Source organism: Anomaloglossus baeobatrachus, chromosome 8 (genome assembly GCF_048569485.1).
Source record: "Anomaloglossus baeobatrachus isolate aAnoBae1 chromosome 8, aAnoBae1.hap1, whole genome shotgun sequence".
Classification (NCBI taxonomy): Eukaryota; Metazoa; Chordata; class Amphibia; order Anura; family Aromobatidae; genus Anomaloglossus; species Anomaloglossus baeobatrachus.
The window spans coordinates 33,755,652-33,827,740 of record NC_134360.1 but is presented as its reverse complement, the minus strand read 5'-3'; the positions used below and the strand labels follow the sequence as shown (position 1 = coordinate 33,827,740).

General features: G+C 47.1%; 1 protein-coding gene across 3 annotated transcripts; it reads right to left on the bottom strand.

The window, feature by feature from the left end:
- Positions 1-19,524: 19,524 nt before the first annotated feature.
- Positions 19,525-41,240, bottom strand: LOC142249646 (deoxyribonuclease gamma-like). 3 transcript variants are annotated; one of them, XM_075321423.1, is made up of 10 exons: positions 41,013-41,240; positions 38,623-38,681; positions 34,548-34,644; positions 30,080-30,168; positions 29,735-29,824; positions 29,212-29,324; positions 27,651-27,763; positions 24,345-24,502; positions 22,042-22,135; positions 19,525-21,441 (listed from the first exon to the last, which is right to left on the bottom strand). In XM_075321423.1, exons 1-10 carry the CDS (start codon positions 41,028-41,030, stop codon positions 21,367-21,369), a joined length of 906 nt encoding a protein of 301 aa, XP_075177538.1. In that variant the 5' UTR covers positions 41,031-41,240; the 3' UTR covers positions 19,525-21,366. The 3 variants fall into 3 exon arrangements, with proteins under 3 accessions (XP_075177538.1, XP_075177539.1, XP_075177540.1); XM_075321424.1 differs by having other exon boundaries at positions 34,548-34,641; XM_075321425.1 differs by lacking the exon at positions 38,623-38,681 and having other exon boundaries at positions 34,548-34,641; positions 41,013-41,239.
- Between the last annotated feature and the right edge of the window lie 30,849 nt (positions 41,241-72,089).

Sequence of the window (72,089 nt, the reverse complement as noted above, 5' to 3'; positions counted from 1 at the left end):
AGAGCATCTCACACACCGCCCGCACTACACCACCAACAGAGCATCTCACACACCGCCCGCACTACACCACCAACAGAGCATCTCACACACCGCCCGCACTGCACCACCAACAGAGCATCTCACACACCGCCCGCACTGCACCACCGACTGAGCATCTCACACACCGCCCGCACTGCACCACCGACTGAGCATCTCACCGCCCTGCTCCACAAGTGCCAGCACAGCGCCTATTCTCCACCTCCCGGTATGCTACATTTGGATATTAAGACTCACCCCTCACTTTCCTCCCCAAATTTTTGGGAGGAAAAGTGCATCTTCAAATTTGAAAAATACAGTTGTGTTTTTGTTTGTTTTTGTTGTTTGCAATGGCTAAATTTTATTTCTTGTAACAGGATACCCCATCACTTGCAGTAAACTTCTTTTTCCGATTTTATTCATTTTTTTTTTTCTTACAATTTAGGATGAAGTTGCATTCAAGCAAAAACAGAAGGAAGATCAAAAAAAGCTGGAAGAAATGAAAGGCAAAGCGTCCCAGAAGGGTCCTTTAAGTAAGTTCACATATAGTGACATTTAGAGAGATGTAATGTGCAAGGTGTTAACCCATTCATGCTGACAATTTCTGTGTTCTGTTTTTTGGTTTCCCCCCTTCCCTGTGTGTGAGAGAGAGAGATAGATAGATCACTCTGAGGAAGGGAACCAGAAATATAATTGTGTATGTACAGTACAGACCAAAAGTTTGGACACACCTTCTCATTCAAAGAGTTTTCTTTATTTTCTTTGTCGCTCCATTGGGAGACCCAGACAATTGGGGTGTATAGCTTCTGCCTCCGGAGGCCACACAAAGTATTACACTTAAAAGTGTAAAGCCCCTCCCCTTCTGCCTATACACCCCCCCGTGCATCACGGGCTCCTCAGTTTTTATGCTTTGTGCGAAGGAGGCACACATGCACGCATAGCTCCACAATTTAGTCAGCAGCAGCTGCTGACTATATCGGATGGAAGAAAAGAGGGCCCATAACAGGGCCCCCAGCATGCTCCCTTCTCACCCCACTCTGGTCGGCGGTGCTGTTAAGGTTGAGGTACCCATTGCGGGAACATAGGCAGGAGCCACATGCTGTTTTCCTTCCCCATCCCTTAGGGGCTCTGGGTGAAGTGGGATCCTAATCGGTCTCCAGGCACTGGGACCGTGCTCCCTCCGCAGCCCCTGGGGAATCTGCTGGACAGGAGCTGGGTATCGTCAGGGACAAGGCCCTGCTACTGTGAGGTACTCTGTGTCCCCTTGGGGACGGCGCATGGAGCGCTTGTGTCATACACGCTGCAGCACTGCTGGGTGTGTTAGTGCGCCGGGACTACCGCGCTGACCGTGCTTGTTTGCCGGCCGCGCTTATAACTTTAGTCCCCGGCTTCTGCGGCCTAGTACCGCATATTCCCGCCCCCGGGCCTGCCAGTCAGGGGAAGGGAGGGACGCTGCACTGGACGTCAGCGCTGAGGGCTGGAGCATACTTTGTATCCTCCTCCCCCCTCACTGAGCACCGTGGGGCACCAGATTCCCGCACTTTCTAGGGCACGCCCACGGCCCCCTCCTCCTCCTCACAGAACGCCGGCAGCCATTCCTGTCAGCACTTCTGAAGCTGGAGAGGAGAGACAACACGGCTCTGGGAGGCCCAGGCAGGGAATCTGGTGGTCACACAACCGCTTTGGGCGGTCGGTAAGCCGCACCTGTTTCTAGGTGCTGGCCCCCCTGGGTGCCGAAGTGTGTGTGTATATATATATATATATATATATATATATAAATATATGCTATACATTTACTCTGTACGGTCGCACTGTTGGTTTTTGGCTATATACCCTCCCGGATTGTACTCAGAGGAGACAACAGCATGTCGTCCGCAAAAAGCAAGGGTGCCAAAGCACAGGCTTACTTTGCAACCTGTACCTCATGTGCGGCTATACTACCGGCAGGTTCCACCTACCCTCATTGTGTACAATGCTCGGCTCCTGTGGCACTTACTCAGCCGGAGCCTCTGCCACTGGTGGCCCAAGTGGAACCACCTGCTGCCACTGTCCAGGTGACAGGGACGGAGTTTGCAGTATTTCCTGACAAACTTTCTGAGACTATGGATAAATGGTCTGCTAAGATACTAGAAGCCTTGCAGTCCAGGCCGGTAACACAGGCCCCGGGCACTGTTGAATCATTGACCCCAGGCCCCCCTCGGTTGGAGCAGCAAAGTACTCCTGGGGTGACTCATAGGTCCCAAGGTGAGGTCTCTGACACGGACCGCAGTCCCAGACCGGCTAAGCGGGCTCGCTGGGAGCTTCCCTCGACTTCATCACACTGCTCAGGGTCTCAGCAGGAGGACTCTCTAGAAGATGAAGCGGAGGTAGCAGATCAGGATTCTGATCCTGAGGCCGCTCTCAACCTAGATACACCAGAAGGGGACGCCATAGTGAATGACCTTATAGCGTCCATCAATCAGGTGTTGGATCTTTCTCCCCCAGCTCCTCCAATTGAGGAGTCAGCTTCTCAGCAGGAGAAATTCCGTTTTAGGTTTCCCAAGCGTACAATGAGTACGTTTCTGGATCACTCCGACTTCAGAGAGGCAGTCCAGAAACACCGAGCTTGTCCAGATAAGCGCTTTTCTAAGCGCCTTAAGGACACACGTTATCCCTTCCCCCCCCTGACGTTGTCAAGGGCTGGGCTCAGTGTCCCAAGGTGGATCCTCCAGTCTCCAGACTGGCGGCTAGATCCATAGTTGCAGTGGAAGATGGGGCTTCACTCAAGGATGCCACTGACAGACAGATGGAGCTCTGGTTGAAATCCATCTATGAGGCTATCGGCGCGTCCTTTGCTCCGGCATTCGCAGCCGTATGGGCACTCCAAGCTATCTCAGCTTGTCACTCGCAGATTAATGCAGTCACACGTGCCTCTGCTCCGCAGGTGGTGTCCTTAACCTCTCAGGCGTCGGCGTTTGCGTCCTACGCCATTAATGCTGTCCTGGACTCTGCGAGCCGTACGGCGGTAGCATCCGCCAATTCGGTGGCAGTCCGCAGGGCCATGTGGCTACGTGAATGGAAAGCAGACTCTGCTTCCAAGAAGTTCTTAACCGGTTTGCCATTTTCTGGCGACCGCCTGTTTGGTGAGCGATTGGATGAAATCATTAAACAATCCAAGGGAAAGGACTCATCCTTACCCCAGTCAAAACCAAATAGACCTCAACAACGGAAGGTACAATCGAGGTTTCGGTCCTTTCGGCCCGCGGGCAGGTCTCAATTCTCCTCGTCCAACAGGCCACAGAAGGGTCAGACGAACTCCGATTCATGGCGGTCTAAGTCACGTCCTAAAAAGACCGCCGGAGGAACCGCTCCCAAAGCGGCCTCTTCATGACTTTCGGCCTCTTCACACCGCATCCTCGGTCAGTGGCAGGCTCGCCCGCTTTTGCGACGCCTGGCTGCCACAGGTACAAGACCGTTGGGTGAGAGACATTCTGTCTCACGGTTACAGGATAGAGTTCAGCTCTCGTCCTCCGACTCGATTCTTCAGAACATCTCCGCCCCCCGAGCGAGCCGATGCTCTTCTGCAGGCGGTGTGCACTCTGAAGGCAGAAGGAGTGGTGATCCCTGTTCCTCTTCAGCAACAGGGTCACGGTTTTTACTCCAACTTGTTTGTGGTGCCAAAAAAGGACGGATCTTTCCGTCCTGTTCTGGACCTAAAACTGCTCAACAAACACGTGAAAACCAGGCGGTTCCGGATGGAATCGCTCCGCTCCGTCATCGCCTCAATGTCCCAAGGAGATTTCCTAGCATCAATCGACATCAAAGATGCTTATCTCCACATACCGATTGCACCAGAGCATCAGCGCTTCCTGCGTTTCGCCATCGGGGACGAACACCTTCAGTTCGTGGCACTGCCTTTCGGCCTGGCGACAGCACCACGGGTCTTCACCAAGGTCATGGCAACAGTGGTAGCAGTCCTACACTCTCAGGGACACTCGGTGATCCCTTACTTAGACGATCTGCTTGTCAAGGCACCCTCTCGAGTGGCATGCCAACACAGCCTGGACATTGCTCTGGAGACTCTCCAGAGATTCGGGTGGATCATCAATTTCCCAAAGTCAAATCTGACACCGGCCCAATCACTGACATATCTCGGCATGGAGTTTCATACTCTCTCAGCGATAGTGAAGCTTCCGCTGGACAAACAGCGTTCACTACAGACAGGGGTGCAATCTCTCCTTCAAGGCCAGTCACACCCCTTGAGGCGCCTCATGCACTTCCTAGGGAAGATGGTGGCAGCAATGGAGGCAGTTCCTTTTGCGCAGTTTCATCTGCGTCCACTTCAATGGGACATTCTCCGCAAGTGGGACAGGAAGTCGACGTCCCTCGACAGGAACGTCTCCCTTTCTCAGGCAGCCAAAGCCTCCCTTCGGTGGTGGCTTCTTCCCACTTCATTGTCAAAGGGGAAATCCTTCCTACCCCCATCCTGGGCGGTGGTCACGACGGACGCGAGTCTGTCAGGGTGGGGAGCGGTCTTTCTCCACCACAGGGCTCAGGGTACCTGGACTCAGCCAGAGTCCTCCCTTCAGATCAATGTTCTGGAGATAAGGGCAGTGTATCTAGCCCTAAAGGCGTTCCAGCCGTGGCTGGAAGGCAGGCAGATCCGAATTCAGTCGGACAACTCCACAGCGGTGGCATACGTCAACCACCAAGGCGGAACACGCAGTCGACAAGCCTTCCAGGAAGTCCGGCGGATTATGCTGTGGGTGGAAGCCACAGCCTCCACCATCTCCGCAGTTCACATCCCGGGCGTAGAAAACTGGGAAGCAGACTTTCTCAGTCGACAGGGCATGGACGCAGGAGAATGGTCCCTTCACCCGGACGTGTTTCAAGAGATCTGTTGCCGCTGGGGCATGCCGGACGTCGACCTAATGGCGTCCCGGCACAACCACAAGGTCCCGGCATTCATGGCACGGTCTCAAGATCACAGAGCTCTGGCGGCAGACGCCTTAGTTCAGGATTGGTCGCAGTTTCAGCTCCCTTATGTGTTTCCTCCTCTGGCACTGTTGCCCAGAGTGTTACGCAAGATCAGGTCCGACTGCCGCCGCGCCATCCTCGTCGCTCCAGACTGGCCGAGGAGGTCGTGGTACCCGGATCTGTGGCATCTCACGGTCGGTCAACCGTGGGCACTACCAGACCGACCAGACTTGCTGTCTCAAGGGCCGTTTTTCCATCTGAATTCTGCGGCCCTCAACCTGACTGTGTGGCCATTGAGTCCTGGATCCTAGCGTCTTCAGGGTTATCTCAAGAAGTCATTGCCACTATGAGACAGGCTAGGAAACCAACGTCCGCCAAGATCTACCACAGGACGTGGAGGATATTCTTATCCTGGTGCTCTGATCAGGGTTTTACTCCCTGGCCATTTGCCTTGCCCACTTTTCTTTCCTTCCTTCAATCCGGATTGGAAAAAGGTTTGTCGCTCGGCTCCCTTAAGGGACAAGTCTCAGCGCTCTGTGTTTTTTCAGAAGCGCCTAGCCAGACTTCCACAGGTACGCACGTTCCTGCAGGGGGTTTGTCACATAGTCCCTCCTTACAAGCGTCCGTTAGAACCCTGGGATCTGAACAGGGTGCTGATGGCTCTTCAGAAACCACCTTTCGAGCCAATGAAGGATATTTCTCTTTCACGCCTTTCGCAGAAAGTGGTCTTCCTAGTAGCAGTCACATCACTTCGGAGAGTGTCTGAGCTAGCAGCGCTGTCATGCAAAGCCCCTTTCCTGGTGTTTCACCAGGACAAGGTGGTTCTGCGTCCGGTCCCGGAATTTCTCCCTAAGGTGGTATCCCCCTTTCATCTCAATCAGGATATCTCCTTACCTTCTTTTTGTCCACATCCAGTTCACCAATGTGAAAAGGATTTGCACTTGTTAGATCTGGTGAGAGCACTCAGACTCTACATTTCTCGTACGGCGCCCCTGCGCCGCTCGGATGCACTCTTTGTCCTTGTCGCTGGCCAGCGTAAAGGGTCACAGGCTTCCAAATCAACCCTGGCTCGGTGGATCAAGGAGCCAATTATCGAAGCTTACCGTTCGGCTGGGCTTCCGGTTCCCTCAGGGCTGAAGGCCCATTCTACCAGAGCCGTGGGTGCGTCCTGGGCTTTGCGGCACCAGGCTACGGCTCAGCAGGTGTGTCAGGCGGCTACCTGGTCGAGCCTGCACACTTTCACGAAACACTATCAGGTGCATACCTATGCTTCGGCAGATACCAGCCTAGGTAGGCGAGTCCTTCAGGCGGCGGTTGCCCACCTGTAGGAAGGGGCCGTTTTACGGCTCTATTACGAGGTATTATTTTACCCGCCCAGGGACTGCTTTTGGACGTCCCAATTGTCTGGGTCTCCCAATGGAGCGACAAAGAAGAAGGGAATTTTGTTACTTACCGTAAATTCCTTTTCTTCTAGCTCCAATTAGGAGACCCAGCACCCGCCCTGTTCCCTTCGGGCTGTTGTTCTTTGTGTACACATGTTGTTCGTGTTGAATGGTTTTCAGTTTTCCGAACTTCCTTCGGATTGAATTTACTTTAGACCAATTTATAAGTTTCCTCCTTCCTGCTTTTGCACCAAAACTGAGGAGCCCGTGATGCACGGGGGGGTGTATAGGCAGAAGGGGAGGGGCTTTACACTTTTAAGTGTAATACTTTGTGTGGCCTCCGGAGGCAGAAGCTATACACCCCAATTGTCAATTGTCTGGGTCTCCCAATTGGAGCTAGAAGAAAAGGAATTTACGGTAAGTAAACAAAATTCCCTTCTTCATGACTCTGAAAATTGTAGATTCACATTGAAGGCATCAAAACTATGAATTAGCACATGTGGAATGAAATACTTAACAAAAAAGTGTTAAAGATCTGAAAATGTCTTCTAGGTTCTTCAAAGTAGCCACCTTTTGCTTTGATTACTGCTTTGCACACTCTTGGCATTCTCTTGATGAGCTTCAAGAGGTAGTCACCGGAAATGGTCTTCACTTCACAGGTGTGCCCTGTCAGGTTTAATAAGGGGGATTTCTTGCTTTATAAATAAGGTTGGGAACATCAGTTGTGTTGTGCAGACGTCTGGTGGATACACAGCTGATAGTCCTACTGAATAGACTGTTAGAACTTGTATTATGGCAAGAAAAAAGCAGCTAAGTAAAGGAAAAACAAGTGTCCATCATTACTTTAAGAAATGAAGGTCAGTTAGTCCCAAAAATTGGGAAACCTTTGAAAGTGTCCCCAAGTGCAGTGGCAAAAACCATCAAACGCTACAAAGAAACTGGCTCACATGAGGACCGCCCCAGGAAAGGAAGACCAAGAGTCACCTCTGCGGCGGAGGATAAGTTTATCCGAGTCACCAGCCTCAGAAATCGCAGGTTAACAGTAGCTCAGATTAGAGACCAGGTCAGTGCCACACATAGCTCTAGCAGCAGACACATCTCTAGAACAACTGTTAAGAGGAGACTTTGTGCAGCAGCCTTCATGGTAAAATAGCTGCTCGGAAACCACTGCTAAGGACAGGCAACAAGCAGAAGAGACTTGTTTGGGCTGAAGAACACAAGGAATGGACATTAGACCAGTGGAAATCTGTGCTTTGGTCTGATGAGTCCAAATATGAGATATTTGGATCCAACCACCGTGTCTTTGTAGAAAAGGTGAACGGATGGACTCTACATGGCTGGTTCCCACCGTGAAGCATGGAGGAGGAGGTGTGATGGTGTGGGGGGGGGGGGGGGGGTTCTTTGCTGGTGACACTGTTGGGGATTTATTCAAAATTGAAGGCATACTGAACCAGCATGGCTACCACAGCATCTTGCAGCGGCGTGCTATTCCATCCGGTTTGCGTTTAGTTGGACCATCATTTATTTTTCAACAGGACAATGACCCAAACACACCTCCAGGTTGTGTAAGGGCTATTTGACTAGGAAGGAGAGTGATGGGGGCTACGCCAGATGACCTGGCCTCCACAGTCACCAGACCTGAACCCAATCGAGATGGTTTGTGGTGAGCTGGACCGCAGAGTGAAGGCAAAAGGGCCAACAAGTGCTAAGCATCTCTGGGAACTCCTTCAAGACTGTTGGAAAACCATTTCCGGTGACTACCTCTTGAAGCTCATCAAGAGAATGGCAAGAGTGTGCAAAGCAGTAATCAAAGCAAAAGGTGGCTACTGTAAAGACCCTAGAATATAAGACATATTTTCTTTTGTTTCACACTTTAAGTATTTCATTCCACATGCGTTAATTCATAGTTTTGAGGCCTTAAATGGGAATCTACAATTTTCAGAGTCATGAAAATAAAGAAAACTCTTTGAATGAGAAGGTGTCCAAACGCTTGTTCTGTACTGTATAGATCAGGGGTCTCAAACTCGGCTGGGTGTATGGGCCGCACACCGGAAAAAAAATAATTTGAGGGGCCGCATTCCTTTCAGGACAAAGTGACATTGGTAGTGGTACCATTTTTTCTTTCTATACACCCTTGAATCACTGTTTTTGAACATTTTTCATTTGTCCATTATAACAAATGTGTAGTGTGTGTGTGTGTATATATATCTCCTCTGATTGGCAGGTGGCTTTTATTGCGTTCTGCAGCGAGAACTTCACTGTGCGCGCCAAAGACAAAACTGTAGGCTGAAATAAATAACTGGCAGCTGCGGCCCCTGCACCGGTCGCCATCTTTACCAGGTCCACGGGCCTGCGGGTCGCAAGAAGCCACCTGAAGGGCCGCGTGTTTGAGACCCCTGGTATAGATAGAGAGCTATTTTATATACAGGGTGGGCCATAAGTATGGATACGCCCTAATAAAATGGAAATGGTTGGGTTGCTGATATCACCTTATCGTTTGTGGCATATTAGTACATGGGAGGGGCAAATCATTTGTGCCCGGGGGACGCCCATGGCGTTCATTTGCAAAGCCTCTATTTTGCATTCAACTTTACATGGCTGTAAACGTGTCAACTTGATGATGAATGAAGCAACGATAGAAAATGAGCACACCATTTTGTTTTTTTTTCAATTCTGTATTTGTGTCACATGACCCACTTCTCAGTAAAAAAAAGTTTAACCCCTTCACGACCGCGGGCAGTAAGTCACGTTAAAATAGGACGTAATTTTAACGACCAGGGACGTAATTTTACTGCCTAAACTTCATTTGATTGCTGTGGCCATAGCAACGGCTTTCAAATGATGTCCCCTGCTGTTTCTTACAGCAGGGGACCTTTGCTTGACCCCAGGGGGGGCGGCATCGCCACCCCCTATCGACGATTGATGTGATTGGCTGTTCAAATCTGAACCGCCAACCACATCGTTCACACTAATTTCGGCAAAAATAATGCCGGAAATAGTGCGATACTGTGAGATCCAGCTATGAGATGCCGCAGCTGCTGCAGCATATCATAGGTGGACCTCAAACATGTCGCCCCCAGCCCCTGCAGCACTGATTGGAGCGATTGCGCGTCATAGCACGATCGCTCCAATCAGTGTGCAGTGGGGCGGTGTGATCTGCCGGCGGCCGCCCTCCCCAGGCCTGTGCTGGCCTGCGAGCCCTCACCCAACATGTCTGCAGCGTGCAGTGGCTGGTACTTGTGGTACCACGCCACCGCTGCTGCTGCCGCCGCCGCCGCCGTAGCTGAGGTCACCGCTCCTGCTGCACGTGAGTACTGTGCTCACCTTGCAGCCCGTGCACGCTCCCGTGGTGCCCCTGCGCGCTCCCGTGTTAGCCCCTGCGATCTGCCCCCCCGACATCCCGATCTGCTCCCTCCCCCCCCCCCCCCCCCGACATCCCGATCTGCTCCCCCCGCGATCTGACTGCCTCCCCCATTATCTCTATTCTGCAGCTCCCTCTCCGGTCTCCCCCTCTGCTCCCCCCCCCTGCTCTCACCCGCCCCCCTCCCCTATCCCCCTCTGCTCTCCCCCCCCCCCCCCCCCCCCCCCCCCTCTGCTCTCCCCCGACGTCCTGTTACCTGTCTTCACTGGCCCGATCACATCTGCCTCCATCGCTGGGTCCTTCCTGGGCATTCTGCTGATCTGCCTGCTGCTCCTGTAAAGCTGTCCATCTCCCTGCCATCTGTTCCTCTGCAGCTCTTCTGGTCAGTGATCCTCTGGGTACTGTGAGTATAACTTTTTTTTTTTTTTTTTTCTGTATCCCCTGTCTATTTTTACACCTCATCTGTCCGTGCGTCCCGCTGAGCGCTGATCAGGGATGCAGATAACGTATCTGCATCCCTGCTCAATTTTTGGCGGAACTTTTTTTCCGTATCCCCAACGCTTTTTATATCGCATCTGTCCGTGCGTCCCGCCAAGCGCTGATCAGGGATGCAGATAACGTATCTGCATCCCTGCTCAATTTTTGGCGTGACTTTTTTTTCGTATCCGCAACGCTTTTTGTATCCCATCCGTTCTTGCGTCCCGCCGAGCGCTAATCAGGGATGCACATAACGGATCGGCATCCCTGCTCAATTTTTGGCGTGACTTTTTTTCCGTATCTGCGACGCTTTTTGTATCGCATCCGTCCGTGCATCCCGCCAAGCGCTGATCAGGGATGCACATAACGGATCTGCATCCATGGTCAATTTTTGGCTTGACTTTTTTTTTTTTCCTTATCCCCCAACGCTTTTTTTATCGCATCCGACCGTGCTTCCTGCAGCGGCCGATCAGTGCACTGCGTCTGTGCGTTTGAAAAGTCAAATGGCGCTCCTTCTCTTCTGAGCCCCGCCATTTGCCCAAACAATTACTTTCCACCACATGTGAGGTATCTACGTACTCAGGAAAAATTGCACAATACGTTTTATGGTGCATTTTTTCCTGATAGCCTTGTGAAAAAAAAAGCTACCTAGTTGAAGCAACCGTTTTGTGGTAAAAAAACAATTTTTTCTTTTCACGGCTCAACGCTATAAACGTCTGTGAAGCCCCCAGGTGTTCAAAGTGCTCACCAAACATCTAGAAAAATAATTTGAGGGCTCTAGGTTTCCAAAATGGGGTCACTTGTGGGGGAGCTCCATTGTTTAGGCACCTCAGGGGTCTTCAAACCCGACATGGCGTCCGCTAATGAGTGCAGCTAATTTTGCGTTAAAAAATTCAAATGGCGCTCCTTCCCTTCCGAGCTCTGCCGTGCGCCCAAACAATTTTTACCACATATGGGGTATCAGCGTACTCAGGAGAACATGCACTATAAATTGTATTGTGCACTTTCTCTTTTCTCCCTTGTAAAAATGAAAATTTTATGGCTAAAGTAACATTTTTGTGTTAAAGTAAAATTTTCATTTTTTCCTTCCACATTGCTTTGGTTCCTGTGAAGCACCTAAAGGGTTAATAAACTTATTGGATGTGGTTTTGAGCAGTGTGAGGGGTGCAGTTTTTAGAATGGGGTCACTTTTGGGTATTTTCTGTCACCTAGGTCTCTTAAAGTCACTTCAAATGTGATGTGGTACCTAAAAAAAAAAAAAAAAAATTATTTTGTAAACTTTGTTGGAAAAATGAGAAATTGCTGATGACCTTTGACCCGTTCTAACTTCCTAACGAAAAAAAAATTTGTTTTGAAAATTGCGCTGATGTAAAGTAGACAAGTGGGAAATATTATTTAGTAACTATTTTGTGTGACATATCTCTCAGATTTATGGGCATAAATTTTCAAAGTTTGAAAATTGCGAAATTTTCAAAATTTTCGCAAAATTTCCTAAATTTTCACAAATAAACGCAAAAAATATCGGCCTAAATTTACCACTGACGTGAAGTACAATAAGTCACGAAAAAACAATCTCAGAATCGCCAGGATCCGTTGAAGCGTTCCAGAGTTATAACCTGTCAAAGTGACACTGGTCAGAATTGCAAAAAATAGCCTGGTCATTAGGGTGTTTTAGTGGCCGGGGGTGAAGGGGTTAAATCAAAATGTCGGCTTTCCAAATGGCCACCATGGGCGTCACCCGACCTCAAATGTTTTGCCCCTCCCATGCGATACCACAAGATTTATTTATTTATTTTTTTTTTTGAGGGGGTACGAAAAATTTGAACTTTTTCACTGTATTTCTTAGTATCCCTGTATATAGTAAATATAATGTTTCCTTTTGAAGCCACGGTTTCAGGGGAGATTGTAATCACAAGCACTGAGGTCTTCAATAGAATCTCTGCTGTCATAATAGCCCATCGGTGACCCACGATCACGTCACTAAATCACCGATGGGCACGTAAAATGACGCACCCTCATTCGCATGCCGTTACCTGATGGGTATGGGGATAGCCCGCTCGGTATACCTGCTTCCGACTTGTACCGTACATATACAATGGATGTCGTGAAGTGGTTAGATAATATATCGGGAATAGTGATGGGCGAGTGTGCTCGGTACTCTATCAAGTATTGGGCTGCTCAAGATACTGTATTGAGTATCCTGGTACTTGGGCGCCATTCCAAAAATTAAGTTGCGCTCATTTGCACCCTGGCAGGGGACATCAATAATTCATACTCATTGTACTGTCCTAAGGCCCTGTGCGCACTAGAAAATGGAATTTGCTTAACAAAATTCTGCAGGGTCTGAAAGATTTCCGCATCCGCAGAAAAAAAACGCACTGAAATCCGCATGCGGTTTTTTCCGTAGGTTGGTACATGTGTTTTAATGCATTCAATGCAATAAAGCACATTGAAGAAAAAAAAAAATAATAATTTCCTTCTGATAGAGGGATAGATAATGGAGAGAGGGAGAGACAGTCGAGTCCCTGTGAGCACACACTGCAGTTCTCACAAGCGGTGGTGTGTTCACATTACCGCCCGTGAGAAATGACCTGTGGTTACCTCTGCTGCCTCGTTGCGAGGGACTAACATGTAATCTCAACCCTATTTTAAAATATGCAATTTTTATTAATATTCATTAGAATGTTCCCACAAACAGACACACAAACATATAAATGAGAATGGATCACGTTATCCTTGTAAATAACCAAGGAGTTTTATATACACACTCACTTTAGGAAAGGGAAGGGGAAACTAATATAGCCCTATAAGGGTAGTGTATCCCTACCTAACAACGGAGGGTATGACACCATAAGTTACCGGGTGCCCCGGTTCCACGTCGGCTCTCCCTCTCCCTGACCCTGATATAGGGATGGGATGGAAAGCCCTATAGTGGTGCTTGCACAGTACAATATATGAGTTCCCAAAGGGTAATACTCCTCCCTGTATTGTTTTTCTTAGATCAAGAAGGTATCGATTACTGATCTATAACCAGGAATTCCTATTCATGATACTAGCCCTGTACAAGACGTATAGACTTCTATTCCTAATAAATTATCTTTATGCAAGGTAGTGATCCATAAGTTATTTACAACCACATATGTTACAGGGTGGTATACCCCAAAAGTATATTACAGTCACCTAGAGTCATATCACAAGGGGCTCAGATAATTTCCCCATTATACCCCAGGAGCTGAAAGAAAAATGGGATACAGACACCTCTGCAAATTACTGCAAAATAGAAATGGTTGCTCCAATCATATTCATTGTCTCGTTGCGAGGCTGCATTCAGTGTAGTGTGTCAGACGCGGCTGGATGCAAGCGTTGTGGGACCTGTGTGGATTACGCCGGAGCTGTGTGTTGGGAGAGGTTAATAAAAGAGGGGCTTTTTTGTGTTTTATTTAAAGGATATTTTGGTGTGTGTGTGTGTGTGTGTTTATTGACTTATGGGTTAATCATGTAAGCTGTCTCATAGACGCTGCCATGATTAAGCCTGGTCTTAGTGGCAGCGATGCGCTGCCATTAACTCGTTATTACCTTGATTGCCACCGCATCACGGCAATCTGGAAGAGTCGGGGACACTCCGGGACTGTCTCATAATGGATTCGACAGTCCCGGGGCAGCTGCGGGCTGATATTCTCGGCTGCGGGAGGGGGGAGGCATTAGCCCTCGCCCTCCCCAGCCTGAGAATACCGGGTCGCCGCTGTGTGCTTACCTCGGCTAGACGATAAAAATACGGCGGAGCCCGTGTTTTTTTTTTTTTTTTTTTTTTTTTTTTTTATTTGTAATATGTACGTTTGATTTGTATGTGTATTCTATATGTCTCTGTGTATTCTATGTCTGTGATGTGTGTTTGCTCTGCTCCGCTTCCTCTTCCCGCCATAATGACATCACTTCCCTGCAAACCGCAGGCAGTGATGAACATTATGTCCCGAAAACGTGAAATACCGGAGGGAATAACACAGGAAAACGCAATGAACCGCACAGAATTTGCTGCCTGCGTTATTCCCTGGGGGATTTCACAATTACATTGCAGTCAATGGCGTGAAATCACGCAGCGACGTGCGGAAAAGAAGTGACATGCAATTGTTTTTGCTGCGGGAATCCCGCAGCAAAACATGCAGCTGTCAAAATTTGCATAGTGCGCACAGCATTTTTTTTTCCCCACAGGTTTTGCTGGTGAATCACTGCAGAGATGTTATGAACATTTTCTGCAGCGACACATGCAGCAAAACCGCAGGAAATCCGCGAGACATTCCGTCACGTGCGCACAGGGCCTAAGTCCCTTCTAGCGGGCCACTGAGTGGAAAGTCCCTTTTCTAAGCATAGCTGACAGGACTTTGCTCATAGTGCTATTTTTTTTTTTTTTGGCAGCCAATGGTTGCATCTGTTCTTGACGACCTTTGACCCAACCCAGTTTCATTTTCTTCTTGTTTTACAAGTGAAAATGGCTAAGAGCGTGAAACAAAGGCACGAGAAACCGGACGAAGTAAGGCAGCTGGAATTGGCAGCTGTCAGCAGCTTCACCCTATACCAGATTTGCCAGGCAAAGAAAAACCTTCCTGCACCCAATCATCTGAAGTTCAGGAAGACCTTGATTACTGAACTTGCTGGCGATGTTCGCCTGAAGAAGAGAAGACTTGGTCGACCAAATTCCTTCGATCTTTCCGAACGCCTGAATGGAAAGTGTCACTTTCTCGGGCAGTATGAGTCAGGCCAAACAAAGGACTGTGCTGTTTGTAGTGATAGAAAGACTGCTGGGGGCCGGAGAAAAACTGTCTTCTTCTGCAAAACCTGCACCCGGCAGCCCGGATTACATCCTACGACTTGCTTCGAGAAGTACCACACTCTCGTAGAGTTCAAGAAACAATAGGAATGCAACAGAGGAAAACCCAAACTCATGCCTTGTTTAGCATTCACATGTGAATAAATTTATTTCCTGTTTTATTTTGCAAAACTCATTCATATTGCAAAATTCTATTTTGACGTTTTTTTCCCAATTATAATAAAATTTCAATGGGCAGAACAGAAAATTTTATTGGATAGGAAAAGGTTAAACAAACGGTCCTTTTTAAGGGCTAATTCTATCATAACACCGCTCTTAGCTGCATTTAGTGTAGGGCATGCTGCTGGAGAAGGGATAGTGTATTAGAGGCCTGTAGGCAGGGACTGTAGCCTTACAAACCTTGCTGCTGCAACTTAAAACCAAAAGTCCTTTTCAGGCCTACATATATTCTTTTCCAAATTCTTACTGCGATTAGCTGCATTGTGTAGGATTAGCTGCTGGAGGGGGGATAGTTTTGTCTTGGATGCATATAGTCTGGGTATATAGCTTTACAGTCCTTCTGTAGGTATACTGCTGCTGCCACCACCTTACTGTGTTGGTCAGGTTACGGGAGAAGTGTAAGGCAGGTAGGGCACACTGGGGAAGATATTGGCGGCTGGGACTGAGAACCGCAGGATGGCCGCGTCATCAGGTTGCAGAAAACTTAAGAGTCCAAAAGGCTAAATTGCAACGTTTCCAGGGCAAGCAGGCAGGATATGCAAGAACGTACTTTCCATCTCCACCTGTTCCACATGCAAAGCTTCCTCTTAAATTGTGATCAGCGAGGGTTTGAGTAGACGGATAAGCGGGATGGATTCTTTGATTATGGCGTCATCGCCACTCAGTCTTCGTTGATTCCTCAAAGTTTTGTCAGTTGAGTGAGGATAGCCTGATGGCCCTCTGAAAATTGTGAGCAAGGGCCACATGATGACTCTGTGGAGTAGGAAGACAAACCTTTTTTTAAAGAACACATGAACCATATAACATTTTTGTGGTGGGAAGGGGTGCATAGGAATAAACCAGAAAAAAAAAAGTTATTTTGCCTTTATGGTCCTCTGTTGTCATCCAGTGGAGTTGAGAAGTCTGGGCCAGTCCTGACCTTGTTCATTTAAATAGTCAGGATTTTCAGTTCTTGTCCTGAGCTGGCAGAGGAGGAACCGCCGCCCACTTTAGCTGGAGCAAAGTAGGAGTTTGATATCTGAAGGTCCTTGTTTTGACACTTGTACCCTGAGTAGTGGCCTTCGGGTGGCACAGTGGCTCAGTGGTTAGCACTGCAGTCTTGCGGCGCTTGGGTCCTGGGTTTGAATCCCACCAACAACATCTGCAAGGAGTTTGTATGTTCTCCCCATGTTTGGAGTGTGGGAGGAAACCAACACAAAGATATACAAATAGGGAATTTAGATTGTGAGCCCTGATGTATGTAAAGCGCTGCGGAGTATGTTAATTCTATAGAAAAATAAATCTTTTTTTATTTTTTATTTCTAAATCTTTTATAAGGCCCTACTTTACATGTGGTCCAGGGTGTATTGCAGTTCCTTCTCAGAATTTTTGGCAGCCCTTGCATACACTTCACCAGTCCCCCTCCTTACAAATGGGGGTGGAAAAAATGGAGAAATCTCATGCACACAATTCATATATTTATTTATTTATTTATTTATTTTTCACCATTAAAATCAGAGTAAAAACACTACATGTGAACATAGACTAAGGGGTGGAGCAGGCAGGTCTCTATATAAATTTGCCTTATATAAAAGTCATACAGGAAAGAAGGTATCGTAAAAAAAAAATGTTCCTGTTAAAATTAAATCCATATTACGTACGTGTGTGTAAAAAAAAAAAAAAAAAAATATACACATTATATAGATATATATCTATATATCTATCTATCTATCTATCTATCTATCTATCTATCTATCTATCTATCTATCTATCTATCTATCTCTATCTCTTTCTCTTTATTCTCTGACATTGTCTTCATCAGCGACCTGGGAGTCAGATGCTTCCAGATGTCTTCCCCATGCTGTTTCCAATCCATTTTAGCGATTTCCGGACACCCCACCCCCCACCTTGAGGTCTACTAGAGTTTCCCATTGACTTCAACTAGGCTCGTTACTCAAAACATGCACTCGAGCGATGCAAAATAGCTCAGCTCGAGTAACTAGCACCTGAGCATTTTGGTGCTCACCCATCACTAACTCAACCTTGACAAGGTGGTGACAAGAGGCCCTTTCATTACTCGTGCTTACCACTAGATGGCAGAATCCAATCACTGTGTGCAGAGATATTATTGGATTTCAATGAATTGCAATGGCCAGATACAAAACCTCTTATATAGCAGGAATATGAGGTGTGAGATCTGCCTGCAAAACGGCAGCATCTATGCCTCAATGACTTATCTATAAATCAGATCCTGAAATCAAAAGTGGAAAATCTGGGGCATTGGCGCGGTTATCATATTGTTTCTGGACACCCGGGCCTTGAATGAGGAATAGTGTTTGGTGTGGAGACTTTTTTTTTTTTTTTGTTTTTTAGGTTGTGTCAATGCTAAATTTTGTAACAGTTAAGGAATTGCAGCCATTTTTGCACTTTACACAGTTCTCCATATTTTTACATGTTTGTGAGCAATTGGACAATTGATTGTTGTGGTCCAGCGCGGCTGTTAACTCGTGTTTATGATCTAAGATGCACATGTCTGACATTGTACACCCTGTCCGGCAGTCTCCCGACCCGCGCGTTGGGAACCCTGTCCGGCAGTCTCCCGACCCGCGCGTTGGGAACCCTGTCCGGCAGTCTCCCGACCCGTGCGTTGGGGACCCTGCCCGGCAGTCTCTCCACCCCAAACTTAACAGTCTTAGGCATAAATGAGGCTGAGTTTTGGTTGAGATCAGTGGCCGGTCTGGACATTGTGGTCTGCACCAGTGCAATATTGGCCTGTGGTGATAGTCTGGAGTTTGTGCATCTTATTGAGTTTGCATTGGGTCGCTCTTCATTACAGATGAGCAGGTCCATGGACGTTTGGTTCAGCCGGACTTTAACTAAAGTTCAGTTTGGGACCCGGACTTGACCTGAACCCCCAATGAAGTCACTAATTGGGCAGTTCAGGTCTTCACCCACATACAGCCAGCCGGGGTAGGTAGAGGGGTAGGGGTCTACAGTGGTCTATTCCTTCATGGAAGGAGAGCTCTGTAATGGCTGGCAAACAGTGATATATTCTGTATATTGTATCGCACTTTGCAGTCCAGATTCTTTCTAATAGTGTAAATTGAGAGGACGTCAATATGGATAGCGAAGCCCCCCAAGGTCAGAACCAGAAATCGTTCTCATGTAGTGCACCTATAGACTCCAGGTTCCCACCTGCTCTATCCCCTCTTCATACCCTATGGCCTCATTTACACTGTATTTTGTAATAGCCTCATTTTTCATTTATTTTTATTTTTTTTTTTTCTTTAGGTGGAGGCGGAATAAAGAAATCTGGAAAGAAATGATCTCGTCTTTGTTTACAAGACTGTTTTCTGTTGTGAATCCTGAGGACCCTCCCCAGAAGGGGGCGCTCTGCTCAGCGGCTGGGGCTCCTGTCTCCTGTACGTTTTTTTTTTTTTTGTGTACAATGTTAATAAAGCTTGTTGTTTTTTAATGCAGTGACATTTGTGTGAGAAGCTTAGAAACATTAAAGAAAAGATATTAAACATCTGAGATCTGTCGTACGGTAATAAATGAGCGATATCTGTAAAATGCTGCTCCAGATGGACTTGGAAATTCACACTGTAATAAATTGCATTGCTGTTATAGAATGTTTACCCATCGATGTTATTAATCTGTAGGTTAAAGCAAATCTGTCACCAAGTTTTTGCTCCCCCATCTGAGAGCAGCATAATGCAGGGGCAGGGATCCTGATTCCAGCGATGTCACTTACTGAGCTGTTTGCTGTCATTTTGATAAAAATCAATACAGAGCTCATGAATATACAGACCACTTCCAGTAGGCCAAGTAGTCCTGTAATGATGATCTCCTGCTGATAAAACATTTTTTTTTTCCCCCAAACTAAACTAAGCAGCCCAGTAAGTGACACATCACTGGAATCAGACTCTCTTCCCCTATGTTTTGCTGCTCTCTGATTAGGTGGCAAAAACCTGGTGGCAGATTCCCTTTAATAACATTACAAAAGTGCATGGCCCAAGGAGGAACTGGAAGGTTTAACCTTTCCGGAAGGTGCTGGCGTTTAGTCACTTAGGCATGCCAGTTCGGCTAGTTGCTGCCGCTGTCTGATCAATAAGGATGCCCCGGCACTTGACTGACAACTGTTTCTGCAGGGACAATGAACTTTTATGTAGTGCCCATTGACATCAGTGTAGTATCAGGCATGACAGGCCCCCAGAGACTCTTGACAGATGAGAATCCTTAATCCCCGACCTCCTCTATTACCAAGATGTTTCCTAACAGAGTGTGAAAATGAGCTGTGTAGTCTCAACCTGTTCATAAAAAGCTTTATTTTATCTTAGTTTTGTACAAGTGTTATATTGTTACATATATAGAATGTTAAGTACAAAAAGAGAACCAAAGAAACATTAATAATTTGATTAGGAGTTAGTCAGACGGTGCAGAACTTTGGCCATCATGATTATTATTCCTTTAAGTATTTCCAAAATTTCTCCCCTCTTTTCTCCAATGGGTTGGTTTTTAAAAGACTTCATTAACCCTCTCCCTGACATAAGACCCATTAATAGGGAGTGGGCTCGAGAGATATAGGGCAGATGCCGTTTTTTTTTTTTGTTACAGTGGCATCCGTCTTAGGCTGGAGTCGCACTCGCGAGTGTCTTCTATCGCATCACCCTGCCTGGCCAATTGGTTGTTTTTTAAAAGTCTTCATTAACCCTCTCCCTGACATAAGACCCATTAATAGGGAGTATGCTTGAGAGATACAGGGCAGATGCCATTTTTTGTTACACAGTGGCATCCGTCTTAGGCCGGAGTCACACTCGCGAGTGTCTTCTATCGCATCACCCTGCCCGGCCGCACACTCCCCGGACAGGAGCGTCTAAGCTCCATAGAAATACATGCAGCCAACCCACTACTGTCAGTGTGCGGCCAGGCGATGCGAGACTCGCGCAAGTGTGAGTCTGGCCCTAGTCCTCTTAGGATATCCAGTTTGTGGCCGAGCTTCGTAAGGGAGCATCATTCTATCTAAATATTGTAGTATTGCACTGATCAAATACAATAGGTTCAGGTCTACTATGAAAACATTAAAAATAAAGCTTAAAAAAAAAATGAACACCGTATATAAGGCATATATAGAATAGAAATTCAAGAAACCCCTTCTCCCCCAAAATTAAAAAAAAATAGCATATTTTAGTACAGCCATGTCAGTAGTAGTCATATCTATCAAACTCCTAAAATTAACCCCTAAAGAGAAAAAAAATTGAAAAAAACTGAATATGTATGTGTTCAGCACCTTAATAAAAAAAAAATGTAAAATGTCATATGTATCCCAAAAAGGAATCAGACCTCAGGAAAAAAAGAAGTCCTCACTCCATGTTTGTATACAAATTAATCAATACATGTAGTATAAAAATAGTAATAAAAAAAACCTTTGCAAGTGTGGTATCAGCGTAATCATAGTAACCTAGAAAATTGTCATTTTTACTATTAAAGCCCCAAAAACAAATTGCATTTTTTTTTTTTTTTTTGCCACAATCTTTCTATAATTGGATTTTTTTTTTACCACTAATCTAAAGTGAATGGTATATTTAAAAATAAAACTTGTCCCACAGGAACTTTTGTACGTCTGTCAGCTGAGAAAAATAATAATAATAATAAAAAAAAGTTATGGTTTGGAAGAATGGGAGGAAAAATTGAAAGGGTGAACACAAAAATTGGTCCTGGTGGGAAGGTTTAAAAAAAAAAAATAAATAAATAAATAAAAAAAATAATAATCTGTGTATGCAGGACTGTGGGTGGCCATGATTGCTGACTACAAGCCCTGCCTATCCTGATACTGCAGTTATCACTTCCATCTTCACGATTCGGTTCTCTTAATCACTCGCCTTCAGGGTGTACAGATTGTCGTTGCTTAGTGTTCCGTAATTTTGTTTTTGATGCCATTAATCAGTTGATTGTAGCCATTTTTATATTACTAATACACCCCCAGACCACCAGGGTTCTGCTGAACCACACTTAGATCACTATAGATTTTGCTAGAAAAAAAATGGGGGTTCGGGATTGAGGCTAAATTCCGAAGGTTAAAATGCATCTGCGTAAAAAAACCCCGCCAAAAAAAAAAAAAAAAATGGAAATGCGATGAAATAGAGCTTCCATCATTTCTTCTTGGTAGCTTTTCCTTTTGCTGTCAACTCCACTTCTACTGGATAGTGATCGCTTACTGCCAGCGTCTGTAAACAAAGGGATGACAGTGGAGGTCAGATCAATCAATGTTACTATTATTGACTATCCCAACCACACTACAATATATTCAGCTATAGCCCCCCCCCCCTCCCCAGCTTTAACGGGGACCTGCTCTTATTGGTTTAGTAAATTATTTTATTTCTAGGGATGATCGAATAACCTAATATTTGCTTCGCCGAATATCCAGCGAATAAGTCACCACTATTCGCGAATATTCAATGCTCTCTCTTGCGCGCGCTCTTTCTTTTTCAGAAATGAAACAAAGTATCGGAGCAGATGTAGTTTTATTCGTCGGATACTGAATGGTGTGAATAGCCTGTTATCCGTTGGATACCGAATACTGGCGAACACGTTCACTCATCCCTATTTATTTCCCATAATATATCAATTCTGGAGACTTTTTCATTGTGTCCTTTTATTGCTCCTGGAACTGTACAAAGAAGTTGACAACTTTACTGAGCGTGTCAGGTGTATGGGTAATCGCATACACAGGTTTGGCAGGAATTACTAAAATAGTGGTCATTTTTATTAAATTTCAAGGGGTAGGTGGAACCCTTTAAACCATGTAGTAAAGGTATTGCGCTCACCTCCTGATCAGTTAGTTTGTATTCTAGCTGGATATTGAAGGGTTTGGCTGAATCTGGGACGATATGTTGCAACAGGTCATCGTGTACGACGATCCTAAAGACAAAAAAAAACAACTTTTCTTGCTTTTTCTCTTGACAGTTTTTCCCCTTCACTTTACTGACATCAGTTGTCATACCTGGGTGGCTCATAGCAGAGCCTCCCTAAGGCCACGTTCACACATCCTGTATTTGATCCTCAGTATTGTAAGCCAAAACCAGAAGTGTGAAAAATGCAGATGTTGTGCACGTGTTTCTATTGTACTTTTATCTCTGATTGTTCCTCTCTGGACTATAGCGGGCTTCACACGTTGCGATCGTACCCGCCCCCGTCAGTTGTGCGACACGGGCAAATCGCTGCCCGTGGCGCACAACCTTGCTTCCCCCGTCACACGGACTTACCTGCCCTGCGACGTCGCTTTGGCCGGCGAACCGCAACCTTTTTAAGGGGGCGGTTCGTGCAACGTCACACGGCAGGCGTCCAATAGAAGCGGAGGGGCGGAGATGAGCTGGACGTAACATCCCGCCCACCTCCTTCCTTCCGCATTGCCGGTGGAGGCAGGTAAAGAGATGTTCCTCGTTCCTGCGGTGTCACACACAGCGATGTGTGCTGCCGCAGGAACGAGGAACAACATCGCTAATAAGCTGAAAACGATTTTTTGTTTCAGGATAACCTCTCCGTGGCAAACTATTTTGACCGCTTTTGTGATCGTTTAAGGTCGCTCATAAGTGTCACACGCTGCGATATCGTTAATGACGCCGGATGTGCGTCACAAACACCGTGACCTCGACGATAAATCATTAACGATATCGCAGTGTGTAAAAGCCCCCTTATTGCTTGCAAATACTGACCCAAATTCTAAACGTGATTGTTAGGGTATGTGCGCACGTTGCTTTTTACCTGCTTTTTTGCTGCTTTTTCTTCTGCGCTGTTTAATGCCAAAATGGATGTGTTATTCTATTCAAGCAAAGTCTATGGGAATTTGGGTTTCTTGTTCACACTATGTTGTTCAAAATGCTGCCTTTTTGTGGCAGAACTTTGGTCAAAAACTCAGCTTTGCAGTGCAAAACCCAAATGGCAAAAACAATTGACATGTTGCTTCTTTGAAAAGCTGAGTTTTTGACCAAAGTAGCATTAAACAGCGCAGAAGAAAAAGCAGCAAAAAAGCAGGTAAAAAGCAACGTGCGCACATACCCTTAATTAGCATTTAATTACATTACATAGGTTGAAAAAAGACCTAGGTCCATCTAGATCAACTTTACACCAACAATTATATACTGTATTTCATCACCAATATGAGTTAAAGGGGTTGTGTCACAATAGGGTGAAATGAGGCCCGATGGATGGCGCAAAAGAGAAGGAACCAAGTTAAAAGAGGAGACTGGGTAGGGGTGACCCCTAAACACTCAGCTGAGACTGAACCCTGTGCACCCCATTGTCTTTAGAGTTGTCCTACTGCCTTTGTATGATCACATGTCTAACCGCTGGCTGGCCTTGGCTAGTGAGCTAGTGAGCAAGACACTAGTCTTACGACACAAAGACAGCAAGGAGAGAGAGAGACAAACACATGGGAGGAAAACAAGAAATGGAACTCCACAGCTTCTGCAAGGACAACTTCTCCTGGGAGGTCAGCATAGAATAACTATAACTGGCACATGGTAGAGTAAGGAGTAAGTTTAAATAATTTAAGGGTAATGGCAGCAAGGTGCAGCAGCTGAAAATAGAGCTATATGGAATCTCAGGATCAGGAAGGATCTCTTAACCACTTTAACCCCAAGTGAAAATAAATCTGCTCTACACATGTTAAACATGACCTACGATCTGCTTATCCTTGTTACCGTCTAATCCTAAATACCACAGAAGTCTCAGCCGGACATCACACACTTGTGACAGTTTGATCAAAAGGGCAGCTTGGTCAGTAGTACATTTTACATAGGTTGTTGCCATCTAGGACAAAGGGGTTTTTTTTGGGGGGGGGGGGGTTTACACACAAACTATTCCCTTTTTTTGCCCGATGATAGTTTTGTATTTGACAGGACTGTATTATGCAGAGAGATGGAAAGGTCGGGCCCTCTGATTTTTTGCAGACATGCATTTTCAGTAACATCTAGCTTTACAGCTGTCGGGGGGGCGTTTAAGGACTTCTGACCAGCCAGCCTTATGTCATAGGGCTAAATGTCTATAGTCCACAATTAACAATCCTAAATTGGATCTATAAAGTATCCAGCATTCACTGTAAGCTCTTCAGTAGATACTTTGTACATACCGGTCGTATGAGCAGTCAGTTGTATTGGTAGCTGTAGTGTCTTTGTCATCATCAATCAACCAGTGAAAGCTTTTATCGGTCCTCAGTCTTATCGTTTTCATTTTTTTCTTTGAGACGTACGACCCATCAGCATTAAAATCTCCAAGAAGCATAATATTCTGTATAGAAAAAAGTTTATAATCTTATCTATTACTAGCATACAAAAACGTGTCAATACATAGAACCTTGTAAGATATTGATTCTCCAGCTGCCTATAAACTATGAAAATGTTTAGAAACATCAACTAACTAATGAAAACGTCAGAGAGGAGGGGGATGCAGCTGCAGTTTCTTCAGAATACAGCAGGGGGAGACATCTGATTGGCTATGCACAATAGAGGTACCAAAAGTTGGTTCACACCTAAACAATCACTTTATGCTACAGGGATATTAATTAAAAGCTGATAGTCTTGGATGAGTCACATCTTGACTTTTAAGCAGCCTGTAATTCAATGTTTTCTACCTGCAGAGGAGGATAACGCTACTTATTCTCTGTATCGGTGAGACTGGGTGTTGTAAATGGGGAGAGGAAACGACAGGGAAGACATTTGATTGGTTAATAAGCATTGACTTCTTCATTGGTTCAGCATAGCAGCCATATTTCCAAAAGTGCTATAACTCACCATGTTGCCTTAAAGTGACTTTTCCCTCAAAAAATATAATTGACCTTGCGTTAGCAATTAAGTTAGAGTAACAGCCAAATCTTGGCTATTTGGTTTGAATTATTTACAGAGAAAGTTATAACCATTTTCTTTGCACTTCCTGTTGTGGTTTTTACAAAATGGCCACCTTGTTTAAACTGAAAAATAGTAATATGTCTAAAAGGGAATGAAACATAATTACCAAATTTTGGCTAATGCTCCAGTGTCTGATTTGCAAATATATGACTAATTTTACAGTATATTTTTAAATCCCCTTTAAATTTTTCCCATCATATGGATTTTGATTGCAAGCGCTTCTCAAATAATGCATCCAGACTCGTTATTCATCACTTCACGTCATAGTTTGTGTCACAAACAGGGGGGTAGGAAGCGGAAGCTACAGCCCCCCTTTCCTCCACCCTGCCGATAGACCAAGTACGTGACGCGCTGTCTAGCGCCCCTCTTATAGTCAGGCCAATTATAGAATTGCCCAACAATAAGCAAGGAGGCCGCTATTCTACTATGCCGGTGATTGAAGGGTTCCCGGTGAGAGTAGGGTATATATTCCCCCGACCTCAGCGGACGGAATATATATAAACCTTCCCGAATCTCACTGGTCGCCCCACAATGATCCTTGGCATAAACTCGCTGCCACCAACCGATTACAGTAACTATTAAGCCGAGCCCACAGATGTGGAGTTCAGGATCGAGATAACAGAACAGCCCAAGATTAATTCTATATTTTAATTGGCCTAAGCCACACTAGAAACTACAATATATACAATACGGAATCTACAGAATATATACATATATAGGCCAGAGTACATTTACAAGGAAAAGAGTTCTTTCGGTCTGATGTAGCGCATCATAGCGAAAGCATATTGTCTCCTGAAACGCGTTGTATTAATAGGAGCTTATAATTAATAAAGTACAACATTTAATATCAGCAAGTGGTTCCTTATGCGCTACATCAGACCGAAAGAACTCTTTTCCATATACCCACTCCCTACCTGGGATTTCGGTAGTAGCTGCCAACCCATTATAGAATCCAGCTGGGAACTGGAGGATCGTGGAGGAAAACCTGAATCCCAAGGTGCCGGTGGAGTTCAGGAGCCGACAACAATACCATAAGTCTGGATTCAATAAGCTTGCACACTGCAATCAGAACGGAGGAATACCCCGGACTGATACGCTTTCACTGGAGTTGTGCGGGGGCGCACAACCTGCAAAGGTGAGCAGTTCTAAATATCTATCCTAAATCTATCCACGGATGCTTCTCATATTGCGCCTGTCTCTCTATCTCTATTTCATTTAGAGTACATTTACAAGTAAGTTATGGATTACAAACAGGCATACAGTTCAAGCAGTTACCTTGTGCGTCTGTCTGGCCACAGGGGGGCGCTGTTCGACCAGGGTTCCAGGAACTTTCTCACCGGTGTATCCCACACGTGACCCCGAGCAAATAACAAGCCAAAATGTCTGAACTGGGGTTATCAACCTGTCTCAATCCATGTCCCCTCCTACCTTAGTGACCTCACAGGGAAGCACTGCCCCTCCCCTGGCTGGAGTCTAAAATAATATCCCCAAGGGATTATTGGCCATAACTTTGCCTGGGAACATTGTAGGTGGACGCCAATGCTCTATTTTTTACAGTTATGATTTTACCTTCAAAATGACAGGACACATGGCTGGTCTGCTGGTCCCCCACTGGCTGATATCCAGTTTGGGATACCTCCAAAGGTCCCACACCTATATAAAATATGTGCGGGGCTCGTCAGCCTGCGCTGATGCTATATTTCTGCTTGACATATTTATAGGAAGCACGGCTCACGAGATATTACACATATTTTACTGGAGCCTGTCTGTCTGGGGACTTCAGGATGTGTGTTAACTGGTTAGGACTTCTCCTACAGGGACACCGAGGGGGGTCTTCCTATCCTTTTGTCCTAAAGACCTGAACAGGACACCTAATCTCCATATCATAGAACCTTTCCCTTTGTCAAGCCACTGCTAAACAGACAAGTTCCTCAAGTTGATTAGCATACTGATTGAAGCCTCCTTAAGGCCCCTTTACACACTGAGACTTTCTAGCAATCCCACCAGTGATCCCAACCTGGCCAGGATCACTACAAAGTCTCTGGTGAGTCACTGGTGAGCTGTCAAACAGGCAAACCTGGAAAACGACGCAACAGCGATACGGACCTGCAGAACAACCTAGCTAGTCATTGGGGACTTTGTAAAGCAGCTTTTTGAAAGGGAAGTCGCTAACAAAGTCGCTGTAAAGACCCCTTTACACACAGACTTTCTAGCGATCATGCTGCACAGCGGGAAACAAAGGACCAAAGAATGGTCCTGAGAGATGTGTAGTGATCAGCAACCTCACAGCAGGGGCCAGGTCGCTGATGTGTTTCACACTGCAATGTCGCTGGGGAGGTCGCTATTACGTCACAAAACCGGTGACGTTACAGCGATGTCGTTTGCGATGTTGCAGTGTGTAAAGGGGCCTTTAGTTCTTACTACCTTGACAAGATGGCGGCTATAGGAATATGGCTTCAGAGCCCAGAATATATCCCTATGTCCTCACAGTTTGGCATTGTAACATAAAATAGATGACAGTTTTCCATTACCTGAGTCTTCCACTTCTCTTTAACGTCGAGGTAGACGTCATACAACTCATCGATCTCTTGGACAGAGTCTTTGGGAGTTGTGTGCACCGGGATAAGAACAAAATCCTTTACAGCTGGAAGGCAAAATTTTGTCTTGAACAGATGGTAACATTTGTCAATCTTGATTAAGTTTTTCTCTATCTAACAGGACTGAAAAAGAATGATGATAAGTCCTACAATTCTTTCTTTTTTCTTTTTTTAGTCTTGTTTTTTTTTTTTTTTTAAATATTCATTATAGACCTAAGAAAAGTAGGCTAAGAAAGGAGGAATATACTCAAATAGAGACAGACAGATGGATTTAAAGGGAATCTGTCAGGTGACATTGTAGTAGAATACTAATGTTATCTTAAAATAGGGCTTAAGGAGACTTTTCAGGATCACTAAGTTTTATTGCTCTATGTTATCCTGTTATCTTGTTGTAAGCTCAGTAGAATTCAGTGTGAGGTAGTAATTAGTCAAGCATATGTAAATAGAAACTGCATATGCCCTGCTTCCCCATCCCACCTCCCAGTTGATTCACTATCACTGCTGCTGACAGGTGGGAGGGAGTATGGGTGGGAACCACAGTACAAATTCAGTTCATATTTACTATCCCTGATGCCAGCACTGAGAGGGGGGAGCAGTGAACATGCAGTTTGTATTTACATATGCTTGTCTAGTTACTACTTCACACTGAATTCCATGGATTTTACAACAAGATAACAGTATAATGTAGAGCAATAAAACTTACGGATCCTGAAAGGTCTACTTAAACCCTATTTAATGATAACATTAGGTTGAACTAGATGGACCTATGTTGTTTTTTTTCAACCTAGGTAATTAGTATTGTACTACAAAATCACCTGACAGATTCCCTTTAACATCCGTTCAGTTTCTTGAAATTAGTTGGATCTGATAATCCAAAAAAAAATTGATAATCCAGACCTTGTTTCTACAACAAATTTACAATAAAATATGGAACTTCACAAGTTTTTAATAAGAAAAAGGAGCAGAGAGAACCAATTAAAAAAGACATTTGGGGTCCACATGGTACTGGGCTCAAGTGCCTCATCCCAGATCCCTAGATATCTTAATTTCACAAACGTTAATCCGATTATCCAAAGTTTATCACTTTCTAGTGATTCCAGATTAATTGAATGGTATTATCACAAGTGGTACAATGTAGTTTGCCAGGGCCAGGCAAGTATTGAGCCTTCTATCCCAGTAATAATGCCTCAAACTGGCCCTTTAAAGCTAATAATGCCCCCTAAGTGCCCCCTTTCGAATGTATAAATACCTCCTTTAAATAGTAATGATTAAACCATTTTCCCTGCTGGAAAAAAATGTTTATACTCACTTCTGGGGATTTGGGGCATTGAGTATTAATGGTTACCTTTTTTTTAAATTTTGCCCCCTTAAAAAATGTTCACCCCAGGATACCCCCTTCTCCCCACCCCCCTTCCCCGCCTGTGGCCCTCCTTTCCAGGCTACACCACTGACATCTTAAGGCTCAAATCACTTTTTGGGGGATCATTTTTCACACCTGTCTTTTTGGATTCAAATCTGACAATGAAAGGTTCTCGTGCAAAGGAATCCTCGTCTCCCTCCTGCATATCCGCGTACTGATACTCCTCCATCACCGACACTAAGTCATTCCTGCAACGGAAACACAGATTTATTGAGACAATTAAGGACTGCAATAGGAATTACAGTATAATTTGGGGCCTGTAAACTGCTGCAAGTGCATAATGCCTTTTGACCTCCAAAATCGGACCCCTGACCAGCACTGGGAGGATGTGCTGCTGACTATGAAAAGAGCATTTAGTTCATTAATGCCCTGCTTTCTCCTGACAAAGAGCGCCACTATTGTCCCAAAGGCCCTGTCTGGTATTGCAGCTTAGCCCCATTCACTGTAATTTAGACCTGACCTGCAATACCAGACACAATCCATAGACAAGGGATGGCACTGTTTCCCAAAACAAAAAACGACACCCCCCTCCCCCCACATATTCTTATTTTATGCAAATCAAAAAAAGAATATCTGAAATATATATTGGATACATTACCTGAAGATATAGAGGTATTGCTCTTTGTATTCCTTCCTTCCCAAAGGTTTGCTTATTATATATTTATATGATACACCATCCTTACATGTGCTAGAAAAAAAAAGGACTAAATTACAAGCTTTTATCAAAACTACAGGGCAGACATATTAGGCCTCGTTTCCCATAGCAACCAATCAGAACGCAGCTTCCATTTCTAAAAGCTCTTTGGAAAAATGAAATCTGCGCTGTGATTGGTTGCCATGGGAAACATGACCAGTGCAGGCCAAAGGCCTAGTCAGCTCACAATCCTATGAATATAGAACATGTTTGTACGTACTGTATATATTAGACCACGGCCTCTTTTACCTATTTAACTGATCCACAAGTTTTTTTGCTGCTTTCTCCTTCGCATCAAATACTTCCAGGAGAATGATAATGTCATAGCGCGACACAATCTACGAGAGGAGGAGGGGGGGGTAGGAAAGATGAAGTGTAATCAATTATCTCATTAAAATGACATAAAACTCCATTCAATCACTATTTTTTTACTTTTTTTACATGCTGTAATGTGCAAAAGTTTTAGGCAGGTGTGAAAAAATTGAGATTGTGTTGTTTGGAGATGACTGGCACTTTTACAGATGTCCAACTAGGATTGCGCAAGTTAAAGGGGTTGTCCATATTGACCTATCTTTAGGAAAGGTCCTTTATATGTTGATGCTGTTCTGCAGTACCTGCTACACAGTGATTCAGTAGAATAGATATCGGAGGTGGGAGTGGGGGGGGGGTTGTCCCAGGCTCCTGATTCGGAGGGGCCCACTTGGAGTGACCGTCACCCGCAGTAATTAAACTCTGCAGTAGAGCAAGGAGACATGGTTTGTAGGCCGCAAGACGCTTTAGGTCGGCAGAATGGCAGGTTCCGGGTGACGTCATTGCGCCAGGACATGCACAGGACATCAGAGTCTCACTACGATGACATCACTGCATCGGTCTACCTGGGAGCTGTTGCTGGTTAGGTGAACATATGATGTTTATTATTATGAGTGGCAGTCAGAGGAGCTCTGTTGGGCCGGGGCCACACGGGGTACTAGTGCGATCCTTGCATGACACTCAGCTCACGCTGGTAGTACAGCAGAGCCGAGTGTCATGCGAGTGTCTCTGCGACTGAGGTACGACTGTGTGAGCGGACCTCAACTGCGGCGGGCCAGCTCTGCCGAGGGGCGGGCCGGCACTGAAGAGGGGAGGGATTTATCTCCCTCTCTCCTCCGTAGCCGGCTATTGCCATTCTCGCACTGCACTCGCGGTACACCAGTGTTCCGCGATTTTTCTCTTGCCCCATTCACTTGAATGGGTGCGAGAGAAAGAGTCTCGCATTACAATCGTAGCATGCTGCGATTGTTTTCTTGGTCCGATTAGGGCTGAGAAAATAATCACTTGTGTGCTGACACAGGCTGATATTGGTCCGAGTGGAATGCAATTTTTTATCGCATTCCACTCGCACCGTTTTTCTTGCCGTGTGTCTTAGGCCTTAGGGTATATGCACACGATCAGGACCCGCTGCGTACTGGGTGTGGAGGGTCTTGACCTCCTGGGCAACAAATCTCCTCCGCAGCTGCTCATGCCCATGATCAGGGTTCGGGCCGCTGCGGTCTTTCTCTCCCTGTGGAGAACGATTGTGGGTCAGCAGCAAAGAATGGCTCAGAGCAACACACGCACAGTACACGCACAGTGGTCACGGGATTTCTAGAAATCCCATCTACTGTGCTTGTACTATACAGCGCAGCGTTTTGGATGCAACTGAAATATTGCGCATCCAAAACACTGTGAACCCTAAATGTGGGCATTGTACCACACAGCAGGTGTAGTAATAAGGACACATACAGCAGCAGTAGTTCAGTATTTTAGGTATCAGCAGGGTGAGGAGTTTATGCAGGTTGGCAATAGATGGGGACGGTGCTGGAGATGTGAGAAGTCAGATGCGTCTTTGTTGTAAACTGTGCAGATGAGTTGTGGCTGGAGAAGTTGTCGTATTGGTCTGGGCCAGATGGAAAAGAATTGAAAAGTGACTGACTATCAGATAGAACGTCACCTGTAAATCATCATCTATAACTCTGCTATAATCTCTTATATGTTCTGTAGGACTGCTCTCTACCACTATATGGCCACCATATGGTGGTATATTCAGTTAGATTGTGTTCTTATGTACTGGAATCATCCATTAGAATGGATCCTGGAGGGATCCATTGGGAAAAAAGTTCTGCAAACACAACTTTTTTGTTTTTTAACAGTATGGGAGCCTTTAGAGAATGGATTTGTTAACGGATTTCTATTTAGTCATCCGTTATTCTTCCATTCTTGAATCTGTTTTAAATGGAAGATAAATAGCAATCTGTTAACGCATCTGTTCTGCAAACACTCCCATGTTAAAAAACGGATCCAGCAGACATCATTTTGCAGGATCCATTCTAATGGGTGATTACAGGACACGTGAGCTCAGCCTAACAGGCGGTCATCTGGTGACATTCCCCTATACCCGCCACTATTAGGATGCAACATCATAGTTATATGTATATATATATATATATATATATATATATATATACATATATATATATATATACAGTGCCTACAAGTAGTATTCAACCCCCTGCAGATTTAGCAGGTTTGATAAGATGCAAATAAGTTAGAGCCTGCAAACTTCAAACAAGAGCAGGATTTATTATCAGATGCATAAATCTTACAAACCAACAAGTTATGTTGCTCAGTTAAATTTTAAAAAATTTTCAACATAAAAGTGTGGGTCAATTATTATTCAACCCCTAGGTTTAATATTTTGTGGAATAACCCTTGTTTGCAATTACAGCTAATAATCGTCTTTTATAAGACCTGATCAGGCCGGCACAGGTCTCTGGAGTTATCTTGGCCCACTCCTCCATGCAGATCTTCTCCAAGTTATCTAGGTTCTTTGGGTGTCTCATGTGGACTTTAATCTTGAGCTCCTTCCACAAGTTTTCAATTAGGTTAAGGTCAGGAGACTGACTAGGCCACTGCAACACCTTGATTTTTTCCCTCTTGACCAGGCCTTGGTTTTCTTGGCTGTGTGCTTTGGGTCGTTGTCTTGTTGGAAGATGAAATGACGACCCATCTTAAGATCCTTGATGGAGGAGTGGAGGTTCTTGGCCAAAATCTCCAGGTAGGCCGTGCTATCCATCTTCCCATGGATGCGGACCAGATGGCCAGGCCCCTTGGCTGAGAAACAGCCCCACAGCATGATGCTGCCACCACCATGCTTGACTGTAAGGATGGTATTCTTGGGGTCGTATGCAGTGCCATCCAGTCTCCAAACGTCACGTGTGTGGTTGGCACCAAAGATCTCAATCTTGGTCTCATCAGACCAGAGAACCTTGAACCAGTCTGTCTCAGAGTCCTCCAAGTGATCATGAGCAAACTGTAGACGAGCCTTGACATGACGCTTTGAAAGTAAAGGTACCTTACGGGCCCGTCTGGAATGGAGACCATTGCGGTGGAGTACGTTACTTATGGTATTGAGTGAAACCAATGTCCCCACTGCCATGAGATCTTCCCGGAGCTCCTTCCTTGTTGTCCTTGTGTTAGCCTTGACTCTTTGGACAAGCCTGGCCTCGGCACGGGTGGAAACTTTCAAAGACTGTCCAGGCCGTGGAAGGCTAACAGTAGTTCCATAAGCCTTCCACTTCCGGATGATGCTCCCAACAGTGGAGACAGGTAGGCCCAACTCCTTGGAAAGGGTTTTGTACCCCTTGCCAGCCTTGTGACCCTCCACGATCTTGTCTCTGATGGCCTTGGAATGCTCCTTTGTCTTTCCCATGTTGACCATGTATGAGTGCTGTTCACAAGTTTGGGGAGGGTCTTAATTAGTCAGAAAAGGCTGGAAAAAGAGATAATTAATCCAAACATGTGAAGCTCATTGTTCTTTGTGCCTGAAATACTTCTTAATACTTTAGGGGAACCAAACAGAATTCTGGTGGTTTGAGGGGTTGAATAATAAATGACCCTCTGAATAAACTTTTCACAATTTAAAAAAAAAAAAAAAAAAAAGAAATAACATTCTTTTTTGCTGCATTTCACACTTCAAGGCTGATCTACAGTCCAAATGTCACAATGCCAAGTTAATTCCGAATGTGTAAACCTGCTAAATCTGCAGGGGGTTAAATACTACTTGTAGGCACATATATATATATATATATATATACACACATCATAGTTGGAAGCATGGTTATGGTCCCCAACAAGGAGTTTGCCGCTCCCATGCTGAGACCCTAGCTACAACTTTGCATTGATTGGAACAACGATTGCCACTGGCATAAATAACAAGTGATCACTATGGGTGCCAGTATTAGTCGTAAATATATTTTAAATGGACAACCCCTTTAAATGCCACTGTCAGTGACTGATGGCAGCATTTAAGTGGTTACATAGCGTGATTGGAGCACGGATACGATAACTACAGCACATGAGCTTGCTCCATACAGCCACACTCTCCCCATCAGAGAGGGAAAATATTACTAATGTTAAGATGTTTTGTGCTTTAGACAATGAACACCGATCTGCATTGAGACCTGGCAGCAAATGATCAATTTTCCTGCAGCACCCCCTACAGAAGTAATGCATCGTTACACAGTTCCTATTGAAATCAATGGGCTTTCCATGTAATCTATGGACATGTTGGGTCCTGGCTTCCTGTGAGTGGCACAGTGCCCAGCCCTGGACTATTCCCAGTAACTTCCTCAGTCATCCGCCCTCCGTTGCCAGCGCATATGGTTAATCACCCACACAGCCTGTCGCTGCCTGCACCCACCTTGGTAATGATTGGGAACACGTTGCGGTCGGTGCATTTCTTCAGCCCAAACCTGCGGGCATTGAATGCGGCAATCTTCATTGCTTTACCCCGTCTGCTTGTAAAAAGATGAAAACAAGACATTTTCCCCGTGAAAACCACAATCTTTAGCTGACAAGTTTCCACTTCCTTATCTGCAAGTTACAGATTTTAAAGGGGTTGTACAAAGTTGAGAAAACATGGCTGCTTCCTTCTTGTCACAGTTTCTCAGCTGCTCATTTCTCGTATCTGATATTACAGTTCACTTTCAGCAAAATAAATAAGACTAATCTGCAGGACAGATGTGACTGTGTTAGGGAGAAAGCCTTTCTCTTTTTGTAATGTTTTAGAACCCCAATACAGCACCACCGTCCCCTATGTGGTTGGTTTTGGTACTGCACTGAAATTGGTTATCCAGGACCATCTGGAGCCATTTACTTCCTCATTGAAATTGAGCAGTGCCATAGGCATTGTGACCCCAGACACTTATAGTGTTACTGGCCATTGCAGGATTATATCCATTACAACTACTGTTGTCGTGCTGTGTTACTTCCATATGCTACTTACTTGCTATGCAGGGTGTTCTATTGGTATGGTTCAACATACAGTGTGTCCACCCATACCCTGTCCACCGCCATTAACTTGAGAATGGCGGCAGCTATAGGCATAGAAGTGGTGTCTAGGTATAGTAAAGTATCCATGCGCTACGCAATGAAACCACCTATAGCGCCACCTGGTGGAAAACAACGGAGTTACAATTTTTATCTTGAAAACGAAACGAGATAGAGAAAAAAAGTGAATTACAAAGTTGTAGGGCATCATCAATTCAATACGAATCGACACCTTGCATACAGAAAAGCTATGATTAGAACATGTAAAACGGCGAATTACCCTATTATGCAAATAATTGTGCAACGTCATACCTGATGAAATACTGTAGACTGCTAATAGTACATACTGAACAGTAAATGGGATTGTTCAAAGGGTTGCCCAACAGACCTCTGCCACACTGTTCTCTCCAGCGCGACTCATCCGTGTTTAAACACTGGAGAGAAAAGCGTGACAGAGGTCTGTTGGGCAACCCTTTGAACAATCCCATTTACTGTTCAGTATGTTCTATTAGCAGTCTACAGGATTTCATCAGGTATGACGTTGCACACTTATTTGCATAATAGGGTAATTCGCCGTTTTACATGTTCTAATCATAGCATTTCTGTCTGCAAGGTGTCGATTCGTATTGAATTGATGATGCCCTACAACTTTGTAATTCACTTTTTTTCTGTATCGTGTTCCGTTTTTTAAATAAAAATACTAACTCCGTTGTTTACCACCAGGTGGCGCTATAGGTTGTTTCATTGCGTAGTGCATGGTTACTTTACTATACCTAGACACCACTTCTATGCCTATAGCTGAAGCCGTTCTCAAGTTAATGGCGGTGGACAGGATATGGGGGGACACACTGTATAACCAATTTATATATATTTTTGAAACTTTGAATGTAGCAGTTTACCCGTGTAAAGTGTTGTTTATTAAGATGGGTATTCTATCTATTTTGATTCATGTTAATAACATTATTTAGTGTCATTGCTGACATTTATTTATTTGTATCATATTCCTTCATTTGGGATTATTGTTTACATCCTGATAAACTTCACTATCTTTTGTTATTACTGGCAATTGTTGGATTATATTAATTACATTTCTTTGGTGTGTTGTTGTTCCTTCATACTGTATGTTGTTGTCTTGCTGTGCACACATTTTTTAAAACATTTTTTATCATATTTTTACGCTTCAATAAAGATTTTTTTCAAAATTGTATCTTTTGTAGTTCTTTGTAGGTTTAGATAATCTTAACTAAATTTTTAGATCACTTTCTTATAAATGGTAGAATAGGGTACTCCTTGGTTTCTGGGTTTTTTTTTCCTTTTTTTTTTTAAAGTCGTTAAACAAGTCATTTGAGATTATGGAATTTGAAGAATCTTTTAAATATAGTGGAGCGATGGAGATATTCTTATGTAAAAACACAACAGTTTACGAAGAGTCTGAAGCAACAGAAGAAACCACAACAAAGTATTCCAGACTCGCAACACATAAAGGAACAACATACGGTAATCGAAGGAAATGGGACAACCACCCTAAAGGGGTATTCTTATTTAAATCCAGAGGCCGCAAGAAAGGATAGATCCAGTCCTGATCATTCTAAGACTTTATTACATTTGTTTCCACAGTTTTTTTCCATCAGGTACAATCCGGAAAAAAACGGGTTAAACGGATCCGGTACCGCATCCGTTTTATCCCCATAGATTTGCATTGTTACCGGATTGTACCTGATGGCTTTGCGTTGCATCCGTTTTTTTCCGGATGCGGCAAAATTAATTAAAGCGGCGGCCGGAGGAAACGTGTCTTGCAACGTTTTTTTGTCCGTCAAAAAAACTGCATCGCGCCGGATCCGGCGCAATACGGCGTGTTTTACAATGAAAGCCTATGGATGCTGGATCCGGCGCAATGCGGTAAAAAATGGATGCGGCTGCCGGATCCGTTTTTGTAAACTGCGCATGCACCAAATTAATTAAAAAAACTGATCCATCAAAAAAATGGACAAACTGGATGCAAAAACGGATGCAAACCGTATCCACCGAATCCGGTTTTGTACGCATCCGGCATAACGGATCCGTTAAAAACCGGATACGGTTTTACATTTTTTTGCCGGATCCTTTGGATCAGGAAAAAAAAGGATTGTGCCTGAATGCAGAAAACTAATGTGTGAAAGTAGACACACGTTTGTGGAGCAGTTTGCCACAATTGTATCATTCGATACAATGTATCACCATTGTCTGACCTGGATACAAATATTTTCACTTCCAGCTGTAAATATTATACTGAAACAAGTGGGTTCTCATTCACTGATGAGAGGAAAAAACCGTCTAAAGTGTAAAGAATTAAAACACAAAATATATTAGGAAATTGTCAAACATTACATTTCCATAATGATTAATTCTTCTTATGTATAACCAAAAACCCCTTTAAATAATAATAATAATAATAATAATATATTTATATTTATTCACTTATATAGCGCTATTAATTCCACGGTGCTTTACATACATTGGCAACATATCTGCTAAGAAAAAGGGTGCTATTATATATACTGTGTTTGATTATTACTATAACTTCCCATTACAATGCTCATATATGGATCTAACTGTAGGGGGCGCTATTTCTTTAGATGTGCTCTCTATAGGTTCTGATCAGGCTGAAAGCCCATCGAAACAAAAAACAAAAAATAGACCCCTCTCCCCCCGTCTCTCAGCCACAACTCCAAAATCAGTAGTCGGAGGACAACTATTAATGTGCATTATAATAGCAATTTGAACCCGGTTTGCAAATTTATTCAACCTCCCTTAATAATATCTTATTCAATGGGCATAAAATCATTTGAAATACCCCTATATTAAAAGCTATGCTGAATCCATTAGTCAGGGGACAAATATTAATGTTCAATATAATAGTAATTTGAGCCCTGGTTTACAAATGTATTCAACCCCTTATCTTATTAATTGGGCATAAAATAATTTGAAATACCCTTTATAATAAAATCTACGATTACCGTAATCCATTAGTCAGGGGAAAAATATTAATGTGCAATATAACAGTAATTTGAGCCCTGATTTGCAGATGTATTCAACCCCCTTAAAAATATCTTAGTCAATGGACATAAAATAATTCGAAGTACCCCTATAATAAAAGCTACGATTAATCCATCAGTCAGGGGACAAATATTAATGTGCAACATAATAGTAATTTTACTCTCGGTTTGCAAATTTATTCAATCCCCTTAATAATATCTTAGTCAATGGGCATAAAATAATTTGAAGTACCCCTGTAATAAAAGCTATGATGAATCAGGGCTTGGAGTAGACTGTTTCTTTCTATTTAGTGGGGGTATTGTTATATTTTGGAGACCCTGGTCATGAATTAAATATTTTTTAATAGTAATAATAATATATAAAACCTAATAACATGATAAATATATATCTCTACAGATTAATCTACTTACTGTTGTCTCTGGAAAGCTCTGTAAGATTTGGAGGCAGCGAGAGCAAATAATGTTCCTTTCTATTCAACAAACAGGAAGAACCAGTTTTATTTTCCCCTAAATAGTGGAATGTATGTGCCTATATTATATACCGCCCCTGTCCAATAGCTCAAACAAAATACAGTGACTACATGAATGGAATTCGGTTAATAGCATGAAACCGCTAATTGCAGTGGGTGTGTTTTTGTTCAGGACCTGATAAAGATCTCAGTGTCACCGTCCCCATTTCCTCATCTTTAAAAATGGCCTGGCTTAAAAGCTCACATTTACATATATCACAAATAATGAGAATTCTGTTTTACTATAATACTGCCCCCCTATGTACAAGAATATAACTACTATAATACTGCCTCCTATGTACCAGAATGTAGCTACTATAATACTGCCTCCTATGTACAAGAATATAACTACTATAATACTGTCTTCTAGGTACAAGAATATAACTACTATAATATTGCCTCCTATGTACAAGAATATAACTACTATAATATTGCCCTCTATGTACAAGGATATAACTACTATAATACTGCCCCTATGTACAAGAATATAACTACTATAATACTGCCTCCTATATACAAGAATATAACTACTATAATACTGCTCCTATGTACAAGAATATAACTACTATAATACTGCCCCCGATGTACAAGAATATAACTACTATAATACTGCCTCCTATATACAAGAATATAACTACTATAATACTGCCCCTAAGTACAAGAATATAACTACTATAATACTGCCCACTATATACAAGAATATAACTACTATAATACTGCCCCCTATGTACAAGAATATAACTACTATAATACTGCCTCCTATATACAAGAATATAACTACTATAATACTGCCCCTATGTACAAGAATATAACTACTATAATACTGCCCCCTATGTACAAGAATATAACTACTATAATACTGCCTCCTATGTACAAGAATATAACTACTATAATACTGCCCCCGATGTACAAGAATATAGCTACTATAATACTGCCTCCTATTTACAAGAATATAACTACTATAATACTGCCCCCTATGTACAAGAATATAACTACTATAATACTGCTCCTATGTACAAGAATATAACTACTATAATACTGCTCCTATGTACAAGAATATAACTACTATAATACTGTTCCTATGTACAAAAATATAACTACTATAATACTGCCCCTATGTACAAGAATATAACTACTATAATATTGCCCTCTATGTACAAGAATATAACTACTATAATACTGCCCCTATGTACAAGAATATAACTACTATAATATTGCCCTCTATGTACAAGGATATAACTACTATAATACTGCCCCTATGTACAAGAATATAACTACTATAATATTGCCCCTATCAACAAGAATATAACTACTAGAATACTGCTACATGGATATTGTATATAGTACTATATACAGTTAGATCCAGAAATATTTGGTCAGTGACACACATTTTGGCATTTTAGCTGTATACAATTGTCTGTAACACATAGCAGAGGCGGTGTGATGGCCGGGCATGTGGGGCTAACAATGGCCCTGGGGCACTAGTGATTATTGATGATGTGACTGAAGACAGAAGCATCTGGATGAATTCTGCAGTGCACAGGGCGAGACTTTCTGCTTATATTCAACTAAATGCAGCAATGATTGGATGATGCTTCACAGGACAGACGGACAATGACCCAAAACATCCTGCGAAAGCAAAGAAGTGGAATATTCTGCAATTACCAAAAATCGCCAGATCTCACCCCATCGAGCTGCATTTTATATAGAAGACAAAACCTAACGAGCCACAAACAAGAAACAACTGAAGTCCCTGCAGTAAAGGAGAGAAAACCTCACACAGGAGGAGACCAGCGATGGAGACGTCCATGGAGGAAAGACTTCAGGCGTCATTGCTGCAAAGGATTCTCTACAAAGGGTTACAAATTAACATTCTATTTATGGTAAAGTTACTTTGTACAATTACTATTGAGCCCCTGAAATGAGGAGGATTTGTAGAAAAATGAATGCAGGATATTTTTATTCAACCCTTTAAATTAAACCTGAAAGTCTCCACTTCAATTATATCTCCACTGTTGCATTTAAAATAAAAAATAGTGGCCTGCAGAGCTGAAATCACGAAGATTCGGTCACTGTCCAAATATTTCTGTGTATAACTTGTGAACGTTGCTTACCGCAACCTGGGGGTTTTACTCGCTTGCAGCGATGCAGGGTAGCTTAGGCATACACAGGCAACACAGTCTCTCTCAAAAATGCAGCAGTTTATTAGTAACCAACATAAACTGCCCTTCCAAAACACAATGAAGCCTCTCCTGGCTTAAAGGAAAAGGTAAACAAAACACCTTCACATACCGTGGGCTTCAAGTCCATTTAATGTCCATAGTGAAGGTATGGCTGTCTCCCCACGAGACACGGATTTCTGGTCAGTCTTTGTAGCGGACCGCCCGCTCAGGTTTGGACACTACAAGTGTCAGAGTGGAGCTCCCTCAGCCTCCACACACTCAGTTCCAGAAGGTTGAAGGCAACCCACGCTTCCTTGGGCAGGTTCCTTCCAGAGGCTCCAACCTCCTCTGAGAATAGCAGCCTCTTTACCTGCCTGAGGCTGCTCATCATGCAGGGCTGCTCCATACACACTGACAGTCTCCTAAATCAGCCTCGACACACCCACAGGTGGAGGTTTGTGTTTTCAGACCTGCACAGCATACTGGCATTGTTAAAGGGAACCTGACCCTTATATGCAGAACCAAGCCTTTGTGGAACTACAAGTCCCATAGCAACTTCTTCACTTGAATATCGCAGGGACCTTCTCCATTGCGACACATAGCGACCATTTACCACATTGGTGGTCGCTACCTCACATATCCCCCCCCTCTGTTCAAACTCGTAGGGTTGAACACTTGACACCCAAAGGGGCCCTGAGACAGGGCATCAGTGTCACCTTGTCCTACCAGTTGAGAGGGCCCTCTTTGACAAACTTGAGCTTCAGCTCCTGACATAAAGTCGGTCATTGTCACCAGACTCGTCTCAGTCAACCCCCTTCTCAGATACGCCCCCCGGTCAGACCTATCTCTCCATGACTGTCTCCAACGGCTAGTGTAGTAGCGAAACTCTCTTCCAGTCGAAACTACTGTCTGGTCCGACTCTGAGCTATCTAATCCACTAGAAGGGCTACTGTCTGGGCACCTCAGCACTGAGCTGATAGATGATCTGCTATATCTAGACCGTCTGCATTCTCTTTTTGCAGATTTACTATGGCTTGTTCTTCCATTGCGTCTTCGGTCGTCATCGCTCTGTTGGCGTGTTTTCTCAAGACCATCCTTCGCTGTAGATATATTACTCCCTTCATCCATTCCTTTGGAGTTTAGAGTAGAGGGCTTGGACCATTCAGAGTTTATGCTATAGCCCAAAGTGTAGTTAGGTCTTCCATGACCTTGGTTCCTTTCTTTATAGGACCTAATTTCTGTGCCAACTGAGGCAACACCTTTATCAGGTGGGCAACCCTTCTCCTGGCCCCAGCCTGAAAGCGGTCTCCACCTCATACCCACTTGATGGAGTTGTTCTGCAATATTCTGCCTTTTTAGGGTCAACTGCCTTAGTTCTTCCAGGTAACCCAGGCGGTACTCTAGGAGGACTCGTACATTTCCAACACACTCTTTTGTTCCCACAATGACACATGGGACCATACCGACTTCACAGAGTATCTTGGCTTCATTATGAATATTAATTCTTACTCTCGTCACACCGGACTTGTCAACCATCTCCTGCATGACTCTTCCATTTCTTCCAATCAGTTTCTTAACCAGTTCTCTGGGTACTTGTGTGACCTCTTCCACAAACTCCAACAACCTTCGAGCTGTCTTGACTGCTCCTGCAGTTTTCCCATAGATTCGGAATGTTCCACTGTTTTTTTCCACTTCAATAACTGTAATACCTGGAACCTTCCTGGCTTGCTGAATGTTACTTCTCAGCGCTCTTATTGCAAGCCCAATTAATGGTTTCTTCACAACCACCACTTCCTGAAACGCTGCGGTGAGCCGCTTCATATGCTCCAATCGTCTGGTGTCTTCTTCCGTCTTTGTAGAGATGAGCCACTTCGTGCGAAGACACTGTAGGTGCATGCCACTCAGGATAGCCACCCGCTTCTTTGTGACATCACTCACAGAGCACACCACCAACCGACAAGACTCTGGGGCAAAGTACACTTTATAGGCTCCTACGGCAGTCTTGAATTTTTCATGTACCGCCTCACTGGCACAGGCTTTTCTCAAGTCTGCAGGGACTTCTACCATGCACGTAAAAACTGGCCGAATTTCTTTAGCTGTAAGGCCATCGGACCGTTCCTTGGGTCTTCCACATCCATCCTCTTTTCTTATCACAGGCTCCACCTTTGGAGCTGCATTCTCCTCAGGTTTTTCCATAGCCTCAGAGCCTTTGAATTTTTCCTCATCTTTGGCCTCAAGATTCTCAATCTTCTGTACCAAGTCCATCTTTCTGGCCTCCATCTTGGTCTTACCAGTAAGTTCAATTAAGCTCTCAGCTGCTGATGGGACTTCTGGGCTAGATTTCCCTACTTTAAGGGTTCTCTCAATTTCTGCAGCTTCAGCCATCTCTTGGGACTCTGCAGCATCTTCCTCAATTTCCTCTTGATTCTCTGCAACTTCAGAGGCTTTCTTGCACTCCATACCTTCAACCTCAAATTCTCTGGGGTCTACAACAGCTTTTATGCCGTTGGCACTATTATTCACCCCAGCACTGGGTGGATCACTGGTCTGCTCACCATGACCTTTGTGGATTTTTCCTCCACCAACAGCCTCCAGGATTTCTTCTCCTATAGTGTTATCACTCAACAGACTATCAGCTTCACACCAGGAAATCATAGGGGACATCACCACTACTGTTTTGGTCGGCTTCTTTTCTGCACTTTCACCCTGCTGATTTCTGCCATTACAATGTGTCAGTTCCAGCTCAGACTCATCTTTCTTTTGCATGATTTTGCTGTCCAACTCTAAATTAGCGGTTGCTATTGGCAACGTGCCTTTCTCCACCTTCTCTGCACACTCAGATTCTGGAAGGGAATCCACCCTTTTGGCAGAAATACATGACACTGTCTCTACCTGGACCATATTTTCAGAGGATGTAGCTCGCTCCGCCTCTCTACGCCTGTTGCGCCTCCGGCGACGGGAGGAGGTTTTCCCCTGTTCGCTCATCAGTACGTCACTGTACTCGTTTGTCACTTTAGTAGAGTCAGTGTATTTGCTGGAGTCATCGTCACTCAACCTGGTGTCCTGGACTGACATGTTCCCACCTAACCAGGTGTTGGCTCCCTTTTCTGGAGCTCCTCCGTCACGAACGGTCATATTGTCATTTATTTTCTTACCCATCATGTCACTAAGTTGGGCATGTCCACCTTTTTCTTTGCTCCCCACTAACTGACGACAGTCACCTTTAGGGGGTGCTATCTTCACCTTACCACACATAACCACCCCACAAGGACTCTTTTTAACCTCCCGCCGTGGTGGAGCTTCCTTTGGACTGTTACGGCTCTTACAAAAGCACCCGGACACTTCCCCCTGCTTCCACAAGTCCACAAATAATTTAGAGTCCCAACCTATAATAATTGGGTGCTGTAAATCTGAAACTACACCAACATCATGAGAACCAATGTCCCTGTCCATCTTAATGACCACGCTGGACATCGGGTATTCTTTATCATTATTGTGGGTGCAGTTGGCGTGGAACTTCTTTCCAGGAATCAGGTAGACATCAGATGTGGCCCTCACCAGGGTCACCAAACTCCTTGAGTCTACAAGTCCAGTTACAGATTTCCCATCCACTTCCACGATACACAGACGTGGCTTCTCGTCTGATGGGTGGTCTATACTGCAGACAGGACACTTGCAGCATGAACACCTTTGTGCTTGACTACTGTCCATCTGCGCCACTGCACCCTTGCCTATGGGATGCTCCACCCCCTTTTGGGCAACCACCCCTTCATGGGATTCCACCCCCTTTTGGGCAACCCAGTCCCGAGAGGGTACATTCCATGGCCTTTCCATGGAAAACGCATGTCCCAAACCACACAGTACCTCGGTGCCCCAGGTATCCTTCTGGGCACAGTGTGTGTGCACTGGCCCCACAAGGGACTGTACCCACTTGTCCAGCGCCACCATGTCCAGACGCTCTGCAAGCGACTCCTGTCGCTGCTGCAGCTCATTCTGCTTAACCTCCTGGCGGCCAGTCTCCTGCAGTTGCTCACCGACCCGCACCAGGTACTTTAACAGTATCTCATCCACACAAGCTGCTCCAGTCATGGTCACTCAGCTCCCACGGACCTTCGTGGACCCGCCGATCCACCGCAAGCCGCTTGAGTGCGCCGTCAACTTTCGTGGACCCGCCGATCCACTGCAAACCGCTTTGAAAAATGTTTTCGTGGACCCGCCGATCCACAGGCAACACTTCCTTGCAGTGTGTAGACAGCAGAGAAAAAAAAACCTTTGTGGACCCGGCTGATCCACAGGAACAACACCTCTGCAGTTGCTAGATGTGCTGCCTGGATTGCTGCCCGCATTCTCCACCATATGTGAACGTTGCTTACCGCAACCTGGGGGTTTTACTCGCTTGCAGCGATGCAGGGTAGCTTAGGCATACACAGGCAACACAGTCTCTCTCAAAAATGCAGCAGTTTATTAGTAACCAACATAAACCGCCCTTCCAAAACACAATGAAGCCTCTCCTGGCTTAAAGGAAAAGGTAAACAAAACACCTTCACATACCGTGGGCTTCAAGTCCATTTAATGTCCATAGTGAAGGTATGGCTGTCTCCCCACGAGACACGGATTTCTGGTCAGTCTTTGTAGCGGACCGCCCGCTCAGGTTTGGACACTACAAGTGTCAGAGTGGAGCTCCCTCAGCCTCCACACACTCAGTTCCAGATGGTTGAAGGCAACCCACGCTTCCTTGGGCAGGAACCTTCCAGAGGCTCCAACCTCTCTGAGAATAGCAGCCTCTTTACCTGCCTGAGGCTGCTCATCATGCAGGGCTGCTCCACACACACTGACAGTCTCCTAAATCAGCCTCGACACACCCACAGGTGGAGGTTTGTGTTTTCAGACCTGCACAGCATACTGGCATTGTTAAAGGGAACCTGACCCTTATATGCAGAACCAAGCCTTTGTGGAACTACAAGTCCCATAGCAACTTCTTCACTTTAATATCGCAGGGACCTTCTCCATTGCGACACATAGCGACCATTTACCACATTGGTGGTCGCTACCTCACAAACTGTATAACATTGCATTGTGTGATGGGTCTATGTAATACAGTGATGACTTTACAGTTTTCTAGTTATCTCAGTTGTTTTTCACATGTAGCAGAATTATCGCAGTATCCGTGGCACCGTCTTATCTGCCGTCTTCCTGCTAACCTTATCCGTGTCCTTTCTTTTGCTTGAAAATATTGGAAGGCAACTTGTTGAAGTCTGTATTTTCTTCTTTTGCGCTAATGATCTGTCTGCACAGGACAGACACAATATGAAGCTGTCGTTGGACATAATGGCGGAGGGTGACAACGCCTGGGGGTGTCTGGGTGCCCCCTATACACGTTACGATGACCATAGACCATACATATAACATAGCTTCTATTGCATATGTGAATAGACCCTTCGTTTGTAAATAACCGGCAAAATCTCCATTTAGAGCACGGAAATATCTAAGATGTTCTCATCTCATGTAGCTGATACCCTCCAGGATACAACACGTTCTTACATGAATTAATAGTAGACTGGTCTGTGCACCCCGGGGGCATAAACGGAATGTGTCACAATTGATGATATTTACCCACTCGCACACTATATTGTATGCATTGGCTTAAAGGGGCTGCTCATATTAAACAGGGGCTATTTGTATGGGACACCTAGTAATTTTTATGGGCGCTATGGAATGGTCCAATGTGGACAAACTCTTGACAAATATTGAGGTCCCTTTCTGAAAAGCCATTGTTTACCTTTTATGTCTTCGGTTCTTCGTGCAATCCTTCCTCGTCTCTGCTGAATGAATGCACAGCTCCTTGTTATAATCACTTTAAATTCTTTGTTCCCCAAACAAAAGGTGCGGTTTGTTATTGCGCGCTCTCCGGTATCAGAGCGTATCATGTTTCTCCGCTCAGACGCTTTTTATGTCCGGGATCATGGTATGGCTTATTGGTTGGACGCACCGGTGAACATCTCGTAACTAGTTATAATGTAACTTACTGGCATAGTAAGTTAAGTTAAGGGGCTCTCCGAAGATCGTTAATGGCCAGCAACAAAAATATCAAAAGTGTCCTCCTTTTCTGATCATCTGTGATCACTTATTTAACCCTAGTGTTCAATTAATTTTATTCATTTATATATAGCGCTATTAATTCCACAGCGCTTTACATACATTGGCAGCACTGTCCCCATTGGGGCTCACAATCTAGAGTCCCTATCCGTATGTCGTGTGTGAGTGTGGGAGGAAACCGGAAAACCCGGAGGAAACCCACGCAAACACGGGGAGAACATATGTCGCGGGCGGAGGAGGGGACGCTGCACTCTCCCACTGCTCGGGTCCGGCTGCTGCTGCTGCTGCTCGGCGGTGGCTCGAGCGGTGGGCCGGATCCCGGGGACTCGAGCGGCGTTCCTCGCCCGTGAGTGAAAGGGGGGATGGTTTGGGGGATTTATTGTCCGTGACGCCACCCACGGTTGTGGTGAGGTTGGTAACACCACCGCTGCTCTGGACGGGGATCCCGGGAGCGATGACAGGGAGCAGCTAGGATGTTGTTTTCTCCCCTCTGTGGGTAGGGGGTTTGGTTGTCCCGGGGCCCGGTGATGGGGTAGGGATGGTTGGCAGGCGGGTTACGGAACCTGGCGAAGTGCAGGGTCGCGGGGGCAGCGCTGTGCCACACGGCACGGTGGTAGTCACTCAGCCCAATGATGCACACAGTCTCTGATGAAACAAACGGCTGGATGGACAGGTCCCACGGGCGGCTGCGGTGTTGTGTCTCCCGGCAGGTTGGTGGTGACTGCCTTTCCCTGCACCTGTGTAGTATAACGGTTTCGATGGGTTCCCACCGGTAACCCGCTCCCCAGCTAAGATGGGTGCTGGAGGAGCCCCTTTTGCCCGCAGGCGCTGGCCCTGGGAACTGTAGCCTTGGCGGTGACTGTGTTTCCCTCTCTCGGTTGGACTGTTGCCTTCTTTCGGGACTTGGTTGCTGGGAAACCCAGGAGGTTCCCTTTGCTAACGGATTTGGCAAATTCACGGCGACTCCTAGCCTTGCCGGGGTCCGCAAGCCCCTGCCGGATGGTGCTGGCTTCTCTTTGCGTACCGGTCCGGTACCGCCGGGCCACCGCCCGTCCACGGTCCTTACGGCTAGCTCCAATAGGCCACTCCTGCAGACGGTCACCACCGTCTGCCAACCTTGCTGTTCCGTCCGGGCCACACACCCGGACCAACTTCAGTCTGCTCTTTTGCTACTTCACTTCTCTCTACTTTCACTCTCCAAACTAAACTGAAACTCTTTTCCCGCCTCCAGAACTGTGTACTCCTCGGTGGGCGGGACCAACCGCCTGGCCCACCCCCTGGTGTGAACATCAGCCCCTGGAGGGAGGCAACAAGGGTTTTTGTCTGACTTTGGTGTGCCTGTCCGGGAGTGTGGGGTGTGGTGGTGTAGTGCTTGTGACGTCCTGGCTTGTCCAGGGTGCCACATTCCCCCTTAGTAAAATGCAGACCGTCCGCGGGCTGCCCGTCCATCACCGGTTTCACTTTTCACGAACTGGAAAATATGAAAAACGGTTAACAGGTTACAAGTATAATAACATCTTCCCACATCGGGAGGTACTCTTACTTAAACGTTACAAACGTTACAGCTTCCGCTCTCTCCCACCCAAGCAACCTGGCCCTGATGCTGCCCCTAAGCAAACAGGCAGCACCCCTTGACCCCAGTCCAGCACAAGTTGCCCGAGCGGGTTCTGTCCTTTTCAGGGGACCCACGTCCATGGGTAACCCCTGAAACCCCCAGAGGATTGCCACCGGTTCCGGTGGTGGCTGGGCCCCAGCCTGCTCCACTGCGGGCCCTTCCTCCAATCTGCATCTCCACTTCCATCACTTTCTCATCCACGGGTTGTGGGAACAGTATCACTGTAAGAATCACCGCGCCGTTCTGTGTAGGCCAGTCCGCTGGGAAATCACCCATCATGGTGTGGATCACCTCTTTTGCCTTCTCCGCCGGTCTGGGAACCGGAGCTTCAGCCGCAACCCTCAATGCTGGTGGGCACCTCTTTAGATGGTCTCGGGAAACCGTGGCCAGGGTTCCTCCTTGATCACAGCTGATTTGGTAAGCCTTTCCGTCTCCCCATTCTGTGGGCTGTATGACATATGGGGTTCGTTCCCATTGATCATCCAGCTTGTGGGTCCTCCTTTTCCGCTTCAGCACCACATCTCCAGGCTGGAAGGGACCAGCAGACGCCTTCTGGTTGAAACTCTGCTCCTGCTGTCCCCGACTCCGACACAAGTTCCTTTCTACATATTCCTGGACCTGGCGGTACTGTGCCCTCCGTTGAGTGTCCCAGTCAGCCGTTGGGGGGAGTGCTTCTGGGGCTTCCAACCCCATTTCTAGATCTACTGGCAGCCGGCCGGGGCGAGCCCTCATTAGGTATGCTGGAGTGCATTTCGTTGAACTGGAAGGGATGTTGTTATACATGTCGACCAAGTTGGGTAGCTTCTCCGGCCACAGGTTCCGCTCTTCCAGCGGCAATGTCTTAAGGAGGTTCAGGACCAGGTGGTTCATCTTTTCACACATGCCATTGGTTTGGGCTTGGTAAGGTGTGGTCCGGATTTTCTTACAGCCGTACAACTGGCAGAACTCTTGAAAAACCTCTGCTTCGAAGGCCGGGCCTTGGTCGGTAAGCACCTTCTCAGGGTACCCATGCGGCCGGCAGAAGTAAGCCTGGAACGCTCTAGCGGCGGTACGGCCGGTCAGGTCCTTAACCGGGACAACCACCATGAACCTTGAATAGTGGTCTACAATGGTTAGAGCATAGGCATAGGTGTATCCACTCCGGCTGGGGGTTAGCTTTACATGGTCAAGGGCAACCAGCTCCAGCGGTTGATGTGTAACAATAGGGTGTAGGGGTGCCTTCTGGCTGGCCTCATCCTTTCTTCTCAACACGCAAGGGCCACATTCTCGGCACCAGGCCTCCACAGATTCCCGCATTCCATTCCAGTAAAACCGCTCTCTCAACAACATCTCCAGTTTCTTCCACCCGAAGTGCCCCGCACCATCATGGTATGCTTGTAGGACGGTGGGCACATTAGCCTGGGGAATCACCAGCTGGCGGATCTTCTCGTGGGTTTTTGGATTAATCAGCTCACGATACAACTTCCCCTGGTGGAGATACAGCCGGGTTCGTTCCCGCCACAGACGTTGGGCTTCGGCAGGGGCGGCAGGGTCTATCCCAGCCGCGCCTTGTTCTACCAGGGTCTTAACCAGGCGGACGGCCGGTGCATTGTCCTGGGCTTCCTGCCACTCCTGGCTGGGCAGTGGGTCCAGATTCAGCCGCTGTTGATGGACATACACTTTTTCAGTTAACGGCCGGTGAAATGCAGGCAACTCGATCTCCTCGAGGTCATCATCCTCTGGCCCCTATTCCAACAGGTGGGGCATCCGGGAGAGTACATCGGCATTGACGTTGATACCGCCGGCCCGGTACTTGATGGTGAAGTCATAGTTGGCTAACCTGGCCACCCACCGCTGCTCCAACGCGCCCAGCTTGGCCGTGTCTAGATGGGTCAGCAGATTATTGTCCATATATGCAGTGAACTTGGCTGCTGCCAGGTAATGATGGAACCGCTCGGTGATAGCCCACACCAGGGCCAAGAGCTCCAGCTTGAAGGAGCTGTAGTTTTCAGGGTTTCTCTCCGTCGGTCGGAGTTTTCGACTAGCATAAGCTATCACCTTCTCCTTTCCGTCCTGGACCTGGGATAGGACAGCCCCCAAGCCCACATTACTGGCGTCGGTGTAGAGGACAAATGGGCGGCTGTAATCAGGGTACGCTAGGATTTCTTCCCCTGTCAGGGCTGTCTTCAGCTGACGGAAGGACTCCTCATGCTTCTCTTCCCACACCAATGGGGCTCCTAGGGGCCTACCACCCTTGGTCTGTCCCACGAGGAGGTCTTGCATGGGGGCAGCCATCTTCGTGTACCCTTTAATGAAGCGATGGTAATATCCCACTAGGCCCAGAAACTGTCTCACCTCCCTCACCGTGGTCGGTCTCGGCCAGTCCTGGATAGCAGTGATCTTCTCGGGGTCAGGGGCGACACCGTCTGCACCAACCACATGCCCTAAGTACTGCACTCTGGGCTTCAGCAGGTGACACTTCGAAGGCTTCAGCTTCATCCCATATTTAGCAAGGGACGTGAACACCTCGGCTAGGTGCTCCAGGTGGGCCTCATACGTCTGGGAATACACAATCACGTCATCCAAGTACAGCAAGACGGTCTCGAAATTCAGATGCCCCAGACAGCATTCCATCAGCCACTGGAAGGTTTTGGGGGCATTGCACAGCCCGAACGGCATGCTGTTGAACTCGCAGAGTCCCATAGAGGTGGCAAATGCAGTTTTTTCCCGGTCTTCTGGTGCCACAGCCACTTGCCAGTACCCACTGGTGAGGTCCAGGGTGGAAAAATAGTTAGCGGTTCTCAGCGCAGCCAGGGACTCTTTAATACGGGGCAGAGGGTAGGCGTCTTTGTGTGTTATCTGGTTAATTTTTCGGTAATCCACACACATCCGCATGGTGCCATCCTTCTTCTTAACCAGTACCAACGGGGCGGCCCAGGGACTACAGCTGTCCCTAATAACCTCTGCCTCCTTCATGTTTCTCAACATGTCCTTAACACATTGGTAGTGTGCAGGGGGAATAGGCCTGTACCTCTCTTTAATAGGGGGATGCTCACCGGTGGGGATGTGATGTTGGACCCCTTTAATCTGCCCAAAATCTAGGGGATGCTTGCTAAAGACTCGCTCGTACTCCCGTACCACCCGGTATACCCCCTCTTTATGATGTGCAGGGGTATCATCAGTGCCCACGTGTAGCTCTCGGCACCACTCGTTTAACTCCCCTTGGGATGGGTGAGTGCTGGCAGTAGGGGGTGAGATTGGGGGGACGGCCTCATGGATGGTGTGGGGATCCAACGTGAATAACTTGGCAAGGGTAGCATACCGGGGAAGCCTGACTTCTTCCTCCCCGCAGTTCAGCACCCTCACGGGCACTCTCCCCTTCTTTACGTCTACCACCCCTCAGGTGGCCATTACTGTGGAGTGTGGGGCAGTGTTCAGAGGGCAAGGGTTCTATCATGGCGGGGTAGTCACACCCCTGGGGCCCTACTGCTGCCCTACACCAAATCATCATCTCGCTCCTGGGAGGTGTGACGCCCTGGGCAAGCCAGGGGTCACAGGTCATCACACCACCACACCCTACACCCCAGTTAGGAACACCAAGCTAACCCAAAAATCCTTGTTGCCTTCCTCCAGGAGCTGGTGTCCACACCAGGGGGTGGGCCAGGTGGTTGGCTCCGGCCACCGAGGAGTTCACAGCTCTGGAGGCGGGAAAACCAGGCAGTCAGCTCAGGAGTCAGCTCAGGGAAGAGCTAGAGTGTGGAGTGGAAGCCAGACTAGAGTCTGAGGAGGAAGTTTAGCCCAGGCAGGGCTGGAGTGAGGAGTAAACAAGCAGATGAGTTTAGGAGAAGGAAGTGAAAGTAGAAAGAAGTGAAGTAGTAGTGGAGCTAAAGTAAAGAAAGGACAGGAGTAAAGCCTGAAGTGAGTCCGGCTGTGTGCCCGGACAGTGACAACAAGGTCAGCAGACGGCGGTGATTGTCCGCAGGGGGACTGCTCGGAGGTTCCTGGAAGGACCGCGGACGGGTGGTGACCCGGTGGTCTGGAGCAGTGTACGAAGAACAGTCAGCGCCAGGGCAGGGGCCTCTCGGACCCCGGCAAGGCTAGGAGTCACCATAATTTTCCAAATCCGTCAGTGAAGGGGACGTCTGTCTCCAAACAACCAAGTCCCGATTGAAGGCAACAGTCCGACCGTTATAGAGAGACACCGTCACCGCCAGGGCACCAGTTTCTCAGGGCCAGCGCCTGCGGGCAAAGTAGGGCTCCTCCGGCCCAGATTGAAGTCGGGGAGCGGGTTACCGGTGGGAACCCATCGCAATCATCATCAACATAGGTGCAGGACAGAGGGACCATCACCGTCACCTACTGGGGAAAGCAAGTGCAGCCGTCCGTGGGAACCGTCTTTCCAGCCGTGTGTTTTACCGAGAACTGTGTCCAAGTCTCAGGCTGAGTGAGTACCACAGTGCCGCAAGGCACAGCGCTGCCCCCGCGTCCCTGCGCCCACCAAGCCCTGCATCTCTCACCTCATCACGGGGCCCCGGGATCACCAACCCCTACCCACGGAGGGGCAACACAACAACTAGCTGCTTTATATCACCATCCCCGGGATCCTCACACCGAGCAGCGGTGGTGCCAACAAATCACCACAACCGTGGGTGGCGTCATGGATAATAAACTATATCCCAAAACCCAATCCCCTTTCACTCACGGGCGAGGAGTGCCGCCAGAAGTCCCCGGGATCCGGCCCATCGCTCGAGCCACCGAGCAGTGGCAGGCCGCAGCAGCCGCGGCAGCCGGATCCGAGCAGTGGGGGAAGGCGTGGCGTCCCCTCCTCCGCCCGCGACAACTTGGCATCACGAACAGGATCTTACCGCTCTGCCGTTGGGTAGAGGTGCGCCTTGTGACCGCCGGAGGTATCCGGCTGAAAAATTTCAGAAGTCGCCATCTTTGGCGCGAAAAGTTCCCGCTCGAGCGTCTTCTCGAGTAGTAGAGGCGCGAAGGCCAAGACCCCGCCCCAGGAGAGGAGGGGCCGGGTAAAGAGCTAAGGGGGACGCGATGGCGGCTGGCTGCATGTGAGAGCAGCTATAGAAGCAGGGACGCCAGGACCCTGCGGCTATTGACTGGTTCCTGGAAGGGGCCGCTGCTAAAGATGCTGAGTCCGACCGACAACACCGTGGTCCCCGCGCCTGGCCCCGCAGCGTGGGTGGAAGTCCGGACCGTCCAGCTAAGCAGCCGTCTGCAGGTCAAGATGCAGCTCCTTATGGAGGAGTGGGAGGCCGACATGGCGGAAGTGGTGGCGGCCATACGGAGACGCGAGACGGAGGGAGTCTTGGAAGGGAGGGTAAGTGACCCACACCCCTGTGCCCCTAGTGGGTCGGTCATCGCGGCTGAGGGACCCGGTCCATACCCGCTCGCCCTGCTACCTCCCCCGCTACCCGTGTTGGCTGCTGCTGCCCCGCCACTAGGCCCGCTACCACCACCACCGGTAGTGGTACCCTGCCAATCCACCCCGGCGGACCGACCTGCAGCAGAAGCTCGTGACCACCCTGATCCGCTTCAATGGAAGAAGCCGAAGGCTGATGCCATCAGCAAAGATGCACCGGAGGCACGGCGGGGATGCAGCTGCCAGGAGGCAGAGCAGGCCATGTCACAGCGGGGTCCCTCATTACTGAAGGTGCCGGTCGTAGCCGACACGGAGGGACTCTGTCTGGGCCCATCCCCCGCACACGCTGAACCGGAGCAAACAGAAAGTGCTCCCGGCTGGGAGCAGCGGCAACAGCAGCTGCGCAGGGAGATCGATGCCCGAGAGGGGTGTAGAGCGGATGTGCATGCCCGCATGAATATGGAAGAAGATCGCCTGCAGCGAGCTACCATTGGGGTCCAGAGTGGTGCACCATGTGAAGGTGGCACTAGCGTCCCACGAGTGAGAATGGACTGTTGAGCAGCAAAAGGCAGCGGAGCACCGTTGCACCGTCCCCGTTGGGACCACCATCAGTGTGTTGTTTGAAAAAGTTTAAATAATGAAAGTGATGATTACCGTGAAAGTCACCTGATTGTCTTACCGTGATTTGCAACTGGCCGTTGCCGGCACCGTTGTCCCCGAGGGGACCGTTTAAAAAGTTTGCATGAGGAACTGCTCATGGACAAACCCGTGAACTTGCAGGGCAACCACAAATGTTAGTGGCATGTAAATAGTTGTTTACCGTTACCGTTTTCCGCAGTGCCGCCTCCGGAGAGGCAGGTTGGAGGGAGGGCCCGCAGTAGAGCCGGCTGGGGCCCAGCCACCACAGGGACCGGTGGCTACCCTCTGGAGGGGAAGAACAGATCCCGCTTGGGTAACTTGTGCTGGACTTGGGTCAAGGGGTGCTGCCTGGGTTTTAGGGGCAGCATCAGGGCCAGGTTGCTTGGGTGGGAGAGAGCGGAAACCGTAACCGTAAACCGTTTGCAACGTTTAAGAAAAGTGCCTCCCGTATGGGAAGATGTAATAAAAATGCTTATCTGTTACCGTTTAACTTTTTATATATTTTACAGAAAATAAAACCGGTGTTGGACGGGCAGCCCGCGGACGGTCTGCATTTTGCTAAGGGGGAATGTGACGCCCTGGGCAAGCCAGGGGTCACAGGTCATCACACCACCACACCCTACACCCCAGTTAGGAACACCAAGCTAACCCAAAAATCCTTGTTGCCTTCCTCCAGGAGCTGGTGTCCACACCAGGGGGTGGGCCAGGCGGTTGGCTCCGCCCACCGAGGAGTTCACAGCTCTGGAGGCGGGAAAACCAGGCAGTCAGCTCAGGAGTCAGCTCAGGGAAGAGCTAGAGTGTGGAGTGGAAGCCAGACTAGAGTCTGAGGAGGAAGTTTAGCCCAGGCAGGGCTGGAGTGAGGAGTAAACAAGCAGATGAGTTTAGGAGAAGGAAGTGAAAGTAGAAAGAAGTGAAGTAGTAGTGGAGCTAAAGTAAAGAAAGGACAGGAGTAAAGCCTGAAGTGAGTCCGGCTGTGTGCCCGGACAGTGACAGCAAGGTCAGCAGACGGCGGTGATTGTCCGCAGGGGGACTGCTCGGAGGTTCCTGGAAGGACCGCGGACGGGTGGTGACCCGGTGGTCTGGAGCAGTGGACGAAGAACAGTCAGCGCCAGGGCAGGGGCCTCTCGGACCCCGGCAAGGCTAGGAGTCGCCATAATTTTCCAAATCCGTCAGTGAAGGGGACGTCTGTCTCCAAACAACCAAGTCCCGATTGAAGGCAACAGTCCGACCGTTATAGAGAGACACCGCCACCGCCAGGGCACCAGTTTCTCAGGGCCAGCGCCTGCGGGCAAAGTAGGGCTCCTCCGGCCCAGATTGAAGTCGGGGAGCGGGTTACCGGTGGGAACCCATCGCAACCATCATCAACATAGGTGCAGGACAGAGGGACCGTCACCGTCACCTACTGGGGAAAGCAAGTGCAGCCGTCCGTGGGAACTGTCTTTCCAGCCGTGTGTTTTACCGAGAACTGTGTCCAAGTCTCAGGCTGAGTGAGTACCACAGTGCCGCAAGGCACAGCGCTGCCCCCGCGTCCCTGCGCCCACCAAGCCCTGCATCTCTCACCTCATCACGGGGCCCCGGGATCACCAACCCCTACCCACGGAGGGGCAACACAACAACTAGCTGCTTTATATCACCATCCCCGGGATCCTCACACCGAGCAGCGGTGGTGCCAACAAATCACCACAACCGTGGGTGGCGTCATGGACAATAAACTATATCCCAAAACCCAATCCCCTTGAACTCATGGGCGAGGAGCGCCGCCAGAAGTCCCCGGGATCCGGCCCATCGCTCGAGCCACCGAGCAGCGGCAGGCCGCAGCAGCCGCGGCAGCCGGACCCGAGCAGTGGGGGAAGGCGCGGCATCCCCTCCTCCGCCCGCGACAGAGGCACAACCAAAGGGGCAACATCCATCACTCTCACCCCACCAATCTCTCCTCCTGTCGAGTTCACATGTTGGCGGTACATCAGGGCTCAGATCTCACGCTGCACAGCTCTCTGTCGGCTCCCCGCCACCGTGGCGGCCAGTTGCTGCAGCAGGGTCAGCACATCACTCATACAGTGCTCCATCACGTTAGTCCCTAACACTACCTTCGGGTTATGATCACTGGGTTCATTCATTATCACAATCATACCCTGGTGTTGCAGTTCAGCTCGCCCCACAGTCATGGCCACTTGTTTGTATCCCACTTGGGTCAATGGGAGCCCATCAGCAGCAATCAATGTCATACTGGCGTCTGGGGGAGCCAGTTCGTCTTTTCCCCAGTAACGTTGATAAAGTGTGTATGGTATGGTGGTTACCTGTGATCCAGTGTCCAGGAGAGCAATCAGCGGGATACCGTCCACTGCCACGGGGATGATGGGTCGGGCTCCAATGTACCGGTCCCGCCAGTCCGGGGGGCCATGGGGTTCTACTCCTGAGGATTGGCCCGTGGCCCCCCGGGTTTCTCGTTTAACGGACACCGTCGAGAGTAGTGGCCGGGCTTGCTGCACCTGTAACAAATAGGGGGTCCATACCATGGATCATTGGCCCTTCTCCGCTGCATCCAGGGAACGTCCTCGGGGCTGTCAGCGAGCTGCATCTTCACTGGGGGCTGGGACCTGGTCGGAGGCTGGAGCGCGGCAAGAATTTTGGCAAGGTCCCCATCCATGCGGCGGACTTGGGCAGCCAGTTCTTCCATCATGCCACTTGGGGTTGCTGATACTGGAGGTGTTGGGAGGACAGGGGCCACCACGACGGGGGCCGTCTCAGCTGGCCATGGGGCCGGCTCAGGGACTTCTGCTGCTGGGGGCTGCAGGGCTTTAATGGCCCGTTCCTTTAACACGGCAAAGCCAACATCAGGGTGTTCTAAGGCCCAGAGCCGAAGTTGCTTGCGGTCCTCCGAGGACCTCATCCCTTGTACGAACTGTTCCACCAGCATTTTGTTGCTATCCGCATCGTTGATGGGGTCTACCCGCTTCAGTGTGCGAAGAGCGGTTTGTAGACGCAAGGCGTAGTCCCGAATGCTATCTGCAGGCCGTTGCCGGCATTGGTAAAATTGCATCCGCAGTTCAGCTTCGGTACGGGTCTCGAAGGCAGTCTGTAATTTCTCGAGGATGGTGGCTACAGAGAACCGGTCCCCCTCGGCCCAGGTCTCCGCCTCCTGCTCAGCCGCGCCGGTTAGCTGCCCCAGTACTACCGCTGCACGTTGCTTATCGGTTAGGGGGTACAACTCTAGCAGCGGACTAATCTTCTTCCGGAAGACCTGCAACGCATCAGGTTTCCCATCGTACTGCGGTAGCCAGGTAGCTCCGGGCACATAAGGCAAGGAGAACGGCATCACCTGGGCGAGCGCTGGGGCCACAGCACCTCCCGCCAGCGCGGCCGGGACCTGGGCAGGCCCATTCCCATCTACAGGTGCCACCGCCGCTGCGTCCGCCGGTCCTCCAGCGGCTCCGTCGGGCGCAGACATCTTGGTTCCGTCCCCCTTAGTTTCTTTCCGGCTCCTCCTTTACAGGGGCGGGGTTTGGGCCTTCGCGCCTCTACTGCTCGAGGAGACGCTCGGGCGGGAATCCTTCGCGCCAAAGATGGCGGCTCCGCAAATTTTTCGGCCGGACACCTCCGGCGGTAACAAGGCGCACCTCTACCAAACGGCAGAGCGGTAGGATCCTGTTCGTGACGCCAAGTTGTCGCGGGCGGAGGAGGGGATGACTCGCCCACCCCAGGGCTATGGGACACCCGGTGCCGGGCCGGACTAGTCCGGTGGTAGTCAGTGGTGGCTGGGCCCGGCTCCGTGGCCCTGGTGGGTGTCAGTAAAATATGTGGCTTGAATTAAAGTTTGTGTTCGTGACGCCACCTGTGGTATGCGGCTAATAGGCCGCCGCTGCTGTATGAGGCCTCCGGGGGACGATATGGCAGCAATGGTGGTACTACTCCCCACAGGTGGAGCAATGCCCCGGGGCACGGTTGGTGCTTGTGAGTGTCTATGCAGAGAAATGACAGAGGCAACCTCAAGGGTACAGTTTCAAGTTCTTTACTCACAATTCTTGTCACAGTCCTGCAGGGACCCTCGGACTGCTGGGACCACTGTCAGGGACCTCCGCCGTTTCTGGGTGATTCTGAGAGTAAAAGCCGGTACCCTTCCCTTAAGTGTCTCTATCTTCTGCTGTCTTCCTTAGCCTTGCCTTGGTAGGTTGAACCTGGCTCGGCCTCCACAACAGCCTCCAGGCTGGGGAGTCACCTGTCGGCTGATTATCCCTTTTCTGGGGGTACTGCTGTGGGCTGTGGCCCGGAGAGTTTACAACATTCCCTGGGCCTCGGTTTTTACTGTTTGGAGATGATCTTTGCACTCCTCCAGTCTCTAGGGACCGTCCCCTGTTGCAGCTTGATCCCTCCACCGATGTTCTTGTGGAGCAGGCCACCGCAGCTCTACAACTACCCATGGTACCTCTAGGACTACCCGTGGCCCTGGGACCCTTTCTGTTCTCTGCGTGGTGTCACCTGGACCTCTGAGTCCCAGGATCTTCACCAGGAAGCGTCTCTTTCTTTCTTTCAGCTCCTGTCTGACTTGGAGCTCTGTTTCCCTATTTCCTCTCCTCCTTGCCTGCCTCCAGCAGGCCTCCTTCTCCTTCCCCTCCCTCTCTTCGACTAACTAAACTGACCTTCCTCCCTGTGTCTGCTCTCAGATGGCTCCTCCCACCTCCCCAGTTGCCCTGTTCTACCCTATAGGAGCAGGGAAGGGTCTTACGACCCCTCCCAGCATGCAGCATGGGAGGGTTGTCTGCCACTTTCCCTGGTCCCAGTGTGTTCCTAGCAATGGGTGTAGTGTGGATTTACCAGGGGACCGGAGTTCACTCTCTTCCTCTCCCAGAATGGGGCATCACACCGCTGGATGGGGTGCAATGACCTGTGGCGACAGAAGCCTCAGGGGCGCCACAGGGACGCTGCGCTCTCCCACTGCTCGGGTCCAGCTGCTGCTGCTCGGCGGTGGCTCGAGCGGTGGGCCGGATCCCGGGGACTCGAGCGGCGCTCCTCGCCCCTGAGTGAAAGGGGGGATGGTTTTAGGGATTTATTGTCCGTGACGCCACCCACGGTTGTGGTGAGGTTGGTAACACCACCGCTGCTCTGGACGGGGATCCTGGGAGCGATGACAGGGAGCAGCTAGGATGTTGTTTTCTCCCCTCCGTGGGTAGGGGGTTTGGTTGTCCCGGGGCCCGGTGATGGGGTAGGGATGGTTGGCAGGCGGGTTACAGGGCCTGGCGAGGTGCAGGGTCGCGGGGGCAGGGCTGTGCCGCACGGCACGGTGGTACTCACTCAGCCCAATCATGCACACAGAGTCTCTGATGAAACAAATGGCTGGATGGACAGGTCCCACGGGCGGCTGCGGTGTTGTGTCTCCCGGCAGGTTGGTGGTGACTGCCTTTCCCTGCACCTGTGTAGTATAACGGTTTCGATGGGTTCCCACCGGTAACCCGCTCCCCAGCTAAGATGGGTGCTGGAGGAGCCCCTTTTGCCCGCAGGCGCTGGCCCTGGGAACTGTAGCCTTGGCGGTGACTGTGTTTCCCTCTCTCGGTTGGACTGTTGCCTTCTTTCGGGACTTGGTTGCTGGGAAACCCCGGAGGTTCCCTTTGCTAACGGATTTGGCAAATTCACGGCGACTCCTAGCCTTTCCGGGGTCCGTAAGCCCCTGCCGGATGGTGCTGGCTTCTCTTTGCGTACCGGTCCACTACCGCCGGGCCACTGCCCGTCCACGGTCCTTACGGCTGGCTCCAATAGGCCACTCTTGCAGACGGTCACCACCGTCTGCCAACCTTGCTGTTCCGTCCGGGCCACACACCCGGACCAACTTCAGTCTGCTCTTTTGCTACTTCACTTCTCTCCACTTTCACTCTCCAAACTAAACTGAAACTCTTTTCCCGCCTCCAGGACTGTGTACTCCTCGGTGGGCGGGACCAACCGCCTGGCCCACCCCCTGGTGTGAACATCAGCCCCTGGAGGGAGGCAACAAGGGTTTTTGTCTGACTCCGGTGTGCCTGACCGGGAGTGTGGGGTGTGGTGGTGTAGTGCTTGTGACGTCCTGGCTTGTCCAGGGCGCCACACATACAAACTCCTTGCAGATGGTGTCTTGGTGGGATTTGAACCCAGGACCCCAGCGCTGCAAGAATGCAGTGCTAACCACTGAGCCATCACACGACTGCAGTGCTAACCACTGAGCCACCACAAGACTGAAGTGCTAACCACTGAGGCACCGTGCCGCCCATTCAATTTTTATGCAGCGCCACCACAGGTGAAATTAAAGGGGTTGTCCACTACTTTTACATTGATGGCCTATCCTTAGAATAGGTCATCAATGTCTGATTGGCCGGGTCCGACACCCCACACCCCCGCCGATCAGCTGTGCTCAGTCTCGGCAGTGGCAGCAGGCAGAGGGAAATGCTCAGTTCCGGAGCTGCCCCAGCTTCTGATGGTGGCCGTGACTGGGTACTGCACACCCGCCTCCCATTCTAATCAATAGGAGTTGGATGTGCAGTACCCCGGTCAGAAAACGGAGCAGCGCCAGAACTCAGCCTTTCTGGCTGCCTGCTGCCGCCGCTGGGATCAGGAGCACCTGATCAGCGGGGTTGCGCGGTGTCAGACCCTGGACGATCAGATATTGAGGACCTATCCTAAGGACAGGCCATCAATGTAAATGTAGTGTACAACTTCTTTAAATATAATGCATGCCCATTGACCAAGATCAGTGCCAGGACCTGGGCCCATGGAGCATTGGAGGCACAATCTGCTCAATTTTCAGTTTGTATTATCTGTGTTTCACAAATGTGCAAAAGCATAACCTCTTAGATGCCGCTGACAAGTGTCCTTTCCAACCCACATTGCCCCACTTCTATCCTGCAACATGATTGCGAGGGGCCGAAAACATTATCATGGCCGCTGGAGAGACTATTAGGGCCTGAGCACATTGTGCGCCTTTTGATGTGTTTTTTTGAGAAATCTGCATCAAAATCTGCATGCTTACCTTAAAGCCAGCAAAATCTATAAGATTTCTGAAGTGCTGTGAGCACGCTCCTTTTTTTCTTCTTGCAGATTTGATGCAGATTTTGGTGCAGAAAAAAAAATATGCAAGTGCAATTCTTTTAGGGGGTGTCTGCTTTCTTTTAGGGTTAAACTTAGTGGTACATAGAGAATAATAAATGTAAGCCTGTAATTTAAAAATTGTAAACATGGTCTGTACCCACCACTATAGGACTGCACCATGAGAATAACAGATCAGATAAGAGAACGTGCATCTGACCCAGTAATAGAAATAACACAAAATGTTGATGTTCCAGAATGTGATGATGATTAGATTAGAATAAATATAGATTTTTTTTGTTCAAGTTGGATTGTTGTTCATGGGAAAATATAAGACACTTTTGCATTATTAGCTGAGGATTGCACTGTCTATATATATATATATATCTTATATTATTTTGATGCTTATGTTATTTTATTTTATATTATTTTTTTAATTATTATTTACTGTTTTGTTTTATTATTTATATTATATATTTATTTTATTATTTATATTTATTATTATTGTATATTAGTGTTTGTTTATTTTCACGAGATGTCTTATATTTTATACACTTCACAAAAATATACATATGGGAAATATATTCTAGTAAAGTAACAACATTTCCCAATACAAAATTTTATTATATCAAAAATTATTAAAACACACACATTAATGTGCAATCTACAAGACACACTAAAACATTAGATATATATATATATATATATATATATATATATATATATATATATATCTAATGTTTTAGTGTGTCTTGTACGTTGCACATTGTAGATTGCACATTAATGTGTGTGTTTTAATAATTTTTGATATAATAAAATTTTGTATTGGGAAATGTTGTTACTTTACTAGAATATATTTCCCATATGTATATTTTTGTGAAGTGTATAAAATATAAGACATCTCGTGAAAATAAACAAACACTAATATACAATAATAATAAATATAAATAATAAAATAAATATATAATATAAATAATAAAACAAAACAGTAAATAATAATTAAAAAAATAATATAAAATAAAATAACATAAGCATCAAAATAATATAAGACCCTGCCTTATTTTCAGGGAGACAAGGTACATGATAATATAAAAATAATAGAAAATAAAATAATAATAAAGTAATAAATATAAATAACATAATATATCGCATACATTATAATATAAATAATAAAATAATACATAACATTAACAAAAAATATAAAACAAAATAATATAAGCATAAACTAATATAAGACCCTGCCTTATTTTCAGGGAAACAAGGTACATAATAATATAAAATAAACTACTACTACTACTACTACTACTACTATTACTACTACTACTACTACTACTACTACTACTACTACTAATAATAATAATAATAATAATACATATAAATAATATAAACACATATATATATGTATATATATATAATATAAATAATAAAATAATAATAAAAAATAAAATAATATAAGCAAAAAATAATATAAGACCCTGCTTTATTTTCAGGGAGACAAGGTACATGAAAATATAAAATAATAATAATAATAATAATAATAACATAAAAAATAAATAATAAATATAAATAATATGATATAAATAATAATATAAATAATAAAATAATAAATAATAATACAAAATAAAATAATATAAGCAAAAATAATGTAAGACCCTGCCTTATTTTCAGAAAGACAAGGTGCATGATAATATCAAATAAAATAATAATACAATAAAAATAATAAATAACACCATAAACATTTTTTTTATTATTATTTATTATTATAGTCTGGCGCCCTGGACAAGCCAGGTAGCCACATGAACAACATTCGCACCCCCACCCCCCGGACAGAAACACATGTCAAACACAAAACCCTTGTTGCCTCCCTCCAGAGGCTGATGTCCACACCAGGTGGGGTGGAGCCAGGCGTTTGGCCCCACCCGCCGGGGAGTTCACAGTCCTGGAGGCGGGAAAGCAGAGAGAAGAGTTTAGAGAGTGGAAGTGCGAGGAGCAAGATTGGTGTCTGGGTCGGAGCCCGGACACGTACAGCAAGGTTGGCAGACGGTGGTGGCCGTCTGCAGGAGTTACTGGAGCTCCGCAGAGCCGAAAGGACCGGGGTCAGGCGTCGGCCCGCCGGTACCGGAACGGGGAACGGAGTGAAACTAAGCACACACAGGCAGGGCCATCGGACCCCGACCAGGCTTGGAGCTGCCGTTCATTGTCAAAATCCGACTGTGACGGGAACCCCAGGGGTTTCCCAACTACCAAGTCCCGTTTGAAGGCAACCGTCCGCACCGTGCGGGTATACAGCCACCACCAAAGGCTAGAAACCCAAGGGCCAGCGCCTGCGGGCAAACCGGGCTCCTACGGCACCTATATGCCGGGGAGCGGACCACCGTTGGGAAGCCATCGGAGTCAAAAGCAAACTACTAAGGTGCAAGGAAAGACAGCCACCATCACCTGTCCGGGGAGAGAGACACTGCGGCCGGCCGCGGGAACCGTTCATCCAGCCGTTTGCTTTACCGCGACTCTTGTGACTTTCTATTGCTGAGTGAGTACACTAGTGCTGTCCGGCACTGCGCCGCGCTGCCCCAGCGACCCTGCACCTCGCCAGCCCTGCCTCCCCGTCACCTCACCGGGCCCCGGGACCACCAGCCCCAGCCACGGAGGGGGAAAACATCCCAGCTGCTTCCTAACAACGCTTCCGGGATCCCCGTGACCAGCAGCGGTGGTGTCCACTTTCACCACAAACAGTGGGTGGCGTCACGGACTCAATCCCCAAACAATCGTCCCCTTTTCACTCACGGGCGAGGAGCGCCGCTCGAGTCCCCAGATCCGGCCCACCGCTCGAGCCACAGAGCAGCAGCAGCAACGCAGGACCTGAGCGTCAGCATTAAGTCGAGCAGCGCCCCGCCGCCCGCGACAACTGCGCCATCAATTCCATGGGGCTTCACATGTGAAAGGGGTATACATAATAGGGACAAGTACAATAATCATAAACAATACAAGGCACAGACTGGTACAGGAGGAGAGAGGACCCTGCCCGCGAGGGCTCACAGTCAACAAGGGATGGGTGATGATACAGTAGGTGAGGGTAGAACCGGTTGTGCGGCGCTATATCAGACTGAGGGTTACGGCAGATTGTAGGCTTGTCGGAAGAGGTGGGTCTTCATGTTCCTTTTGAAGCTTGTCAAGGTAGGAAAGAGTCTGATGTGTTGAGGCAGAGCATTCCAGAGTATGGGGGAGGCACGGGAGAAATCTTGGATGCTATGGTTAGAAGAGGAGATGAGAGGGGAGTAGAGAAGGAGATCTTGTGAGGATCGAAGATTATGTGCAGGTAAGTAACGGGAGACTAGGTCAGAGATGTAGGGAGGAGACAGGTTGTGGATGGCTTTGTAGGTCATATATAATATAAATAATAATAATAATAATATAAATAATAAAATAAAATAATAAATAATAATAAAAAAGAAAATAATATAAGTGAAAAATAATAAAAGATCCTGCCTTATTTTCAGGGAAACAAGGTACATGATAATTTAAAATAAAATAATAATAAAATAAAAATAATAAATAATACCATAAAAAATATATATAATATAAATAATAATAATATAAATAATAAAATAATAAATAATAATAAAAAAGAAAATAATATAAGCGAAAAATAATAAAAGACCCTGCCTTATTTTCAGGGAAACAAGGTACATGATAATAGAAAATAAAATAATAATAAAATAAAAATAATAAATAATAACATAAAAAATATATATAATATAAATAATAATAATATAAATAATAAAATAAAATAATAAATAATAATAAAAAAGAAAATAGTATAAGCAAAAAAGAAGGGAAATAAGGTACATGATAACATAAAATAAAATAATAATAATAAAATAAAAATAATAAATAATAAATAATGCCATAAAAATAATAATAATATAAATAATAATAATATAAATAATAAAATAAAATAAATAATAATAAAAAATAATATAAAATAATATAAGACCCTGCCTTATTTTCAGGGAGACAAGGTACATGATATATGATATCACTAGGGATCCTCTGTAGACCTAACTCACAGGACAAAGGACCTGGGGTGCGTTCCTTTAAGGCCACAACTGACACATTCTGAAACCGTGACATTAGAATAGAATGATCTTGTCCCACCTGCACTCATATTTTTTTACTTTCGATGTCATAATCAGATCAGGAAAGTCCTGATGTTTCAAGGGTGTAGTTTCTGAAGACCCATGTCCAAACCTGAGGGTACAATGCCTGAAAAGTGTATCACCGGGTGCAAAGCATTAGCCGCCCCTCCCCAGATCACCATGAACAATGTCACATCTGTCTGTACATGACCACTTACCTCTCCTTATGTTCTTCGTCATCAATGTTTTGCCTGAGAAGAGTGAAAAATAAACTTGACGTTGTGTCGTCATCAGTGTCGGTGCGCATGGTTGTTATAAATAGTTTTATAGTATTATTATTGAATTATTTTTTTCAGGGTGGAGTAAATAATGTACAATACATGTAAAACAAAAATTCCTTTAATCTGGCATCCAATAGTCTGGAGAGCAAAATTGCAAGAGTATCTGGACACTTTTCCTTGCAGCTTGCAGCACTCAGTCAACACTGGATACCCTTTAATCACTATATATCGGGCCATGAACTAGAAGCATAACAAACAACAATTCAAACAAAAAGTATATGGCCTAAAATATTAATTTTTATTAACATAAATAAAAATAATAAATACTCAAGATTGTGGTAGTACCAGACAAAAATATAAAAAAATAGACAATGGCAATAATATACCATATACCGTAGTTAAGCTATATAATTATAGCCTGAAATGTATATATACTTCATACAAAATATACCAATCATGTAATGAGATGTAAATATCTATATGTCCACAAAGAAAGATGTTTTAATATTAATTTAATAGAGTTTGTTATATAAATAAATTCCTCTTAAAATATATATTCAAAGTAAAAAGTGTAGATATTGCCACAGCCCAGTATTAAAAATTCAATTATAATAAATAAAGCCAAATGCATAAATAATTAAATAGCTAGAAAGTGTATATGAGCACAATTAAATTAGAGGATGAAACCCTATTTAATGTGTGATTAAGGTACTAAGTGCAACTGTGACACCCTGGACCCCAGGGGTCACAGGTAACAACATCTATCACATTACACACACACCCCTATCCCCTGTGAGGACACACCCGTCACCCGAAAGGGAGACCTGATGCCTCCCTCAGGGCCAGTGGCGCACACCAGGTGGGCGGAGTCAGGTGGAAAGACACGCCCACCGAGGAGACTACTGTCCTGAGGCAGGAAATACAAGGAGTTTTAGTTTGGAGTGTGACAGTGAGGAGGTGTAGAGGAGTAGAGCTGTCAGGGACCCGGGTTGGAGCCTGGGATCCCCGTAACGTCAGGCAGGCAGACGGTGGTGGCCGCCTGCAGGAGTACCGGTATAGCGTCAGGTGGAACCGTACGGACCGGGCCAGGGTTGGAGCCCGCCGGCCCTGAACCGGGGACTCAACCATTTATCGGAGCACCAGAAACCGGGTACTCAGACCCCGTCCTAGCTCAGAAGCCATTGAGTGTAGGCAAATTAACTGATTGCAGTCTGGACCTCACGGGTTCAGCCTCACCCAAAGTCCCGAAAGAAGGCAACAGCCCACCGATACCGAGTGAGAGCCACCGCCAAGGGCCAAACATCCGACGGGCCAGTGCCTGCGGGCAACCGAGGGCTCCTCCGGCAGCTCAACGCCGGGGAGCGGGCTACCACTGTCCAGGCAGGGGCGCCAACAGTCACAACAAGAGGTGCAAGGGAAAGGGGCCACCATCAGCCTTACAAGGGACACAAGCAGCCGGCTGCGGGACCCAACCATACCCGAACTTTGGTTTACCAGTGACTCTGAGTGTGAATTAATAGTGAGTACACTAGTGCCATCCGGGCACAACACCACACCGCAGCACGGCACCTTGCACCCCGACAACATCATCGCCCGTCCCACCGGGCCCCGGGACACACCGCCCCTACCCACGGAGGGGCTAACATCCAAGCTGCGCCTTCAACACCGATCCTGGGAGCCCCCTTCACTCCAGCCGCAGAGGTGGTGCATCCCGTCACCACGACCCGTGGGTGGCGTCACGACCCGTACAACGACAACGCGGCCCCCGGCTGCGCACCTCGTCCCACACCACCACAACACTGCCTCCCCTTAAAGGGGTTATCCGGCTTCTTTGACTTTTTTTTTTTATTTCCCTATTGGGCTACATTGGGGCAGGTAAGTAGATAGAGACCACTTACCTGCCCCGCTGTCAGCCCCCTCTCCCCCGGCTCAGAGCGGTCATGTGACCGCTCCTGCCGCGATTTTGCTGCTTCCGGTCTTTGCACGTCTACATGGGCAGGGCCATGTTGACATGCAAATGTGGAGCAGCATGTCACCTCCCTGCTGGGCGACTACAGTGCGAGTAGTCACCGCCCCCCTTCCCTGCACCCTCCCACACATTCCCCTGCACCTCCAGTAACCTCCCCCTGCACTGCTGTGGGGTCCGTGATTTGGGGGCGGGGCCTGGCGGCAGCTGCCGTAGTGTCAGCTCCAGCACCGGGCCCCCTGCCCAGGATCGCACATTCAAATGTACCGGCATCACAGATCACCGATGCCGGTACATTTGAATGTGCTGATGAGAAGTCACTGTCCCTCCCGCTGTCTGTGCGCTCTGCAGCACAGCGGTGACGTCACTACTGTGCTGAAGAGAGCACAGACAGCGGACGAACGTGCAGGAGCGGCGGGGACCGAGGACGGGGGAGTATGTACTCCACATGTGTTCCCGATGGGGATGGGGGGGTTGCAGAGCCATGTGTGTGCGTGTGCAGAGCCATGTGTGTGCGTGTACAGTGCAGAGCCATGCGTGTGCAGAGCCATGTGTACGGTGCAAAGCCATGTGTGTGCGTGTGCAGAGCCATGTGTGTGCGTGTACAGTGCAGAGCCATGCCTGTGCAGAGCCATGTGTACGGTGCAAAGCCATGTGTGTGCGTGTGCAGAGCCATGTGTGTGCGTGTACAGTGCAGAGCCATGCGTGTGCAGAGCCATGTGTACGGTGCAGAGCCATGCGTGTGCAGAGCCATGTGTACGGTGCAGAGCCATGTGTGTGCGTGTGCAGAGACATATGTGTGCGGTGCAGACCCCGATGTGAGGCTGTTATTTGCAATGCTGTAGTGATACCAGGTCAGGTGCTGGGGAAGAATATACTGACAGGGACTGTGTGTGCAGGGGGCGGGCAGGGGGCGAGGCTGGACACTGGGGAGGGGCTGGACACTGAGGCTGGGCGGTGACAGCTCTGACTGAGGTTTTGCACAGGAAGTGGTCATGTTTGCTGGAGCTGAATGTAAACAAGAAGCTGCAGAGAATAAAGGTATAATTCAAGAGTAATAAAAGTTAGAAAACAGAAAATAACAATGTAGGTGTGATTTATATGACAATACAGCACAGATTAGCTTAAACTCAAAAATTTTTGTTAAGCTAATGTCGGACAACTCCTTTAACAGAGCGACTTTGCCCCCGGTCCGGAGGCGCTTGTGCCACCGACAAACCCGAGCCCGGACCTCAAGCGTCTCGGCCCGGCAAGTGGGGAGCGGCCGAGCCCCTCTCAGGGCGGTACACAACCATTGCACAAGGCCAGCAAAAGGGTTCATAGGAACCAGGTTATAATAGCCCAGCAATCAAAGAGTGTAAAGTACATAATCAAGCATGGCTCACTGAGGTATATAAGGACAATAGATTCAATGGTCTAATGCTCACAGACAGTGCATAGAGAGGGATTTATCTTGGACATTGCCCATTTAGATATAGCAATAGTACAAGTATATGGAAGCCAGCTTTAAATAGTTAAACTTACTACAACAGGCTGATTAGTCCAGTCCAGAGGCCCCAACGTACGTTTCTTGTGTTCACATCATCAGGGAGCGCCAAGCTTGTAGCACTTGCATTGTTGAAAGTGTTTTTTTGTTGTTTGTATATAACAAAAGTGAGTGCACCCCTCATATTATTCTAAATATTTTATTATATATGTTCATGGAACAACACTAGTGATGTGCGAGTGTGCTTGGCACTGCTTGGTACTCAATCGAGCATCCCTGGTATTTGGGTCTTCGCCCCACATGTTTCACAGCTGTTTTTCAAACACTAAAACTGCAGGGAATGCCTGTCAATAAACATAATGCTGCCGTAGCCATGTTGGCTACTGGAATTACTGTGATTGGCTGGCTGCATTGCGTCATCGGGTCTATATAAGACCCAGTGACGCGCCGCTCAGCTCACTATCCCCAAGGAAACAGTGGTTATTACCTTACAGTCCTTGCTGCTACAATGCAAAAATATATTCTCTAATAATACCCATCTTAGCTGAATTTAGTGTGGGGCTAGCTGCTGGAGAAGGGATAGTGTATTAGAGGCATCTTAAGGCAGGGATTATAGCCTTAAAGTCCTTACTGCTGTATCATAAAATCAAGTCCTTTTCAGGTTTAAGTCTAATCTATTCTATTCTCTAATAATATTGCTCTTAGCTGCTTTTACTGTAGGGAGAGCTGCTGGAGAAGTGCTAATTTAGCATTAGAGGCATCTAGGCAGGGGTTTTGCCTTGTAGTCCTTGCTGCTGCGACGTAAAACTAAAAGTACTTGTAAGGCCGCTTTCACACTTGTGTTGTGCGTCATCCGTTACAATGTGTTGTGTGACGCATGTGACGGATGCCTTGCAAGTAGTGTGATAATAAAGGCAACGGATTCCTGGGAAATAAGTTTTCTAGCCACGAGAGAGAGAGAGACCCCATCATCACCGCACAGGCAGGCACTACCGCACTCATCATCATCACACACATCCCGGCACTACCGCCCCAATCATCACCGCACACACAGGCACTACAGCACCCATCATCACCGCACACACCCCGGCATTACTGCACCCCTCATCACCGCACACACCCCGGCACTACCGCCCCCATCATCCCTGCACACACCGGCACTACCGCACCCATCATCACTGCACACACACCGGCACTACCACACCCATCATCACCGCACACACCCCGGCACTACCGCTCCCATCATCACCGCACACACCCCGGCACTACTGCACCCATCATCACCGCACACGCAGGCACTACCGCACCCATCATCACCGCACATGCAGGCACTACCGCACCTATCATCACCGCATACACACAAACATTACCTCAGTGATGTCCCCGCTGACAGCGCGACTCCCTTCAGTTTCTGCATGAAGCTCACAGGAGCGGCGGTGTTCTACTGCCGCTCCTGTCAGCTTCATGTAGCAGAGCTGGATGCGTTGTGGGACCTCGTGGATTACGCCGGACCTGGAAGGGTATTTGGGGATTTTAATAGTGGTGAAAGTGGTGAAAGAGGGTGTTTTTTTGTCTTTTATTCCAAATAAAGAATTTTTTTGGGTGTGTTTATTTATTTTCACTTACAGGTTAATCATGGAATGTGACTCATAGACGCCTGCCATGATTAACCTAGGACTTAGTGACAGCTATGGGCTGCCATTAACTCCTTATTACCTCAATTGCTACCGCACCATAGCAATTCGGTATGAGCCGGGTAGAGTCCTGGGACTGTCGCATCTAATAGATGCGGCAATTCCGGGCGGCTGCTGACTGATATTTTTAGGATGCGGGGCTCCCCATAACGTAGGGCTCCCTATCCTGAGAATACCAGCCTTCAGCCGTGTGGCTTTATCTTGGCTGGTATCAAAATTGGGGAGAACCGCACGTGTTTTTCTTTTATTACTTATTTATTTATTGTACTGCACGATATAGACCCACCCACCGGCGGCTGTGATTGGTTGCAGTGAGACAGCTGTCACTCAGCGTGGGGGCGTGTCTGCCTGCAACCAATCATAGGCGCCGGTGGGCAGGGGAAGCAGTGAATACTAGATGGAATAATGAGCGGCTGGCATTTTCAAAAGCAGGAGAAGCCGCCAGAGGAGTGTGAGAGCCGTGCAGCGCCGCGCCGGTGATCGGTGTGTAGGAGAGAGGGGTGAGAGGGGGAAGAGAGACCAGGAGTGATTTTAAACGATTTAGATCGTTCTGCTGGATATGCTGATGGAATCCGTCAGCGGAATCCGCCCCCATAGACATTCATTAGACACCTTGGCGGATTCTAACGGAATCCGTCAAAGTGCGTTATTTTAACGACCCAAAAAACTTCTACCTGCAGCGTTCCCTCCGCCCGACGCTGCGTCAAAATAGCGATGCAGTGTCGTCCAGCGGATGCAACGCAGACACTTGCATTACAGTACGTCGTCCATACAAGTCTATGGAGAATAGCGCAGTGCGTTAATGGACTGCGCTATTCTCCATAGCTGCGGATTGCGCTGAACGCAAGTGTGAAAGCGGCCTAAGGCCTACATCTATTCTATTCTAGTCTC

What these genes read in the sequence shown, in the direction of transcription:
- LOC142249646 (XM_075321423.1), bottom strand. An exon ending in CAATACCTCTATATCTTCAG is followed by an intron (nt 29,325 to 29,734) that starts GTAATGTATCCA and finishes TTTCCGTTGCAG; the next exon opens with GAATGACTTAGTGTCGGTGA. An exon ending in AAGAGAAGTGGAAGACTCAG is followed by an intron (nt 24,503 to 27,650) that starts GTAATGGAAAAC and finishes TTTTCTATACAG; the next exon opens with AATATTATGCTTCTTGGAGA.